This window comes from Lactuca virosa, chromosome 7 (assembly GCF_052849685.1).
Source record: "Lactuca virosa cultivar CGN04683 chromosome 7, Lactuca_virosa_CGN04683_v6, whole genome shotgun sequence".
NCBI lineage: Eukaryota > Viridiplantae > Streptophyta > Magnoliopsida > Asterales > Asteraceae > Lactuca > Lactuca virosa.
In genome coordinates, this window is record NC_136432.1 from 155,045,586 (window position 1) to 155,117,674 (window position 72,089).

Consider the following 72,089-nt stretch of genomic DNA (forward strand, 5'->3'; position numbering starts at 1 on the left):
ACGTGACCAAGGACTGTTCACTACGTGAGACGCTGTTTTGGGCTTTTTGGGCCTTAACGGGCCACAATTTTTCTAACTTTGGGCCATGGATAGACTATGGGCTATCTCGGAATTAGGTCCATGATGGTTTTTGGGCCCAATTACGAAGTTGGGCCATATTGGGCATTAGGATGCCATTTAGGAATTTTGGCTTTTTGAGTAAATAGGTTGGGCCTTGGTTTTGGGCCAAGTAAGAAAAATGGTAAAATGGTCATATACCCTGGATGTTGGACAAGTAATTTAGATTCTTGATTATGGGTCGACATCTAATTATTAATTGGATATTATTTGATGGTGTTAGCGCAAAGATTTTCTGGATCAACAGACCGAGATCTTATATGAGAGATTCAGCAGCTTGAGGTCAGTTTCCTCACTGTGTTTAGCGGGTCAAAGGCACCAATGTTGGCCCATGGTTTATTATGATTAGAATGCTAGTTGTCTACGTGACTCTGCATGTATGTTTTCTGATATGTTTACTGGGCGGGGCCCAATGTCGGGCGGGGCCTGATGATTATATTGTATGCTATTTATCTTTGTGATTCTTGCATGTGTTTATGTGTTTGTATGTATACCGGGCAAGGCCTGATGAGTGACAGATTTTTTCCAAGCAGGGCTCAATGACAGGTGGGGCCCGATGACGTGCGGGGGCCATTATATGTTTGATATGTATGGTATGTGAAATTTTGGGGAACTCACTAAGCTTTGCGCTTATAGTTTTCAGTTTATGTTTCAGGTACTTCTGGTTTGAAGGGGAAGAGCTCGGGATGACTGCATTGCACACACCATATTATTCCGCATTTCACATGACTCTGATGTTTTTGGATGTTATTTGATATACCCTGATTACACTATGGTTTTAAAGAAACGAGAAAGACGAAATTGTAAGATACAAGGCTACGCTTGTGGCTCAAGGTTTCTCTCAAAGACCTGGAATTGATTATAAGGAATCTTATTCACCAGTAATAGATGCAAGCACTTTTAGGTATTTAACCAGGTTGGCAGTCTCTGAAAATTTAGAGATGCGCCTTGTGGATGTTGTTACAGCTTACTTGTATGGATCACTTAATAGTGATATCTATATGAAAATCCCTGAAGGATTTAAAATGCCTGAAACATTAAGTGCAAAACCCAAAGAAATGTATTCTATAAAATTGCAAAGATCTTTGTATGGGTTAAAACAATATGGACGCATGTGGTACAATCGTTTAAGCGATTATTTGACAACTAAAGGTTATAAAAATAACACTATTTGTCCATGCGTATTTATTAAGAAAACAACATCTGGATATGTGATTATAGGGGTCTACGTTGATGATCTAAACATCATTGGAACGAATAAAGAAATCCTTGAAGTGATTGAACTTTTAAAGAAAGAATTTGAAATGAAAGATCTTGGCAAAACCAAATATTGTCTTGGTTTGCAGATTGAGTATATGCCTAACAGAATACTTGTGCATCAATTAAATTATATAGAAAAAGTCTTGAAACGTTTCAATATGGTCAATGCCAATCCTTTAAGCACCCCAATGGTTGTTAGATCATTAAATATTGACAAAGATCTATTTCGTCCTCGCGAAGAAATTGAAGAAGTTCTTGGTCCAGAAGTACCATATCTAAATGCAATTGGGGCTCTTATGTATCTTACCAATTATACCAGACCTGACATTTCTTTCGCTGTAAACTTGCTAGCAAGGTTCAGTTCATCCCCAACAAAAAGGCATTGGAATGGGATTAAGCATATTTTGCGATATCTTCGAGGAACTACTACTGATTTAGGGTTATTTTATCATAATGATTCAAAACAACGTTTGATTGGTTATGCAGATGCAGGCTATTTATCTGATCCTCATAAAGCTAGATCTCAAACTGGATATGTATTCATGAACGGAGGCACCGCAATTTCCTGGCGCTCTCAAAAGCAAACACTTGTCGCCACATCCTCAAATCATGCTGAAGTAATTGCACTAAATGAAGCTAGTAGAGAATGCACATGGTTAAGATCGATGAGACAACTCTTTTTGTCTTCATGTGGACTAGATAAAGAAAAAGGTCCAACTTTAATTTATGAAGATAACTTAGCGTGTGTCACTCAAATGAAAGAAGGATATATCAAGAGCGACAGGACAAAACACATACCTCCAAAGTTTTTTGAGTACATTCAAGAGCTTATAAAAGATCAAAAGGTTGAGATAGAATATGTTCAATCTAGCAACAATGTAGCAGAACTCTTTACGAAAGCACTTCCTACTGCAATCTTCAGAAAACATGTACATGGAATCGAAATGCGACATGTGCATAACACGTAACGTAACAGATGTCTAAATGAGAGGGAGTCAACTATATACTGCACTCTTTTTCTCTTTGTTAAAGTTTTTTCCCACTGGGTTTTATTTAGCAAGGTTTTTAATGAGGCAGTACTTCAAGGTTGAACTCAGATTTGAAAAAATGTCATCCAAGGGGGAGTGTTATAAAAGTCATAAGATTATTGAGTTAGACATAGCATGTGGATGAACATTTTTCACCCTTCAAATAGTTTACTTTAACTATTTAGTTACTATTTTGATGATGTAAGAATAAGATGATATGTAGTATAAATACTCATCAAATCTGAAAGAAATAAACATACCATCTTGAATACAATCTTCTAAGTGTTCAAGAATCCTCTCAAATCTTCTTCTTTTATTTTATAATGTTCTAGTTTAATTTTGTTAGTTTTAGTTTTAATTACATCAAATTTACAACATATATATTATTTTAGGGAATTTTTTTTATAATGTAATATATAAAAGAGAAAACGACTATAATAACTAATTTTTAAAAGTTTATATCACAAAATGCCACAAAAGTGAAAGTTTTTTTGCAGTTGACTGCAATTCTCTCTCTCTCTCTCTCTCTCTCTCTCTCTCTCTCTCTCTCTCTCTCTCTCTCTCTTGCAAATTTTGAACTTTCATAAGAACACCGTTTGAATTAAGTGTGTTTTCATTGTGTTTTTTTTATGCAACAAAGCTTTCCGTGGATATATTACAAATTAAATTTGGATGTCAGAAAGTTATATTTTTTAACTTCAAAGTAGGATAATCGCTGAAAATATGAAAAACAACAACAACAACTTTGACCATTCATAATTTTCACATATGAACTCTTTTTGAGCTGAATTTTTTTCATTGTGTTCTTTGTAATAAGGTATTTCTATGGACATATTACACTCCCAAATTTGGATGTCAGGAAGTCGTATTATTTTTAACTCCAAAGTAGGTTATTCGGTGAAAATTTTGACAAAAACAAAACTCTTTATGTTTCGCATACAAACTTTATAACAATCATCGTACTATGTTGGTTCTCCCAACTACAAAGGTTCCCTGTAAATATCTAAAAAAAATTCGCAGCCAACCTTAAAAAAAGCTTTTTCATAATAGTGGCTATTTTGTTCATTTTCTTTATTATTATTTTATGTTATTTAAAAAAAATGATTATAATGATCATTTATTAATATATAAAATATGGACAAAACTACAAAAATGATCAATGTGGTATGTATTTTTCAGGAAAAATGTCTAAACCACTAAACTTTTGGATTAGTGGTCCTTATGAGCATGCTTGTATGCGTTTTTGGTCCCTCAAAAAACTGAAAAGCCTATTTTCCCTAGTGATACATTTTTATGTGTTTTCAATTTAATTTAAAGTTTTATTAATAATAAGTATGGGGCCCATCCTCTCTCTTTCTACTCTTCTATCTATCTATCTATCTATCTATCTATTTATCTATCTAAATAGTCTATCTATCTATCTATCTTTCTGCCCCCACAATTGGTTCAACCAACAAACAAAATTTGTAAGCTTTAACATCTTCAAACCTATTTTCTACAAATCCAATCAAACCTTGAAACCTCTGATAAAATCTAAACCAAAATCAAGATCAAACAATTTAAAAACAAAACTAATGAAATTAAAACCAAAACTAACATCTATCAAAACGTTTATGAAACGTTTATACAATATTAAAATAAAACCCAAATTCACGATTGAAACAAACTCGAACATATCAAAATTTAAAACCAAAACCAAAATCAAATTGGGGTTCTAAAACGATAACACGGTGTCAAGAGTGTTTTTCGGCGGCGAGGTTGCTACAGCTTTTCCTCTTGATGCAAATCTGTTACATGCCAGCAGAAGTGGAGAGCGAAGGTGTTCGGTGGTGACTACAAATTCCAGCGGCGGTGGGTGGAGGGAATCACGGAGAACGCAACTAAGGGTTAGGATTGGAATGAATAGGTTACAATGGTGTTTGGGTCAGTGGCGATGGAATCCTAGGTTACTGGTGAAAACAACATCAACCCACTAGTGGGAGTCGTGATGGGGGTGGAGTCCGATATCTCACCGAAAAATAAGTAGGATAATCCCTCGTCGCAGCCTTAATGTCGCCCATTTTAAGCCACTTCTGACCATCCATTTGCAAAACGAACACCACCAATGGATTCTCCATACAATCCAGTTCAAACTCACCTTCTCCACTAGCACGGACGACTTCCCATTTTCTTTTGTTGGAGGCGTGCATCATGGGGCTCCGTCGACACCACCTTCTCCACTGCCTTCTCAACCGACGGCGCGGTTGTTTGAGATGAACACCAGCAAAATATGTATGACACTGGATGGAGGAGAATCTAGAGACGATTTCAAAGGAAACATTTAAACAAATGTTGCATGTTCTCACTTTATTGGTGTTGTGAATCAGAACCAAACAACAGGGATATATATATATATATATATATATATATATATATATATATATATATATATATATATATAGATCCATAATCTTTATTACATATCTACAAATATTTTAAAAAATCTTAAAAATAATAAGAAGGTTATAATAGTCTTTTTAGTTTGGACTGGGACCGGAAACAAAGTTGCTAAAAAGGAACTCCAATCCACAAGTTTAATCATTTGAACCTTTTTCATGGAAAAATGAAAACCACGGGGACCCTTAATAATCTACTTCTTTACTTTCAATCCACAACTCTTCATGGAGTTGAAGAGTCGGACGAACCTTGGTGATCATGATGAAAAGAATGAAGAAACATGTGTTTGGAATCAACATTAACTTGTCATCTACAAAATTTAAGCGAAATCGAAGCAGGAACAGGATACATGTGAGGAGAAGCACAAGGTTAGTGTTTTGCGGTGTCGTCCTGGGATTACCGGAAAATAGAAAACGAAAACGTGATTTTTTAGTTTCTAAGATCAATTTCTAGGGTTTTCTTATATCATGTGTTTTATGAAATCGTGTGTTTTGCATTCTAGGATGTTCTGAAATCATGTGTTTTGCAGTCTAGTATTTTATGAAATCATGTGTTCTTTAATTCGAGTTTTGTGTTTTAAGGTTTTATGAAATCGAGTTCTAGGGCAGACTAAGTTTTCTGAAATAGTGGATGGTAAACAAAATCATGGATGATGAACAAATACGTCTCTGAAATCGAAGATATGGGGAGAACACATTTTTCAAAAATCGTTGATGAACATGTGTTTCATTATCTTATTTTTAGATGTGGTTCATCAGATTTTTCTAAAATCGTGGGAGAACACACCTGAGGTTTTGAGTTCTGGTGATGAACAAACCTGGGAGACGGATTATATAGGACATAGCACGTTTTCTGAAATCGTGGATAATGAACAAATTCGTCTATGAAATCAAAGATATGGGGATAAAACATTTTCAGAAATCGTTGATGAACATGTTTCTCGGTTTCTTGCTGGATGTGGTTCACCAGATTTTTCTAAAATCGTGGGGAACACACTTGAGTTTTTGAGTCTGGTACTGAACAAACCTGGTGTTGGACTTAATCCAAGATTGATCAAATTCACGTGCATTTCTTAAAAGGGCATTTTAGTCTTTTATTCTACTTTGATTTGGTAAAAGCCATGTTGGTTGTTGTTGTTTTAGTGGGTAGAAGTTTCAGGTTTTGTAGGATGCTTTTGCTATTTATTTGCTTCCAGTTTTTATGTTGAATAAGACGTGAAAAATACAGAAAATTGCCCCACAAGAAAAGTTCCCCTGTTCTTCTTCTTCTGCAGTTCATAGCCACATACAGAACCCTTTTTGAATCTTTGATCCTTTTCTGTTTTTGCCTCTTACACATGGGAGACCGATTATATTTTCGAATTTTAAAATTCCGATACAAATACTATACCCACTCGTCGCTGATCGAGAAACTTGGTTTAAGTAATTTACACAAGCATCGATAATATGAGGGATAATGGCACGTAGACGTCTAATTAATCAAAGGTAACCGGATTACCCCTCCACCTATTCAATGAATGACCTTTTTAACCCATAAAAACCAAATTTAAGCACCTAAAAAGTAAAAAATAAATTAAAGGATCTTATAAACCAAAGCATGAAAGTTCGTAGGGTCTAATTGACGTTAACACTTAAAATTTATACAGGAGCGTGTACAACACTCTCTTCGGTCGCGTGAATGTAATATAGAATATCAATTTGTGTATGAAATAGGCAATATCGTCATCATACTATTGCTGTGGACGGCGGGATCCGTTAAATTACCGTGAACTCGTATATCCCTCCCTACGCTGTCAACAATACCGCGTCTGACGGCTCAGTTATCTTCCGTCATCTCTCCCAGCTCTGTTTATAAGCTCCTCAGCCGCTTATTTTATCGAATCCCTATCGGTTTCGTCTCCTGAGTCCCGAGTTTCGTTGCATGCACCAAAAGATATAAATACAACCCAACATATAGCTACGATCTTATCTTTCAGCTGTGTCAACTGAGACCTAGTCTTTCGTCTTCTTCAAGGTACGCCCAAGGACTATTCTTCTTAAATTTCACCTTGATCAAAGTTTTGTAGTCGTTCTTTTCTTCTATCAGATGGGATTTGTTCATTTTTTTTAATAGATTAGGAGTCAGGATTCGTTGTTACCTGTTCGTTGAAATGCTCAAGAGAAAAAATTCTATTTTTTTAGATCTTTTTCTTGCTGGGTAAACCTTCTTAAATTTTTTTTTTCTGATCGAAACTTCTGCAACAAGATTGAAGAGTATGTTTTTTTTTTCTCTTGAAATGATTAAGTTCATGGTTCGTCTGTTACCCGTTTGTTGAAATGCTTGAGAGAAAGAAACTGAAAGTCATGTTTATTGTACGGAGGAGACATTTCTTATTTATTTTCGGATGGTTTACTTTCATTAAATAAAGGGATAAAATCGAGTCAAAGAGTTGATTTTTTAGGTTTGGCCGGTTGGTGGAAATTTTTATAAATTTCTTTTATCATAAACACACTTTTATCAAATCTTTAATCTTTATAGTTTAGATGGATTACAATCATCTCTTTCTTCTTAACTCATTCAGATTTGAAAGAAAACAAGCAAATGGTGTACGCCATCTGATGCATAACAAATAGCATGGACTCAGAACAAATTTTCAGCTACAGAACAACCGGTCAAACCTCATCATACCCACAAACTCCCCCAATTCCCACAAAACTAATCAATTCCCTAAAATTCGAATCAAGAAACTCCCCAAAATCCCCATTTTTAACACCTTTCGATTCAGAAACATTCACCGCATTAAGCGACAACAGCCCTTCTTCCGTTGAAGATTGCACCTCTTTTAACCACAGTGGCACTGCTTACATGAAAAATGCTCTTCACGATATAGAAACCACCCTAATGGCTCCAGATGATGACGTCACCATGCCCATGACCTGTATGGGTCAACCCGGATCCAATCTAAACAACTTGCTTATCGCATGTGCAAGTGCTTTAGCAAGCAACAAGCCTGACGAATTTGAAAAATTAGTGGAACAAGCAAGGGCATTTGTGTCAATTAGCGGCGACCCAATTCAACGACTAGGCGCGTATATAGTCGAAGGGTTGGTAGCAAGAAAGGAATGTTCAGGGAACAATATTTATCGGGCTTTAAGGTGTAAAGAACCCGAAGGTAAAGAATTACTTTCCTACATGCATATTTTATACGAAATTTGCCCGTATTTGAAATTCGGGTATATGGCTGCAAACGGGGCAATAGCCGAAGCGGTTAGAACTGAAGACCGTATCCACATCATTGACTTCCAAATAGCCCAAGGCACCCAATGGATGACCCTTTTACAAGCCCTAGCGGCCCGGCCCGGTGGGCCCCCACACGTGCGTATCACCGGAATCGACGATCCCGTTTCCCGATACGCACGTGGCGATTCTCTGGAATTGGTCGGGAAACGGTTGGAATCGGTTTCCCAAAAGTTCAAAATCCCAATCGAGTTTAATCCGATTCAAGTATTCGCACCGTTTGTGACTAAAGAAATGCTCGATGTGAGGCCCGGTGAGGCTCTCGCAGTCAATTTTGCCCTTCAATTGCATCACATGGCGGATGAGAGCGTTGACTTGTCAAACCCTAGAGACGAGAGGTTAAGAATGGTGAAATCTTTGAACCCGAAGGTTGTAACGTTAGTTGAACAAGAATCGAATACGAATACTGCGGCGTTCTTTCCAAGATTCTTGGAGGTTTTGGACTATTACACTGCGATGTTTGAAAGTATGGATGTGACGTTACCGATCGATAGGAAAAAGAGGATTAAGGTTGAACAACATTGTTTGGCGCGAGATATTGTGAATATTATTGCGTGTGAAGGTAAGGAAAGAGTGGAAAGACATGAGTTGCTTATGAAGTGGAGGTCGAGGTTTATGATGGCGGGATTTACGCAGTGTTCGTTGAGTCCGTATGTGAATTCGGTTATTAGGAATCTTTTGAAGCGTTATTCAGAGAATTATACGTTGGTTGAAAAAGATGGAGCTATGTTGTTGGGGTGGAAAGAGAGGAATCTTATTTCGGCATCTGCATGGCATTGAGATTGTGGTTTGTTATATGGGATAAGATAATATTTGACAGGATGGGACATGATTAGATATAACTGGACCGAGAACATACGAGACATGTCATTCATGTCTTTTTAAGATGATACACTGAGCTTTGTCATGTGCAGTGTCAACTGAGATCGAAGACTCATGGAAAGGGGCAAGTGTTAGAGCAACATGTTTTTTTTTTCTTGTAATCAAATAAGGCTAAAATAAGATGTGGTAGTTCTGGGTTTAAACTTAGATGAGTTTTTTTTCATTGGTTAAAATGATGGTTAGTAATGTTAGTTATTAAAACATTGTTTATTGTTAGTAGAGTTGTATGAAAATATTCTGTACGAGTATGTTAATATGTTTGATGAATGTTTGGTTTGGGAACTTAAATAACTCATAGATATGAAAATATGAAAATCATTATTGGTTATGCGTTTTGGGCCGCCCCGATCTCTCCGGCCCTCACCATGCTAACTTTTTTTTTAAGACTTAATATTTTAACATGAGAAATTTATAAATATAGTTAAATTTTAAAAAATAGCAAAAAATTAGCGTTTTAAAAAAAATAGTCATTCATTTTACAGGTGATTTTTGTCGGCTATAAAATCGGCCAGCTGCGATTTCATACTCTCCGGCTGCTATCTCGTGTATAAAAATACGATTTCAGCACAACGATAAAAACCCGATTTTTTTTCAATCACAGATCACCTGCGATTTCTTTAATGTGAGCTACGTTTCCCGGATTTTAGTAATAAAATATTAATCTTTTATAATCTCAATAAAAGCTTGTAACATTGAATTCCTTTATTTACATTATGCTAAATTCGAATACGTTTTGATAACTTGATGAGTTTTTTGATGTAGGCCTGAAATTTGGCTGAACTAGGTAATTTGAATAGCTTGAAAATTTTGTTATTAACTGTGTTTAATAAAGCATATTCAGTTTAAGAACATAAAGAACTCATAAATGTCTATTGTACCGTGATTGATAAACATGTCTGAATATACGAAAAAGTACATGCATATAAAGACTCAATAGGAATTTAAGTGAAATTCTTACTTGAATATGACTTGGATATATATTTTAAGCAAGTTTGATGTATAAAGAAAGTTAAAAAGTTAAAACCAAAAGAACTGTTTGCAATAATAATAATAATAATAATAATAATAATACAAAATTACATAAATGGTCCCTGTAGTTTATCAAAAGTCACAACTTCGGTCCTTGCTATTTTTTTTATAAATATGGTCCATGTGGTTTCTAAAACTTATATGGTTGGTCCTTAAACCACATAAAAAGACTACTATAACCTTTTTATTTTAGACAAAATTGCAAAAATGGTCCCTGTGGTATGCATTTTTTTAGGGTTTTAGTCCAAACCTCGACTTTTTGGATTAGTGGTCCTTTTGGACTGGTTTACATATAGTTTTGGTCCCTGTCCAAACTAAAAAGACTATTATACCTTTAATGAATTTAGTTTTCATTTTTCTTTCACTTTTTAAAATTATTATTATTATTATATATAAAAATGGGCCCACCTCTCTCTCTCTCTCTCTCGTGTATAATCGTCTTCTTCCTAAAAAAAACCCACACAACTTCTTGTCAAAATTAAAACTCAGACCATTTCACACATACATACACATTGTGGTCTCTCATCTTCTTCATCAATACACATATACACTTAATGGAGAAAGCTTCAGTGACCCTCTCTCTCTCTCTCTCTCTCTCGTGTATAATCGTCTTCTTCCTAAAAAAAACCACACAACTTTTTGTCAAAATTAAAACTCAGACCATTTCACACATACATACACATTGTGGTCTCTCATCTTCTTCATCAATACACACATACACTTAATGGAGAAAGCTTCAGTGACCCTCTCTCTCTCTCTCTCTCTCTCTCTCTCTCTCAATCGGCCACTACATCCCAGAATGCATACCACAACATTCATCTTCTTTAATCTCATACATCAATCTATCTTCTCCTCCACCTCTGCAAGATTCATGTCTAAATAACATTAAATCACCGACAACAATCTGTAAGATTTCAGCACTTATTAGCAATTCGATGATTAGTATGAAGAATAATAGGCATACTTGATAGGGGCAGCATAAGCTGCCGGCGACGGGAAAACGGACCTCCGGTCCTTGGTTTTCATCTGATCGAGAAGGCTAATCACGAACGAGGCAGTGAAAGAGAAGGCTCGGGGTGGTAACGAAAGCAGCAAGGGCTGCTTAAGCATCTCATGCGCTTCTTCTGTCTCGGAAGGAAGGTGCGAAGGTGGGGAATCCAAAGGGGGCTACCGCCTCTGATTTTTGCTCCGGGGAAACACCCACTTCGGTGGTGTGTTCAGGCCAGGGAACGAAGAAGAAGTGGAGGATGAAAGGGGGAAAGGCAGCAGTGATCACAACAGTCTTCAGGGGGGGAGTTCAGTGACTACGATCGACAAGTAAAAGGGTGGAGCAACAAGGGGTTGTTGCCTCGAAGTCTCGTCGGAATTGGCCATCACCCATGACAGTTCATGATAGGAAACGAAGGAGAAGACAGGCGAAGTAGAAGAGGCAGCTGCCTCCTGTTCTTCTTCTTGATGGCAACAACAAAATTGAATGAAAAGAATGGTGTTTGGAGCTGGTTTATCTCATCAAAGCTTTGGGTGTGAAGAAGGCGCAATGGGTTCGATATTTGGGTTGTTGATTTGGGTTCTTATTTTGGTTTACAACTTCGATTTTCATCAGAACAATGGTGGTTTCAAGGTTTGATCGGGGGAGAAAAACGATCGTCAAAGGTGGGTGCTGGAGAGAGAGAGAGAGAGAGAGAGAGAGAGAGAGAGAGAGAATGGGGTGTGGGCCCCATTTTATTATTAATAATATATTAAATTAAATAGAAAAAAAATATAAAAATATATCAAAAGGGCAATTTAGTCATTTTAATTTTCGGAGGGACCATTTTCACATATAAACTAGTCCAAAGGGACCATCAATCCAAAAAAATCGAGGTTTTGACTAAAACCCCAAAAAAATGCATACCACAGGGACCATTTTTGCAATTTTGTCTTTATTTTATTTTATCTTTTTCTTTTAACTAAAACTATTTAAAATAAAATATAAAAGAAAATAAACAATACTCCCTTCCCCACCCCACCCCACTCCATATACCTAAACCTTGTCAAAGTTCTTTTACCCTTCTTATTCACTGTCTCTGTTTTTCTCTCACTATGCGGTGGGAATATACCCTTTGGTCTCACAAAACTCCTATGTTCTAGTTACTTGGCCATATTTTGTGTACAAAACACAAAACGATACCCTTTACGTTCTTGTTTGCTTAGCTGTATTTTTGTGTATAAATTGCCACCAATATTAGTTAAAGTTAATTTTTTGAAATATAATGAATTTTAAAAAATCGTAATTTTATCAACGGAACCAAACTGGCGCTAAAATTATGTCTGGGATACCCACTGTTTTATAGCAGTACATTACATAAATGACAAAATGAATTAATTGATATAGATCCGGCCAAATACATACCTTTCCAAAACTTTACCCCATTTTCTTTCAGAAATGACTCCAATTATCCAGTGGAATAATAGATGTTGTAAGGCATATGTTATTTCCGTTTATGCTTATGTACTGTATTGACGATGACATCCCAACGTTTTTAATATAATTAAAATACATTTCTTCGGAAATGCTTTGATAATATCTTTATCATATTTTGGGAACAAATTCCACAATATTATTCTTTAAAAGGATACTCTGATTTTTAAATAAAGCATATACAAATCGGTATTTTCTGGCCGTGAAATTGGGGATGTCACAAGATGCTTCACCTCAGCTCAAAAACGATTCACACCCTCTTAAACCAAACTCGATTCCCGCTGCGTCTGCCCTGCAATGAAGGGCTACACTTTTCTTGAAACTGACTCTCAAACCGGCTTCCATAGGTCTTCACGAGCCCTAGTCTCTGATACCAAATGTAAGGTTCATGCCCCACAAAATTCACAAGAAAAAAGAATAACGAACAGGAGATTAAGAAGATTTTTGAACAAAGATTTATTGCTAAAAACTTGATTCTAAAAATGATTAAACAAAGCAATCGAAATACCCCTACTTATACTAAGTCTAAATGAGTCCTACTCAAACACAAAAAACTGCATAAAAGGAATGTTTCCTAAACTACCCATGGATGAGATTGCGTCCCAGATTTTGAATTAATCCAACAGGTGATAGATGTTATCAATTCATCATTAACGCAAAGTCGGTTGTTTCTTGTGATGGGAGTCGACTTCACATACTCAGTGGTGTTCTATGGACTAACCTTAAATATTGTCAACCTGAAAACAAATCTCTAACTTAGGATGTTAATTAATGCTCTTGTGGAGGTGCCGACGTTTGTTTTGACTACAATCTTCATAGATAGATTTGGGAGGAAGCATCTCGGAATTGGAATGCAGTGGTTCAGTGGGATCTTTTGCATTATCGACAACTTGTTGGGAAGCCAAGGGATTTGGGAAGTGTTGACGACGGCGTGTGGCGTTTTGGGAATATTTGGGATGGCGGGGACTTACAATCTGATGTTCATATACGCAATGGAGTTGTTTCCAACAGTGGTTAGAAACGCAACACTTGGATGTGGGATGCAGATCATCCAGTTTGGTGCTATTATTGTAACATCCCAAAATCCGGGGCCAAAAATTTCACTTTTGGTTAGGTGATTTATAAAATGGTTCATCAAAACGTTGCCAAAATCATGTCATTACATAAAACTATAATATCATGTCTCAAAACCAAATCATCTGGAATAACAAAATATCAGAGTACAATCCCAGAAAACTCTAAGCGGAAATCATATGTGTGTGTGTGTGATGCGCTGCTACACCGTCGACTCCTTCCCCTTGGACGAAGAGGTACCTGAAACCAAAACTGAAAATGTAAGCACAAAGCTTAGTCAGTTCCCCCATCATACCACATACCATACGATCACATAGCATACATACTATCTGGCAATTCTAGGGCGCCCGTCCTACCCATGTCAAGCCATTCTGGGGTGCTGACCTACCCATGTCAAGCCATTCTGGGGTGCTGACCTACCCTCCGGTCTATCTCAACCGAACTCGGGGACTATTTCACCCCCTACTACTAACACATAATATCATATCATAATCATGCTGTCAGACATATCTGGGGTGTCTGACCTACCCATTGGTCCTAGCGATCGAATCGGGGACTAGTCCCCTTCTACTGATCTCACATAACATAGTGACTGGCAAACTAGCATACTCACATATCTAACAAACTAGCATACTCACATATCCAACAATAACAGACCAGCCAATTATCATAGAGATAATCGTCCCAACTATCAATCACTAGTGGGCCGACCTTGGTGCCTTAGACCCACTTCTACTGGAAGGTAACTCACCTCGATGTCGCGTAGTGTCTGAACTGTCCTCGGCGTGAAGGTCGGCTCTCCTCGAATCCTCAATCCTTACACGACAACCCTCAAGTCATCAAATAGAACATGCAACCCTAACCAGGGTCAATACCCAAAACCAGGCAAAGTCAACATTGGTCAAAGTCAACACCCAGTTGACCTGACTCGCTGAGTTGTTCTACCAACTCGTAGAGTCCATGCCCCACTAACCCGATCCAACCCCGACTTCACTCGTCGAGTCTAGCAAGAACTCGACGGGTTCTCCTTCATTCAAACCATCGGTACCATCTTCATCCGACTCGCCGAGTTCTTCCTTGAACTCGACGGGCTCATCTCCCTCATAAGAATGTGTCCGGTCTACGACTCGCCGAGTTGTATGAACAACTCGTCGAGTCCATCTTCAAAGATTGGGAGATTGACTTGGACTCGCCGAGCCTGTTCATACACTCATCGAGTCCCATGATTCCCAGGTCCCTTTTCGCGTCTAAACATCTACGAGACTTTCCTCCCTAACAACTAGTCCCTCCACAGAAAGGATTCGGTGGTCATTACACTGCGACTCGCCGAGTCCCAAGAACAACTCGGCGAGTCCATCCTTGACCAACACTATACAATCGATTTAGATGAGCCTTAACACCTCAAAACCCTAGATCTGGCCCCTTAATGTCCATTTCATATGTAAAGCTCCAAACTTGGTGCACATGCATGGGGGCTTTGGCTCAAAAGCCGTAAAAGGTACTCTACAAGATGCATGGGGCTCTCATGGCCATAAAGTTGGCATGTTTATGCCATGAGACCCTTCCAATGACTCAGATCTGAAGTCAAGACCTCATATAACACTCCACAAATCCGAATATGGCTTGGAAAGCCCTAAATGTGCCCAAAACCCAAGTCTAAAGATGAATAAACACATAGAAGACCAAGACAGGGGCATTTTACCTTGATTGAGCTGAAAATGGAACTAGATCCCTGAATCTCTAAGCCCCAACTCGAACTCTCAAGCTTCTTTCTTCTTCTCCAAGCTACACAAACCACCAAATGTACCAAAATGCCCTTAGAACACACAAAAACGGCTAGGGTTTCGTTACACAGCTTTCTGGGAGTGATAAGGGCGATGGAGGCTGAGATAAGGTGTTTAAATAGGGTGCAAACCCTCAGATTTAGGATTTCACTCAACCAGCACCTACTCGCCGATTCAGTATCCGAATCGTCGAGTAGGTCACTTAAACTGTCCGCGGATCTCGACTCTACTCGACGAGTTGGGCCTCCAACTCGTCGAGTCCCAGAGTAAAACACAAGAAATGCTTGAATTAACTGCGTACCAGGAATCGGGTGTTACAAATCTCCCCCACTTATCTTAGACTTCGTCCTCGAAGTCTGCCGCTGAATCCGGAAAAAGCTCGGGGTAATGTTGTTGTATTAATGTCTAAGTCCATAACTATATTTGGTATGTACTTGACCCGACCCGGCATGGTCCATTTAGGTTGCACTTCACCGGCACAATTTATATGGATAGTCTTTTGAGAATAGTATATTTATGATTTATATTAATATATTATAAGTTCTAATATATTAATATGGAATCATATTATTTAATTAGTATTGATCAAGAATTAATTTAGAATTAATTAAGTGATCAAAAAGAACTAATTAAATATGGACTCTTATATATATGGAATGGGCCAAGTTCATTTAGGTTGGGCTAAGCTTTCATGGATGGTCCATGGAGCTTTTAACCCATGGATCCTATGTAAATGAAAGGTCATGGGTATTAGGGTTTACATGGATGTAACCCTAATCCTCCATAATATATAAAGGGGTCATTGGCTCACAAAATTGGCACAAGTGTGTGAAAATAAGAGTGGGCGGATTTTAGTGTGCATACATATTCTCTCAAGTTCTTCCAAGGTGTTTTGGTGATTTTTGATTCCATTTGAGGCTTCCACACTATTGGGGCTAAGCTCTTAAAGCTTGAAGACATCAAGCTACATCAAAAGGTATGTCATCTAACTAGAACTTTGTAGTATAGGTGCTTCATAATATGCTAGTTAGGATGAAACCTTGGAATATTTAATATTTGCATGTATAATAGAGAAAACATAGATCCAAGGTTTATAGGGTTGCACGTACACCATAGGAGTGTTAGAATGCTCAAAACCCAACAGTGGTATCAGAGCCATGGGTTGTTTTCTGTTATATTGATGCAAATGTTTTATTTTCAAAGTTGGAAAAAAAAACATGACGTTTGTCAAATTTTAAGATAATTACTTGTTTTTGTGAAAAACTAATTATTTGTAAAATTTGAATCATTTGCTATATGAGTTGAATTAGGTCAAATTTAGTAAAAGATAAAATGATATGATTATTTTATTAGTTTTAAAAGTTTGATCTAAAGAGTTTTTTGAAACCTCCATAAGTTATGGATATGAAAAGGTTTAAAAAAAAATTGATTCAAAATTTTTTATGGAGTTACAAAACTTGGTCTTAATGTTTTAAAGAATTCCATAACTTGTTCTTAAGTTATGGATAATGAAAAGTTTCATCATAAAACAAAAACATTAAACTCCATAAGTTATGGAATCCAAAAGTTATTTTTTTTTTGTGTTTCCTTGATTTATGAGTTAGTTTAGATTAATGAAAAAAAAATTGTGTTTTAGTTGTTTTCAATCCTAATTAATCTAGAGGTAGTTCATAAAATGTGTTTTTGTAACTTGTCCTCAAGTTACATAAAATGTCACATTTATGAATCTTAAAACTCATAAAAGTGTCATAGGTTACATAAAAAAAATGAAGGGTCTTTTTCATTAAATAGTATTATGACTCCATAACTTGTCCTCAAGTTATGGATGTTTAAGAGTCACTTCTTTAAAAGTGTTATTAAAGAATAAGAGGTTACATAAAAAATGAAGAGTCTTCATTTTAATGAACCATTAAACTCATAAGTTATGAAATGAAATTTTTTTAATAGTTTCAAAAACTTGCCCTCAAGTTTTGGAATTTGTAAAGTTTTCCCATGAATACTTTAATTCCAAGTTAAGCCCTTAGAATTTTAAAAGTTAAAATTCAACCCTTATACTTTATAATATTATAAGTTAATAATATTTATATATATGTATAAGAGCAAGTCGTCTTACCATTAGTAGGCCTCATTCACGAAGCTGGTCTATAAGGGGGGTATAAGGTTACTACCTATAAAATGGCAGTTTGATGGGTGTCCACTCTCACCCTTCCTTTGGCAAAATAAACATATGGACCCTTTGGTAATGGGACTATCTCAGACTTAGCCTTTCTCTTTACCATTTGGTTAACCGGGTTGACTATGGCCAATCCCTTTCCATTGGGAAGAGAATGCTTTTTCTGGATTTCCAGTGTCACCATTGTCACTGTCCATAAAGTTTTTGGGAAGTTGATCTTCTAATCAAATTTGTTTTACTATCGTTCCAAATCATTGCTGATTCAGCAGCACCAAGAAAATAGATATGATCATTAAGGTTCATGTCATAGTCTGTTTCATAGTAGTCCCAAAGGAACTCACTATGTGACTTAGAAAGTGATTGAACATCCAACTTTCTCAAGACTTTGACACCCAACTCTCTCGGCTTGTCAATATGTGACTTCATCTCTAAGATGTGATCATACATAGACCTTGCTTGCCATTAGGGCTTGAGTGACCTTGAACTTGTGGGTTAGGGAGAATAATTGGAGGAGGTGGAGGAAGAGAAGTATGACTTCCATGAGCCAAACTCGGGAAGTCATATTCATTAGGAAAGCTTGGTTTGGGAAGATCATTGTTGTCTAAACCAGACATCAACAATGGGAGAAATTCACGTAAAGTTGATTTAAGTCCTTAATATAACACCCAATATGATATATTAAGGCTAGGACCCAACAAACTATTTTATAAATTGGAAGAGGGATGTCGTAATCCAAGTTATAAAATATTTGAAGGTAGGTGAATGACGATTCACCAATTTCCACCAAGATAAACGAAATGTATTATTAGGTTTTAATTGGTTTTGAAACTCCTGGATTCTTTTGAGATTCATTGAACTTTTCAATGGCATGTTTCAATCTCGAGTGTGCCCTTCAGGTTTTGTGACTGGGATGCCGAGGATCACAAAACAAGGTTTGAAAGTAACCATGCAAATATACTTGGTACCCTTAATATTTACCCCTCAATCGATGTGCCGGTTAACCACACACGCTCCAACGATACTATGATAAACATTAAGTTACCCTTTGTCTACCTTGTTAAGTCCAGGTTAGTGTGCCGGTTAACCACACACGCTCCACTAACAGCTTAAACAAAGTGCAAAGTGTAATTTCATGGATTAGCATCTTATTCACATTTTCCTAAGTAACTAAGATTGGGAATTTATAAGTGTTTAGTTACTTAGTATTTATCATTATACTTATAATGAAGGGAGAATTATAGTCCTTGTCCTACCTGTTCGGCTAACGACCCTCCACCGGTCAAGGAAACGGTGAGTGAGAGTGGACACCCATTAAACTGCCATTTTATAGGCAGTAACCTTATACCCCCCCTTATAGACCGGCTTCGTGAATGAGGCCTACTAATGGTAAGACGACTTGCTCTTATACATATAATATATTAAACTTTTAATATTATAATAGTATAAGGGTGTATTTTAGACATTTAAAATACTTGGTGGTTTAATCTATTAATTAAACTAGACTTTTAATTTAATTAAACTCAAACCATATATTTATGGATTAATAATACTCTTTTAATTAAACGCTTTAATTAACTATTAATAAAGTCCATAAGAGTTAATTTGAACTATTCAACAAAACATCATAATTCCAATTATTAAACTCAAAATTAAAACCATTTAATTAATTGTTTAAGTTATGAACCCAAGAGTTTTAGAATTCAATTCTTTTTTTCATAAAAAACTTTTCTCAAATTCCAAAACTTGAGGGCAAGTTTTGTAATTCTTGAAAACCTTTGGATTCCATAACTTATGGAATTAATGGTGTTTTATGATGAAACTTTCCATGTTCCATAACTTAAGAACAAGTTATGAAATTCTTTAAAACATTAACACCAAATTTTGTAACTCCATAAAAACTTTGAATCAAATTTTTTTTTTTTTTTAAAAAAAAACTTTCATATCCATAACTTATGGAAGTTTCAAAAACCCTTAAGATCACAATTTTAAAAAAACTTTTGAGCTCCAAAATTTTATGACAAAATATGTAACTCCTTAAAACATTTAGATCAAACTTTTAAAACTAATAAAATAATCATATAATTTTATCTTTTACTAAATTTGACCTAATTCAACTCATATAACAAATGATTCAAATTTTAAAAATAATTCGTTTTTCACAAAACAAGTAATTATCTTAAAATTTGACAAACGTCATGTTTTTTTTTCCTTTTTTTTCAACTTGAAAATAAAACATTTGCATCAATATAACAGAAAACAACTCATGTCTCTGATACCACTGTTGGGTTTTGAGCATTCTAACACTCCTATGGTGTACATGCAACCCTATAAACCTTGGATCTATGTTTTCTCTATTATACATGCAAATATTAACTATTCCAAGGTTTCATCCTAACTAGCATATTATGAAGCACCTATACTACAAAGTTCTAGTTAGATGACATACCTTTTGATGTAGCTTGATGTCTTCAAGCTTTAAGAGCTTAGCCCCAATAGTGTGGAAGCCTCAAATGGAATCACAAATCACCAAAACACCTTGGAAGAACTTGAGAGAATATGTATGCACACTAAAATCGGCTCACTCTTATTTTCACACACTTGTGTCAATTTTGTGAGCCAATGACCCCTTTATATATTATGGAGGATTAGGGTTACATCCATGTAAACCTTAATACCCATGACCTTTCATTTACATAGGATCCATGGGTTAAAAGCTCCATGGACCATCCATGAAAGCTTAGCCCAACCTAAATGAACTTGGCCCATTCCATATATATAAGAGTCCATATTTAATTAGTTCTTTTTGATCACTTAATTAATTCTAAATTAATTCTTGATCAATACTAATTAAATAATATGATTCCAAATTAATATATTAGAACTTATAATATATTAATATAAATCATAAATATACTATTCTCAAAAGACTATCCATATAAATTGTGCCGGTGAAGTGCAACCCAAATGGACCATGCCAGGTCGGGTCAAGTACATACCAAATATAGTTATGGACTTAGACATTAATCCAACAGAGACATGAAATGTGCTATGAATCTGACTGAGTTCGGCTGGCAGATCCAGCCTATAAGCCACCTTGCCCACCCGGGCCGTAACCCTGAAGGGTCCAATATACCTGGGGCCCAGCTTGCCCCGCTTCCTGAATCGAATGACGCCCTTCCAAGGCGACACCTTCAGGAGCACCATATCCCCGACCTGGAACTCCAGATCCGATCGACGCTTGTCGGCATAACTTTTCTGCCGACTCTGAGCAGTCTGAAGTTTGCTCCGAACCTGCTGGATCCTCTCCGTAGTCTTGAGTACCACTTCGGTACTCCCCATGACTCTCAGTCTGACCTCTCCCCAGCATATCGGGGCCCTGCACTTCCTCCCATACAACATCTCGAAAGGAGGACGGTCGATGCTCGCGTGATAACTGTTATTATAAGAAAACTCCGCCAACGGAAGGTAAGTATCCCAACTACATCCGAAGTCTAAAACACACGCCCGCAGCATATCCTCCAAAGTCTGGATGGTCCGCTCGCTCTGGCCATCCGTCTGCGGGTGGAAGGCGGTACTAAAATGCAGACGAGTACCCAGCTCGTCATGAAACTTCTTCCAAAACCTGGAAGTGAACCGCACATCCCTGTCGGATATCACTGAACTGGCACCCCGTGCCGTGCCACCACCTCCCTGATATAGATGTCAGCCAACTTTTCGGCCGAAATACTCTCCTGGATCGGAATAAAATGGGCGCTCTTGGTCAATCGATCAACGATGACCCAAATCGAATCCACTCCCCACGTGGTCCTGGGAAGCTTCGTAATGAAGTCCATAGTAATATCCTCCCACTTCCACAGCGGGATATCCAATGGTTGGACCTTTCCGTGTGGTCTCTGGTGCTCAGCATTGACCTTTCTGCAGGTCAGGCACCTTTCTACAACCCAAGCTATGTCCCTCTTCATACAGGGCCACCAATAATCGAGACGAAGATCCTTGTACATCTTCGTCGCCCCGGGATGGATAGAGAACCTGGATTTGTGTGCCTCTGCCATCAATACATGGCGCACACCCCCATGATAAGGTACCCACACCCTAAAGTGAAGAGTCAACAATCCTCGGCTATCATAGTCGAAGGAGGAAACCTGACCCACAATTCGCTCACTCTTCCGATGTTCCTCCTTCATGGCCTCCTGTTGGGCCTCCCGAATCTGCTCCAACAGTGGAGTCACAACTGTCATCCTCAGACAGATGTCCCTGATCAGCGCTGCCTTGCGGCTAAGCGCATCGGCCACGACATTAGCCTTCCCCGGGTGGTAGAGGATTTCGCAATCATAATCCTTCACCACATCAAGCCACCGACGTTGCCTCATATTCAGATTTGGCTGGTCCATGAGATACCTCAGGCTCTTGTGGTCCGTGTAAATGGTACAACGAACCCCATAGAGGTAATGGTGCCAAATATTGAGGGCGAACACAACAGCCCCCAGCTCCAAATCATGCGTCGGGTAATTCTCCTCGTGAGGCTTCAGCTGCCTCGAAGCGTAAGCAATAACATGCCCCCTCTTCATCAATACCGCGCCCAAGCCGGAGATGGACGCATCACAATATACTACAAAGTCCTCCATGCCCTCTGGCAGGGCTAAGATTGGCGCCTCGCACAATCTCTGTCTCAATGTCTCAAATGCGGCCTGCTGCTTAGGCCCCCAGCGAAAGACCACGACTTTCCTCGTCAACTGGGTCAGGGGCACGGCTATCTTGGAGAAGTCCTGAATGAATCTCCGATAGTAGCCTGCCAGTCCCAGAAAGCTCTGAATCTCAGATGGAGACCTCGGAACCTCCCATCTCATCACGGCCTCCACCTTGGCCTGATCAACCGAAATCCCGTCCTGGTTGACAAGGTGCCCAAGAAACTGCACCTCGCGCAACCAGAACTCACACTTGGAGAACTTAGCATATAAGCTCTCCCTCCTCAAAGTATCCAAAACCTCTCGCAAGTTCTCCTCATGTTGCTCTCGCGTCTTGGAATAAACCAAGATGTCATCGATGAAAACTATCACAAATAGATCCAACATCGGCCTGCACACGCGGTTAATGAGATCCATGAACGCGGCAGGAGCATTGGTGAGCCCGAAAGGCATCACCACGAACTCATAGTGGCCATAACGCGTCCGAAACGCAGTCTCCTGCACATCCTCCTCTCTGACCCTCATCTGATGATACCCTGAATGTAAATCAATCTTGGAGAACCAAGATGCTCCCTGTAGCTGGTCAAAGAGGTCATCAATCCTCGGAAGTGGGTAACGATTCTTCATCGTTACCTTGTTCAGCTCCCGATAATCTATACACATCCGATGCGACCCGTCCTTCTTCTTAACAAACAGAATCGGGGCTCCCCAGGGTGAACTGCTCGGTCTAATGAATCCCTTGTCTAACAGCTCCTGCAGCTGGGTAGACAACTCCTGCATCTCAGGAGGATCCAACCGATACGGTGCCTTGGCTATCGGAGCCGCACCAGGGACTAGGTCGATCCTGAACTCTACCTGCCTCTCCGGAGGTATCCCAGGCAACTCCTTGGGGAATACATCCACAAACTCTCGTACCACGGGCACATCGCCCACCGTCGCCTTACCCGTCTCCCGGGTATCCATAACATAGGCGACAAATCCTGCGCAACCCTGCTGAAGGTAGCACCTAGCTCTCGCTACTGAACATAAAGCTGGTTCTCGTTGTGGTCTCTCGCCCTGAATCACCAGCTCTCCCCCACTTGGGGTCGTGATCCGCACCAACTGTTGCGCACAGTCAATCACTGCCCCATTGGGGCTTAGCTAATCCATACCAATAATAACCTTATTCCCCCGCAAAGGTATGAGAACCAGATCTACCAGATAACGCTCCTCAAACAGTCGCAAAACACAATCTCGGTAGACCTCTGATGCTCGCACTGGCCGGTCGTCCGTAATCTCGACCTCTAGAGGGCAATCCAACACGCCCGAAGACTCAAGAAACTTCTTGCTAAGCGCAAGAGAGACAAACGATCGGGTAGCACCCGAATCAAACAATACCTGAACTGGGATACCGTTCACATGGAACGATCCTAAACAGAGCACATACATAACATATAAAAATCACAACGTCATAACATAAAAGTATAAGAAAGAAATCGTACCCGTCACCACATCGGGTGCATCACGTGCCTCCTCGCCTGTCAACTGAAATGCTCGGCTCCTCACCACCGCAACCTCTGCCTTGGCCTTCCGACCATCCGTAACCCGAATCGCTGGAGTCGGCGCCACCGCTGGCGCTGCTGCTGTCGCTGCTGCCAATCTAGGGCAGTTGGCCTTCTTATGGACCCTCTGATTGCAATGGAAGCAAATCAGGTCTGACATCTGCACTGTGGGGGCGGGGGCGGTACAATCCCTGCCAAAGTGCCCCGTCTTTCCGCACTTGTAGCAGCCCGACGATCCTGTTCTACACGCTCCCTCATGCGGCCTGCCGCATTTCCTGCAGCGGCTCTGGCCCGACTGGCCCTTCGACCTAACGTCGGATCCCTTGGGTTTCTTCCCCGAAACCCCTGACACATGCTCAGTCTCTGCTTTCCTCTTCCTGACGTGCTCCAAATCGAGCTCCCTCTCCCGCGCCCTGGTAATCATGGACTCCAGGGTCGGGCATGCTGAATAGCTGACATGCTCCCGAATATCAGCCCTCAACATATCATGGTAGCGGGTCTTCCGCATCTCCTCATCCCCCACATACTGGGGTACCAACAGAGCCCTCTCCCTGAACTTGGCGGTGATCTCCGCCACTGACTCAGTCGTCTGCCTCATATCCAAAAACTCCCTGTACAGCTGCTGAAGCTCCACAGCCGGCACAAACTCAGCCCTGAATCTGGTCACGAAATCTGACCACGCCATAGCCTCGACGGCTGGGGCTCCCAACGAGTCACCAACCGACTCCCACCAGTCTCTAGCTCTATCCCTTAGACATCTCGCAGCAAAGCGGACCTTCGAACCTTCCGGGCAGAAGCTCGTCAACTGCGCAGACTCAATGTCTGCGATCCATCTCCTGGCAGCAATGGGGTCCTTCACCCCGTGAAAATCCGGCGCACCACTCCCTTTGAAGTCCTTAAAGGACAGTGTGTGCGTACCCGACTGGCTGGTCGCCAAGTCACTCCTGAATGCTCGGAGGCGATCCTCCATCAGCTTAACAATCCCTTCCTTGATTGATCCGAAAATAACCGGGGTCGACTCAAGGATGCCTCTCGTGATCTCAGACGCGATGAACTCGCGTAGCCCGTCGTCAACCTGCTCGGATCCTGCACCCGAGGCTGATCCTGATCTTGATCCTGAACCTCCCGCTCCATGTCGTGTGATTGCCATACTGCAAATAAACACATAAACGTCAGGATCATACATGTTCTCGAGATTTCTCACACACTCTCCAAGTTCCCTGGTTCCATCTCGGCCCTCCCTGACTCGAGTACGGATCCTCTGCTTCCAGTAGTACGGGCCCATACTACCTTCCACATCTATCCGTACTTTCCGCAAGGATTGCTTCAACTTCACCAAGTCCCTTTATTGATACCCTTTTCCACTAATCTCGTCCTAGGCTCTCCTAGGGCACCCTCCGACCTACTCTCCGCCATCAGCTGCACTAGGAGTCCCTACTTCCCTTCCCTAACTAGCTTGTGAATACTGTTACATATCCGCTCACTAGTTAGTTAAAGTTAGCCAGGACCCCTTTAGCACAAAGCAAGCAGCATTCGTGCATTGAGTAACCACATCAGGCATAACCTAATCAGGCTATCCTACCGCTGGCTAAATAGTCCTAGCATACAGCTCATACAACAGGCATTCCAGGCATCCTCCTAGATCCTTAGCCCTACTCTAGCATGCAGTTCTCAGAATCATATACCAGGCATACAAGGCATCCTCCTAGATCCTTAGCCCTAATCTAGCATGCAGTTGTCAGAATCATAAATCATACACATAACATAACAAGTATGGGTATCTTGGGGAAAACTTACTTGAGCTCGGCCGGTCGCACGCATCACACACCTTGTCCTTTCTCAAAATTCTTTAACTTAAAATTTTAGAAACCGTTTTCTTTGTAAAAATCTTTCAAGCCCTCCGTTTGAGTTCAGACACCCCCGAGGGTGTATCCGAATCCCTCAAACCAAGGCTCTGATACCAACTTGTAACATCCCAAAATCCGGGGCCAAAAATTTCACTTTTGGTTAGGTGGTTTATAAAATGGTTCATCAAAACGTTGCCAAAATCATGTCATTACATAAAACTATAATATCATGTCTCAAAACCACATCATCTGGAATAACAAAATATCAGAGTACAATCCCAGAAAATTCTAAGCGGAAATCATATGTATGCGTGTGTGATGCGCTGCTACACCGCCGAATCCTTCCCCTTGGACGAAGAGGTACCTGAAACCAAAACTAAAACTGTAAGCACAAAGCTTAGTGAGTTCCCCCATCATACCACATACCATACGATCACATAGCATACATACTGTCGGGCAATTCTGGGGCACCCGTCCTACCCATGTCAAGCCATTCTCGGGTGCTGACCTACCCATGTCAAGCCATTCTGGGGTGCTGACCTACCCATGCCAAGCCATTCTGGGGTGTTGACCTACCCATGTCAAGCTATTATGGGGTGCTGACCTACCCTCCGGTCTATCTCAACCGAACTCGGGGACTATTTCACCCCTACTACTAACACATAATATCATATCATAATCATGCTGTCAAACATATTTGGGGTGTCCGACCTACCCATTGGTCCTAGCGACCGAATCGGGGACTAGTCCCCTTCTACTGATACTATCTCACATAACATAGTAACTGGCAAACTAGCATACTCACATATCTAACAAACTAGCATACTCACATATCCAACAATAACAGACCAGACAATTATCACAGAGATAATCGTCCCAACTATCAATCACTAGTGGGCTGACCTTGGTGCCTTAGACCCACTTCTACTGGAAGGTAACTCACCTCGATGTCGCGTAGTGTCTGAACTGTCCTCGGCGTGAAGGTCGGCTCTCCTCGACTCCTCAATCCCTACACGACAACCCTCAAGTCATCAAACAGAACATGCAACCCTAACCAGGGTCAATACCCAAAACCAGGCAAAGTCAACATTGGTCAAAGTCAACACCCAATTGACCTGACTCGCCGAGTTGTTCTACCAACTCGTCGAGTCCATGCCCCACTAACCCGATCCAACCCCGACTTCACTCGTCGAGTCTAGCAAGAACTCGACGGGTTCTCCTTCATTCAAACCATCGGTACCATCTTCATCCGACTCGCCGAGTTCTTCCTTGAACTCGACGGGCTCATCTCCCTCATAAGAATGTGTCCGGTCTACGACTCGCCGAGTTGTATGAACAACTCGTCGAGTCCATCTTCAAAGATTGGGAGATTGACTTGGACTCGCCGAGCCTGTTCATATACTCATCGAGTCCCATGATTCCCAGGTCCCTTTTCGCGTCTAAACATCTACGAGACTTTCCTCCCTAACAACTAGTCCCTCCACAGAAAGGATTCGGTGGTCATTACACTGCGACTCGCCGAGTCCCAAGAACAACTCGGCGAGTCCATCCTTGACCAACACTATACAATCGATTTAGATGAGCCTTAACACCTCAAAACCCTAGATCTGGCCCCTTAATGTCCATTTCATACGTAAAGCTCCAAACTTGGTGCACATGCATGGGGGCTTTGGCTCAAAAGCCGTAAAAGGTACTCTACAAGATGCATGGGGCTCTCATGGCCATAAAGTTGGCATGTTTATGCCATGAGACCCTTCCAATGACTCAGATCTGAAGTCAAGACCTCATATAACACTCCACAAATCCGAATATGGCTTGGAAAGCCCTAAATGTGCCCAAAACCCAAGTCTAAAGATGAATAAACACATAGAAGACCAAGACAGGGGCATTTTACCTTGATTGAGCTGAAAATGTAACTAGATCCCTGAATCTCTAAGACCCAACTCGAACTCACAAGCTTCTTTCTTCTTCTCCAAGCTACACAAACCACCAAATGTACCAAAATGGCCTTAAAACACACAAAAACGGCTAGGGTTTCGTTACACAGCTTTCTGGGAGTGATAAGGGCGATGAAGGCTGAGATAAGGTGTTTAAATAGGGTGCAAACCCTCAGATTTAGGGTTTCACTCAACCAGCACCTACTCACCTAGTCAGTATTCCGACTCGTCGAGTAGGTCACTTAAACTGTCCGCAGATCTCGACTTTACTCAACGAGTTGGGCCTCCAACTAGTCGAGTCCCAGAGAAAAACACAAGAAATGCTTGAATTAACTTTGTACCAGGAATCGGGTGTTACAATTATAGTGCCTTTCGTGGTAATTATGGGAAGTCGTTTTGCGTTGATGGTGTTTGGGGCATGTGGAATTGTGGGAGCGGTTCTTATATTTTACCTGCCAGAAACATTAAACAAGCCATTATATGGCACCATGAACGGAATGGCGGAAGCCCAGAACGAGTTCTCAACACTTTTATAAAAATTAAAGAAGCTTGTTTTCTTCGATTGAAAATTACATGTGCATTGAAACTCTAAATCTCTCTTCTAAATCTATTGAACTTGACATAAACTATAATACAATTCAATCATTTAGATAATCCATGCATTATGCATTATTGATGCATTTAAAACCTCTTCAACCTCACTCTATTTTTACATTACACTATATTTATAACAAAAAACCACGTGTTTCCTTATGCAAGTGAAACCAAAAAAATGAGAGTAAATAATACTAGTGGCGAGCTGGCGCCTGGCGGAGCGGTGGCGGCGGGCCGGTGGCGATGGCCGGACAACGAACGACATAAGGCAGAACTGGTGGCCATGTGGGAGCGATCATCAAGGAAACATTTTATGATGCTTCAGAGATGTTAATCACGCCTCAGCCCAAACGACATTTCACATTTCAAGCCTTTTTTTGCTATTTTTTCCCTTTTTTGTTTAATTTTAAATGGACTGGGCTATTGCCTAATGATTAAATTTTAAATGGATTGAGTCAGTGAACTATTTTAAGTGGATTGAAATATAAACTATAAACGTTATTCATTTTGATCCATTTTCTTTTTAGTTCCTTATTATTTTCATACATAACTAATACTATGTTTTTAAAAAATAGGTGGGTCCTAGGACCCACCTTCACTATACATAGTTATGCAAATCACATTTCACATTTCAAGCCTTTGCTATTTTTTCCCCTTTTTTGTTTAATTTTAAATGCACTGGACTATTGCCTAATGATTAAAGTTTAAGTGGATTGAGTCATTGAACTATTTTAAGTGGATTGAAATATAAACTATAGGCTTCATACATTTTGATCCATTTTCATTTTGGCAAAGTTTATAAGGTAGGTCATTGAAAAATATAAGGTAGTTCCTAATTTTTTTACATACATAACTAATAGTTTTTAAAAAATAGGTGGGTCCTAGGACCCACCTTCACTATACATAGATACACCTCGGTACTCAACTCTATTTACACTATATTTATAGAGTAATGGATAGTTAAACTCTAAATTTGGAGTGTTGTTACACCACCTTTAAACATATTATATTTTTACCAATGTTTTAAAAACTAGGTTTTTAGTTAAACAAGACCAGTTCCTGGTTCAATCGTCGGGTCAATCCGAATTCTAGAAGTTTCATGTTTTTATTTTTATTTTTCTACATACATATATACATCAATCCAAATACATCAAAAGAAACATAAAGTATATTATACCAAAACAAAATATAGTTTTAGATGAATACAAACCCATCAAAAACTTCATGACATTTACTATTGTTTAGTAACAAAGCCACACAACTTAAGATCCTTAGAAAAACTTATCAAATATCCAATATATATATATATATATATATATATATATATATATATATATATATATATATATATATATATATATATAAATGAGTTCTTTATCATTTTGAGGGTCTACAAAGTTAGCTAATATGAGCTTTAGAAATCAAGTTCTGATTATCTTATATTCAAAGGGCTCTCATATTCACTTTCTTGAATTGAAAGAAGAGATCCGTAACTGGTTATCAAACAAAAGATGTACACAATGAAAAAGACAACCAAAGTTTGTTATGCAAAATGCATCATTTCCACGTGGTTTTATTCAATTTAATCGATTTAACCGAGTTTTAACGGCTAAATTTAATCGGTTCAATTGGGTTTTGTAAAAACTAATCGGTTCGTTCCAATCCAAAAATAGGCATAAGACATGTGCTAATTAAACCGTTTCATACCTAGTTCCTGGTCCAACTTGTTCGACCGGCCCATTCGAAACGATTTTTAAAACAATGATTTTTACACTCTATTCATAGAGTATAAAATTGAGATTAGAATGAAGTTTGAACTTTATTTTACTCTCTATAAATAGAGTGTATAAATAAAGTGTGGTTGAAGATTCTCTTAGGATGTTACTAACACTTTAATAGATAAAAAGTTTTAAAATGTTAGTAAAGACCTTTAAACACAAATGAAATCTTCTAAAGACATTCTATCTTCGAACCAATTCACCTTCTCTTTTCTTGTTACTTGAGTTAAACGTCACAAAATACATGTTTTCAACTTTTAAATCATAGTAAAAATCATAAAGGTTAGTAATCAGAATTATATATTATACGTATAACGAAAACCACTTTGATATGGTTTTATAAATCTTGATTTATAACAGCTCTCAAAGAAATAATCATATACATAGAAGGAAAAATCATCGATTACTCTCATCATGATTGTTCATACAACCCAAATGAGAAAGTCTTTTTCTATACAACACTTTCTCCGTATATGTATATTTATCCATAAGGAATTATAGACGCACCACCTTTATCCTGTCACATATTTAAGCACTTCATTGTTACTTGATGGGGAAAGAACTGTTGGTGATTTTAGTGTCATCATGTCATTTTATGTAACTGGAACTAACATGTGAGCTAAGGGGTTTCATAATTTATACTCTAATATTTGTACGGGTTGATGCGGAGTGCACGCATGTATACGATCGAATTAGAAGTCGGTTCGACGACAAGTCGGGGGTCCGAGGGCAGCGCCCCTAGCGGGGTCCAAGGAGCAGAGCCCCTGGCTAGTTTTGGTAACCCTAAATCCTCATTAAATCTGGATTACCCTGACTTGCTTCCAAAGCAACTAATGACGGTCCAACCCTAATGAAACCCAAATCTCGTTTATTATATAAACGGCTCTTCATGTTGTGAAGAGATATCCGAAAATTAGCTCTCGTTTTCTTCAAACTCTCACAATAATCTTTCTAGCAATTGGATTACGATTTCTGTGCCTAGAATCGTAAGTGTCCACTTGGATTATCCTAGACTGAATTTCTTGCAACCCAAGCATAGGGTAAAAATATCAGTTCGGAAAGTGTTCTCACGATCCAAGTTGGTATCCAGATCTCCACTACATACCCTATATTCTCCTACAAGAACGACATGACGGAAAAATGAAAATGAGATTTTTTTTTTCCGATTACGAGTTAAAGTTTTGATTTGATACATAAACAATGATATTTGGCATCGGTAAAATAGATATTTTTTAATCTTCATGGTACTTCATCACACGGTCTTGTTATCCAACGTGTCTCTTCCCTGTCCAAACATCGTTGTTGAACTTCATTGAGTTGTCTCTTTAGTTTGTGACTTCTTATTACTTGTCCACCTATGTATTTATTTGATAACATTGGTGCTACATATTTAGAGGTCAATCTGGACTTTCAACAACACACTAAAAATATTGATATTGACATTCATTTTATACGAGATAATATTGTTTTCTCAAGCCCTTAGTGTTCGTTATGTTCCTACGACCTTCCAGTTGGCTAATATTTTTACAAAACGGTTGTCTATTCCTTAGTTTTAAGTACTATGCAACAAGCTTCATGATTTTTACTCCTTCAAGAAGTTGTAAAAGTGTTAGAAGTAGTTTCGGATTATAGACTTGGGTGTCACTGCTCATATGAGTTTTGATCTATCCTTAATTATGGAGTTTGGATTCCTTTAAAAAGGTTATAAAATTGTTAGTAGTGTGGGATTCTTTCTATTACTTATAAAAATATCAACCTACTAGAATATCATTCATAATAAGATAATATAGTTATCGTGATTATTCATTGTTCTCTCTTCTTTTTAGGTTAATTCTTTTAGAGCCACAAATGGCCACCATTTTGATCATACTATCCCTTGCATCATATTTAACTTTGTTACAACCATACATGTACGTACTTTAAACTCCTTTCTTCTAATTAATAGAAGTTATAACTTGGTTGAATTTTTCCAAAAAATATTGATGAAAACTTGGGATTCAAGCTTTGGCTTTACCGCTTTAGGGTGGAGCAGTCAATCCCTTCCAACATATATGTCACCTAGTCCTTACATAAGTTTCTACTTTCTATGTTTTTTCGGTCATTATTGAATAGAAACTATTTTCCCTTTATCAAGTAACCATGAACTTCAAAGACTTTCAAAGTTCAAACAATTTATAATTTTAATTAAATCACATTAACCAATCAAACAATTTATTTGAAAAAAATCATATAACTTATTGACTATTGGCAACACAATTTGAATCTCAATCATATCCTACAAAATCATATATTATAGTTCAAAAAGTTGAATATATAAGTTCATATTCATATAGAAAAATAAGTTAAAAGTTACTAACAAAAGCAATTTTAAACCCAATATAAGTTCATAAACACAATTACACAAGTACTTAATTCCGTGCATCTTTTTAAGAATTTGTATATTAGTAGTAGTATTTGGCCAATATGGTTATTGAGAGCATATATATCGGCTATGGACTACTAAGGGCATATAGTATGAAATATAAATCTTCAACCAAGTTTTAATATAAAACCTATACTCTCCTAATATGTGGTTGGGTGCCTATCCCCCCACTTGTTAAAGGCTGCATCCACCTAGTTGTTATATAAAACCTATACTCTTCTGTCACTTCCATTCCTTCCAACCACAATAAAGGAAAATTATTATTAATCCCTTTCAACTCATATTGGTACAAGTTATGATGCATATGTTACAAGTAGAGATGAGAGAAAAGAGGGTGGGAGCAACGGTTCCATGTAACCACCCAACCCACACATTATGTGGTACCCCCGGTGGTGTAATTGTGACACCGGTGTTTCGCTCCCAACCTGCACGACTTTGTGCACCCTTCATTTGCCTCCCTTTCTAATCGAAATGATATGATTATTTAAACATATACGCCATAACTGTTTATTTTTTTATCCCTTTGATTACGTACAAAGGACAAACTAATGAAGCACTCTTTATTAACATTTTGAATCATCAAAGTTAAAATCGATACCAACTCAAAATATAAACAACTCTCAAACCTATTTCCTGAAAAAGCTATAAGATCACATTACTGATCCATAAAATTTGGATATTACAGGAAGGGCAAAATGAGTTAATTGAGATATCTACTTCTGTCACTAAAGATCATGGTCATTTTTGGAATTGAACTCAATTATTGTACAACATGTTCAACAACAGTCAACCACCCTTCCCTACCGGTAGCCCCTCCCCGGCGGCATCTAATTATTCCAATTTTAGGAAAAAATTTAAAATTAATAAAGAGAATGTCGGCCTTGATCAAGACCATTCTAAAACTTTACCCCTTAACAACTTGAAATCAAAAGAACATGTGATGATGTCATCAACAAGTGGCTCGGTTTTTAATTTTCCAAGAACACCTGTTTTCCAGCACCTTATGTTCAGAAATCACCCATATCCTTTCCCTTATATAACAAAAATAAAATATCTTCCCTGATTCACAAACTTATCACCGCCGATGTCACACCATACAGAGGCTTTGAATGATCTCCAGCCACCTCTTCTCCCTCCAGACGACCATGAACTGCCACTCGAGTGGCTCTCCGTCGACCAAATGTTAACCAAATATTGCGGCGAGTTTGGGTTCTGGCAGCTCAAACATTTCATTCTTACGTGTACAGCTTGGGCTCTCCAAGCCTTCCACACCATGGTTATGATCTTCGCCGATTGTGAACAGGATTGGACATGCGAACCAGGTTCTGGATGTGTATGGGACGCCGACAAGAGCGTTTGTGGGCTTGACCCAGGTTCATGGCGTTGGGACGATGGTGAAGGGTGGTCCACGGTGGCTGAGTGGGGTCTGGTTTGTGGAGAAAAATACAAGGTTGGGTTGGTTCAAGCTCTGTTCTTCGCCGGCTGCATGATAGGTAAAACACTCACTAACACTCACTCACACACACACACACACACACTCTCTTTCTCTTTCTCTCTCTATATATACTAAATCTTAAGTCACAGGTGCCGGAATATTCGGTCATCTATCGGATTCAAAACTGGGAAGAAAAGGGTCGCTGACGATCGTATGCAGTTTGAGCTTTGTTTTCGGTCTACTAACATCCATCTCCCCCAACTACTGGACCTACGTCCTCCTCCGTGTACTCACCGGATTCAGCACTGGCGGAGTTGGACTCTGCGCTTTTGTTCTAGCCACCGAACCAGTAGGTCTCACCAAGCGTGGTATTGCCGGAATGTCCACCTTCTATTTCTTCTCAATCGGAATAGACCTTCTCTCCGGCATAGCTTACATATTCCGATACTCATGGCGTTCCCTCTACATCGCCTCCTCCATACCCTCCATCCTCTACATCGTTTTCATTCTCCCTTTCATCTCCGAATCCCCTCGTTGGTGCCTTATTCAAGGGAAAACCGATCAAGCCATGAAGATAATGCATAGTATAGCCAAATCCAATGGGAAACACCTCCCCAAAAATGTCTACATTGCCCTGAACGAGGAAGGCAGTGATCATGCTCATGATAACAATGATCATGATCACGATCATGACCATGACACAGTTTCAAATACTATCAGAAATGAAACCAAAGAAACTGTGGTGGTCAGGGGATCAGTGATAGACGTGATCAGGTCACCATTAACAAGAAAACGATTGTTTCTTGTGATGGGAGTCGACTTCACATGCTCAATCGTGTACTATGGACTAAATTTAAACGTGGTGAATCTAAAAACGAATCTCTATCTAGCTGTGTTACTAAATGCTATTGTGGAGATGCCAGCGTATCTATTGACTGCGATTTTGATTGATAGATTTGGGAGGAAGCCGCTTGGGATTGGAACACAGTGGTTCAGTGGGGTGTTCTGTATTATCGGGGGGATATTGGGAAGCCAAGGGATATGGAAGGAGGTTACAATGTTGTGTGGAGTTTTGGGAATATTTGGGATGGCAGGGACTTTTAATTTGATGTTTATATACGCAATGGAGTTGTTTCCAACTGTTGTGAGAAACGTCGCGCTTGGATGTGGGACCCAGATGATTCAGTTAGGTGCGATATTGGTGCCTTTTGTGGTGGTTGTTGGTGGTAGTTTTCCGTTTATGGTGTTTGGGGCATGTGGGATTGTGGGAGGGATTCTTGTATTATACTTGCCGGAGACATTGAACAAGCCCTTGTATGACACCATGAATTAGTAACTATTGGTGGTTGCATGAAAACAGTTCTAAACATTAAAATTACTAGATTGTCCTTGATATAAAATTATATATAGACTAAACAAGACCCTGAAGTTCCATGATTGTTTCAATTACACCCTCTTAACAAAAATGTTTTCAAGTTGATGGCAAGACTATGAACACATCACACATCTCCTTGAACTTCGATTTTATGGCCCCACAATGTCGTTATCTCCCAAAATCTCGGCTATAACTTTGTTAATTGCATTTCCTCTGGCCTAAAAGAAGCAAACAATATATTATGAGAGAAAGAGCAAAAATGAAAATGACGGAAACGCCCTTGAAGAGTACTACTAATTCAAGTTTTGTAGTAATATTACCTTGACTCCAATTGCCATAGCCGTTTTAAGATTAACAATTTCACCTAATTTAAAAGAGCCCCCTTTATTATCTTTCACAAAAATGACGGAAACGCCCCTAGAAGAGGCCAGGCTAGGTAGGTGCTTTGTAAGCGATCGAGGGTTGCAGTCTGTTGCTATAAGTATGGCCTGTTTTTAGTAGTCAGTTTTTAGTTAGCATCATTTTTACATAGAAGGGTAAAATTGTCATTTCAGTCCAAAAAGGAATCAGTTGTTGTCCATAAAGCATTTAGGGGTTGTTTCTTTTCTTTTCTTTTTCAGATTAAGCCCTGGATAAAGTGTAGCATGTTTCTTTTATATACTGAATACGAGACTAAATGACCATTTTACCCTTGCATGCCAATAAAAAACAAATTTTACAATGTTACACAATTTTAAAGTCCCAGATAACCTGCAAATGAAGGGGAGACATTTTAGCATTAGAACTTTCTGTGGGAGAACTTAAAGATCCATGAAGTGGTGGCATCCGTTCAAGCACACGTGTCACATCATTGACACCAATTGAAAACTGTTGCTAATAAAAAACATATACAAAACATCATCAGTCAAAGTTGAAACAACTTATCAAATAAAACTAGATTTAAAGAGAAAAATAAAACCTTAAGCCAAATTTTATGAGGTAAAGATTCATCTGAAAGTCTAGCTAACTTGATTTCTCTGGTGCAAACACAATAAGCTTGTTTTAGTTTGTGTATGAATGTAGAAATTTTAGTGGGGGCATAAAAGTAATATACTGTAATGTATTATAATTTAAATTCATTATAATTTGTAAATTGTAATGCAATGTATTTGTTACCTTTGAATTGAGTTAAGAAGATGGAGTAAACTTTCACCTTCATAAGAACTAAATGAACACATGACAAATGAAATCATAGTTAGTAATACATTGGTGGAAAACAAGAATTGGCTTAAAGTAGGTTATTGATATGTGCATTGAAGTCTCGAACCCTAAAATGAACACAAAAGAAACGGAAATTTACTTTGGCTGTTGAAGAATGGAGTCATTAGAGAGTTTCTGAGGCAATACTACTGAACTTTTGTTTCTGTTTTTCATCCGCATCTTGCATTGAACAGATAATTCGATGTAAATCCCCTTCAACAGAACAGTTAAACAGTTATACTCGGTAAACAAACTCAAAGAAAAACAATAATTTAGGATCGAGAATCACACACACAGTAAAAAAGTTGTAGTTAACAATTAGGTGAAGAACGATCAGAAATTTGCCTACAATAATCAAAAGACAGAATTATGTGTGCTTTTAAGCTCGAATACTCGCTCCATTCAACAATGGAAGCAATTAGCAAAGTTAACTGAAGTTGCATAAGCTGGTTGCTGAAGGTTTGCTAATGTATATGAAGTCAAAGAGTATTACCTATGATTTCTTGGCTAGTGTCGAACTGTCGATTGCAGCTGGCGCTGCTGGAACTGCTGGAGTGGCGATTTGGAGGTGTTCGCGCTGCTGGACTACCGGCGGTGCCGTTGATTGCAGCCTTGCGCTGCTAGACTACCGCCGGGTGCGGGAATGACTAATGAGGAACCGAAGATTGTAACTGCTGTGGAGTGTGGAGGTCGGAATCGTGATGGATTAATGCTCGATCGACTATGAAAAGTGAAAACCCTAAATTGATAAAGGGGTTGAGCATAAAAATGCATGCTATGATTATTTTATCTTTGTGTTTTGTTTTAATAAAATCTATCGGTTAGAGAAAAAAATATTATCAACTTTCTTATATAGGACAAATAATGAAAATTTATGAAGAATTAAATAAACAAAAACATCAAAAGTCTCATGAAACTTACTTAAAGTACAATGATATAATAAGAATAAATAAATGTAGAATGTTATAACAAACAAAACAAAGAAAATACATAGTTATTTCTTGCATTTAGTATGTCACATACATGTTCTACCAGAATCCGGTCACCAAGCAATAGTAGTTGATGTAGTAGAGCCAAGATCTCTTTGTTGTGGATTTTCTCCGCTTATCTGTCCATATACATTTTTAAGATCAGAAACAAGAATTTTTAGTTGGCAAGTCAAAAAAAAGCCAAGATGACTATGTTAATGTATCTCACATCAGTGTGACACGGTAATATAAGTGGTTACATATGTTGGAGTCTCTCTTCTCTCTACAATGGCTCTTTTGAAGAGTTAATATGAGACTCCACATATATTTACATGGTATTAGAGTCTGCATCCCGCCCCCGTGGCTCAGCGCATCCATGTCTATCATCATCGAGCCTCCGACTCTAAGGGGGAGTGTTAATGTATCCCACATCGGTGCAATGCAACACGGTAATATAAGTAGTTATATATGTTGGAGTCTCCCTTCTCTCCACAAAGGCTCTTTTAGAGAGTTAATATAAGGCTCTACATATATTTACAGACTACATAAGGTCTTGTAATGACAAACACATAAAAGGTCTGAAGGTCAACATAAGGTCAACATAAAATAAACATATCACACAACAATATTAACACATATATCATACATAAGGTATGTAACAACAAACGTAGAGAAGTTCTGAAGGTATGCATGCACAACAACAAGCATATAATCAATAACAACCCTGCATCGATTTTGACAATCTTTAATTGATTTATAAATGTAATTTGGTTTTTTGGTTCGGTATGGTCTAAATTCCACAATACCAAAACTCAAACCAAACACCATATTTAAAATTTGGTTTGGTCTCTGACTAAACCAAAAATCAAATTTGAATATGGTTTGGTCTAAAATTGGTTTTGGTTCGATTTTTTTTTGGGTTTTTAAGTTCCAAACCAAGTAATTCTTGACCCTAAGTAAAATGAAGCTTTTAAAAGGGAAATGGGCATAAAAGCTTTTACGTTATCGAAAATAAAAATCTTGTTCTTTCGAAAATTATTCTCCAATCCAGGCAAACAAATTAATCGTCTCCTCAGTTCTCGTCATTCATCTTTCATCACTCCATCAATCACATAAATTAAAAGGCATCTAAAAGTTTTATATCGACGTAGCATGTAAACAGGAAACAAGTTGTGTCGTTAACCCTTTCTGAATGTTAATACTTTAACTTTGAAGGATTTAAAAAAAATGGCATTTAGTCTGTTAAGACTTTCTGGTCAGTAACCTTATGCATACTTGGTTGCCGATGTGGCCCTTCATGACTTCCATCCCCGTTTTATAAACGTTTCACCTATTGAAGGCAAAACCACCAAGAAGCATCAACTTTCAGTGCTGCTTAGCAACCCCGATCCCGAGGGGATGTGAAGTGTGCAAAAACAAAATAGAGCCTGAATTTTAACCAAATTATATAGTTAGTAACGTTAATATATATTACTTAATGTAATCATTTTCTAAAATGACTTGTAGTTTACCTGACTAAGAGTGTTGCCTTTACTCTTTCATGCTAAATGACCAAGGTCCGATTCTAGCCTCCCATACATTATGTGTTTTTTTTATATCATATGTGTATTAATGTATACAAGTTTACGTAAACATTTTTGAAAACTGTGACATCCCTAAATTTACTGTCATTTTAAAAATTTTATTTATGCTTATTTTAAAGCAGAGTATTTCTTTTGTTGTGGAATTGGTCCCTGAATATTATTTCAATGTGAGATGATATTAACATTAAACATTTCCGAAGACACGTTCAATATTGATGTCTTTTTCAAAACTTCGGATGTCATAACTGTTACAAAACATAAGCATAAACAGGTCTTACATTAATTTATACTAATGATCTACATCTCCTTTAATCTCTCGGTGTAATGTATCTTCACATTGATACATGTGATACAAATAAACTGAGTGGTTCAGGTTGAGAAACCTGGTGAGTACATAGGGTTTTCAACCCACAATAATATAGTCAATTTGTTTAATTATAAAACAATTAACTTAATTACCCATCCCCGTTTTCTCTATTTATTATTCCCTATGGATTTATCCTAAGGATCATCTCCTACATCACATTTACCTATCATTGTCTACATCATATTTCCTTATATGTTTGTCGCTAAGGACTTTTCCTAAGGATCATCGCCTACATCGCATAGATAGTATTGTTTCAGGGATTATTCCCCTAATACATGTCCATTAAGGGTTAGAGTATCATTGCATGAATACGTAGTTACTACATCGCTTGATGTAACATCCTGATTTCCGGGAATGAGATTTTGGGGATTTCATGCAATTAAAGAAGCCTACTCGACGAGTTGGAGGCCCCAACTCGTCGTGTAGAAATGAGTCATCCCGCGTGATTTATGAGGTCTACTCGACGAGTCGGAGGACCCCAACTCGACGAGTAGGAGCTGGGGAATGAAACCCTAATTTCCAAGGTTTTACACCCTATTTAAAGGGTCATTAGCCTCCCTCTGCCTCCCTTACCGCCCCCTTGAGCTCAGAAAACCCTAATCGCGCCTACTCTCCATTTTTGTGTGTTAAGAAGCTTGGAAGGTGGATTTTGTGAAGAGAGCTTGAAGTCCAAGGAGCTTGGAGAAAAGAGAAGCATGTGGATCTGATTTCTACTTCATATTAGCATCATCTTGAAGGTAACAAGTCGTTACCTTGATTTCTATTTAGCGAAATCTCTTCATGCAAAGGTTTAGGGCCATTTCTAGTTGGTTGTGGGTTATTTCGGGTATTGGGCATGATCTGAGGTTGTAACTTCAAATCTGGACTCCTCTAAGTCCTTATAGTCATAAAGTTCTAGTCTTTAGCAAGTTATGGCCTTCTCCTTACCTACAACTTCTTCTTTGGCTTGGTTTTGGCCTTTAAGACCTTGCATGCACGTAAAGTTTGCAACTTTACGTGGTAACTATGCCTTAGGAAGCTAGATCTACAATTTGGAGCTTTGGGGTAGCTTAAAAACGTCTGAATAAGAAATGGACTGAAGGGACTCGACGAGTTGCATGGTCAACTCGACGAGTCAGATGAAGATTGGTCGTTTTTGGTTTTTGCATGGACTCGGCGAGTCAATGAGATGACTCGACGAGTTAGTTAGGGTTTTTCCTGACATTTGGACATCGCATGGACTCGACGAGTTGTTTGGAAAATCGGCGAGTCAACTAGGGTTTTCACGATTTCTCGAGTTCTGGAAGGACTCGACGAGTTAGTGGGCTACACTCGACGAGTTTGGTCAAGATGGACTGCTGACCTTGACTGTTGACTTTGACTTTGACCAAGGGTTGACTAGTTTGACTTCTGGGGGTATTTTAGTAATTTGGGAATTTATGGAAGTGGATCATTGGTGGATGTAGGTGTTTGAGTTCGAGCTGTATTTGGAGGAGTTTACATTATCTTCCCGAGCTACTTGTAAGGTGAGTTGTCCTCATTATACCAACAGGGTCGAAGGAACCAATGTCGACCCTTTTCGGATTTGTATATGGGTTTATTGCATGTTATGCTTATTTATTTGCATCCTGGTAGTTAGGATGGTGATATTATTAGTGACCTGGTAGGTCGGTATCCTGGTATGTAGGATAATGCTATGTTAGGTATCGGTTAGGTCGGTATCCTGGTTATAGGATGTTGTTATGATTAGTGATCTGTTAGATCGGTTTGACTGTTATATATGCTAGCATATGATATTTATGTGCACATGATTGTTTGATTTGGGGGTTGGGTTGAGGTGGGCCTGCTTTGTGCCGAAGGACAACATACCCAGGGCGGACCGAATAGACTACATACCCGGTTAGGGCATACTAGTCAGGCCGAAGGCCCGACGAGCGGTCCGGATAGGCTGAAGGCCCTGAGAGGCGGTCCAGACGTGTCGATGGCTCGGAGAGCGGTCCAGATAGATCGATGGCCCTATGAGGCGGTCCAGTCAGGCTGATGGCTCGTTATGCATGTTGTTTGTTTATATGATATGATTATGATTGTATGACGTTGGTATTTTTGGGGAACTCACTAAGCTTCGGGCTTACAGTTGTTAATTATGTTTCAGGTACTTCTGATGATCGCGGGAAGGCGAAGGCGTGATCGTGCACCTCCTTATGTTTTATGATTTGATTTTGGGATACTCTGACATTAAACCATTTTGAAAACAAATTTGTAATAATTATTGGTTTTTGAATGATTTAAAAAGTTTTAAATTGGCATGATTTTTATAGGTGTTACAAGTTGGTATCAGAGCCTTGGTTTGAGTGAATTGGAGGGAACACTCGTGTGTCTCCAGTCTCAAACTAAGGACAAGATTTTAAAATGATTTTTCAAATGGTTTTCAAAATACTAAAGGAGGATGCAAGTGTACGATCAGCCGGAACCAGTAAGTAGACCCCAAAATACCTTACGGATTATTTGATTTTGTGATATGTTAGAACAACATGCTAGTACTAGGCTAGGGATCTTCAGGAATTGCATGATAGAATTGCTTGATTATATGATGCATGGTAGCCTAGGGTTTTTCCTTATATGAAATTGACATCATTACTGTAGTTGCTTAGTGTATGCATCATGGTTGTACATAATTAAGATCTTATAGTCTGAGAATGTTTGGTTTGGCCTTATTTCCTGTTCTTGTCTGATTAAGGGCTTAGGGTAGGATTAGGTATTCGAAAGTCTATAGGGTCCAGCGTCATGTATGGCTAGCATACACGACTGCTGCAAGGATGGTGGAAATTTCATGGGTGGGTTGTGCAAGGTCAGTAATCCAGTTATCAGATATTTAGCCTTCCTCTAGGAGCGATGATTGAGCGCTCGCCATGCATATGTATATTGTTAGGGTGTTGTGATGATACTTGAGACAAATATGAGTAGGTGCGGAAGGTAGTATGGGCCCGTACTACTGAAATCACAAGACCCATACGCGTAGCAAGGAAGTCACAACCCCCAGGGCTTTGTTGGGAGTTGGTTCCCGGATTATTATATGGAATGCTTTATATCTTCTTGATATATTTTCAGCATGGTGGTTACTAGACGATTTGTGACTGGATCCGGGTCAGGATCAAGAGATGGCGGTCAGGAGGGACCGGCAGTGCCTGAGGTTGTTGGTCAGATGAGGTCGGATGAGTTGGACGCCAGGATTCGAGAGATCATGCATGATGAGGTTTCTACTCTGTTCCGGGCACAGTTGTCGGAGATGTTTGGGTCTATTAAGACCATCATGGTTGAGTACTTTGACGAGCGCTATGCAGCCATTGCTGAGACGATTGCCGCAGTAGCTTCAGCAGCTGTAACATCGGCAGGGGGGAGCTAGTCGAGCTTTTCAGTACCGGGACTTCGATAACACGAAGCCCCCAACTTTTGAGGGGATTCAGGACCCGATTATAGCCATGACATGGCTGTCTGACGTGGAGGGGTGTTTCTTCACGTGCTCATGTCCTGCTGACCAGAAGGTCAGATGTGCCCTGAACCTGCTGAGGTCCAGGGCAAAGGACTGGTGGAGGTTGATGACAGGTTCGTACACTGATGATCAGAGAGTCGCGGTTACTTGGGAGCAGTTCAGGGATATGTTCCGCTCTCGCTACATTCTATGGGTCGAGCGGGAGCTGTTAGCTCAGTAGTTCTTGGAGTTGAGACAGGATGCTGAGACAGTGACGGAGATCACTCGTATGTTCACGGAGAGGGCGATGTTCTGCCCGGAGTTCGCTTCTGAGTAGGCTTAGATGACATGTTATGTGAGCATGCTCAAGACTGACATCCACCAGTTTGTTGCTACCCAACGTTTTGATACACTGTTGGAGTTACAGGAGGCCGCTAGGGGGCGTGAGCTTGAAATCGAGTTACAGTTACGAGAGCAGAGACAGGCCCCGACGCAGTCACAACCGGCGCCAAAGCGGTCTAAGACCGCTGATTCTAGGACGGGAGGACAGCAGGGCCGCACTTATGGCAAGTGCGGGAAGGGTCACTTGGGGGTTTGCAGATTGAGTAGTGTGTACCGAAAATGCGGCAAGGAGGGGCACTGTGCGAGGGATTGCCTCCAGCCAGCCCCGGTTCAGGATATGAGGATTTGCTACCACTACCATCAGGTTGGTCACGTAAAGACCAACTGTCCACAGCTCGCTGCCAGGCCGGCGCAAGCTCCAGCGCCGACTACACTAAGGATTACTGACGGGGGTCAGGGCAGATCAGAGCCTCCGAAGGCTCGGGGACGCGCCTTCCATCTTACAGCCGAGGAGGCCAGGGCAGCACTAGATGTGGTTGCTGGTATGTTTATACCTCTTATCTTACTGTTTATGATTGTATTGTGAACTTTCAATTGCCTTCTGCATAAGACGTTAGGACATATGAGGGTCAGGGGAATTTAGTATTAAAGGGTTGTTCTTCGTAGGTTATTCATTCCAGGGTTAATCATTCCATGGTTAAGTATGGTAATACCTAGTAGGGACTAGAGATGCACAAAATCCAATCCGATCCGATCCGATCCGGTTTCGCTTACGTCATCAAAAATCCGATCCGTTCAAAATCCGATCCGGATCCGGTCAAAATCCGATCTGAATCCGGTCAAAATCCGAATCTGATTCTAATCCGATTTGAAACCGGTTTAAACCGACTTTAGTAGGTTTTAATCGGATTTTGGGGCGGATCTGGATCCGGTTTTTAGCGAATCCGGTTTACGATCCGGTATCAAATCCGATTTGGAATATAGGATTACGATCCGATTGAAAATCCGGTTTAAAATCCGATCCGATCCGGTTTGGTCAAAACCAGTTTTGACCCAATCCGGTTTCGGATTGGATCCGATTTTGAATAGTGAAACCGGTTTTTTGTGTGCATCTCTAGTAGGGACGGTTAAGTTATGTTATGGTTTCGCCACCAGTAGGTAGTGGTTAGTGTCCTAAGTGGGGGAGAATTGGGAATTCTGAGATGGATCATCAGCCATTGAGAGTTTTGTTTAGCTGCCTGGGCTCGAAAGTACATTTAGCTCGGGTATGCTGGTTATTTAGCGTATGTGGTGGATACGCGGGTCAAGGATTAGACCACGGTTCCCCGAGAGGGTTGGAGATCAACATGAGGTCTAGAGTTAGGTCGGGATTATAGTCTGCGGATTGGATCAGGAGTTCGAAACCCCAAGTATGGGAGGATTGGCTATATGGGATAGGGCACCAGGATGGGTCCAGGGTTATGCTCAACAGACTTAGGGTAGTCCGGATAGATTGAAGGCCAGCGGGGCGTACCAGTCAGGCCGAAGGCCTAGAGAACGGTCCAGACAGGTTGAAGGCCCGGAGAGGCGGTCCAGACATGCTGAAGGTTCTGAGAGTGGTCCAGATAGGCTGAAGGCCCGGTGAGGCGGTCCAATCATGCTGAAGACTCTGTATGTGATCTGTTAGAAATACATTCAGGAATTGAGTGTGCTGCTATGTTGTAGAAATCAGTAGGTCTGTCTCCTGGTATTGAGCATGCTGCTTTGTGATAATAACCTGTGGAACTGTATGTTATATGTGCTTGCTGCTTATCACCTATGGAGTGCCCTTAGGAACCGTCAGTGGTCATGTAGGGGAGCCTGGAAACTCTTGAGTAGCAACTTGTTCCAAGAAGGGAATCATGCATGGTAGGGTTTCAATATTTCGATGCTTGTTTGGTGATGTGAGGAACGTTGATTAGGCCTTTCGGGCAGCGGAGGAAAGTGGGTACCTTCAGGCCCGAAGGAATGGGCCACTGACGAGAAGACGACAATGTCGATAGGTTATCGGAAGCAGTAAGGATTGAGGGGAGTATCAGTCAGGTATCAGAATGAATCCAGGGAAATGTTTGCCCCGTATTCCTGCATGTTTGCAAGTTGTTGTTAGGGAGTAGATGTAATGTGGAAGTTCTTGGTTGATCATCTTCTTTCGTCGCTCCGGAGATTGGTAACGACATGGTAAAGAGTCAGAGGTTATACTAAGGTTTTGGTGTATCGTATGGATTCGGATTGTGAAAGGTTCGCTATCGACTTGTTTGATAGCGGCAAGTATGGCAGTGTGGGAATGCACAAGGGGATTCTTGTGGTATGGTTGCCTTGAGATGAGATCAAGGGTCTGCTTCCTTTGAATTTGGTTAGATCCGGTGCTAGCTGATTATTCCAGGTGATCAAGGAAGGTGATTTGAGAGCGAAAAATTTTGTTGTCTCTAATGTATCCCGAATATGAGGATGTTGCCCCTTGTATTTATGAATGATCCTCACTATGAATCGATGGTTGGGAAATTGCAGGCGGGAAGTGTGGTAGCCTATTTGTTTCTAGATTGGAAGCCGAAGTTATGAACGGGCCGTTTAAATTATCGTTGGTGCATCTGCATAGGATTCTAGATGTTAGAGGCGGTTATGATTGGGAGGTTTTCGGAGTCTCCATCTAAGACTCAGAATCTCTTTGAGTTTGCTTGGTCTTTATCTAGAATATAATCTTGTGTTGTATTATACATTCTAAGGGTCAGGAATGCTATGTATCTGGTTGAGCCAATTTGAGTTTTGGTCAGTTTGCAATATCAATTGATGGTTGTTCGAACCCTAAGTGCGGGAGAACTGGGTAATCTGCTTGAAAGATCATCTATCTGTTCGTACAATTGGTTTCAGAATAATGGGTCATAGGAATCTGCGGTTTAGGTATGCGAGACTTCGACTCAGGATTTGGTCAAGTTGTGGATTCAAAGCAAGTTGCCATCAAATGTATATGCTCAGGAATGCATGAGTTGTCTTTATGGCAGGAAGTTGTTGGTCAAGGAGCTCATTGCTCTCCCGTGGCTCCTTTCGAGATGTTGAATAGATGAAGAGGAGTTTGGGACGCCCGGGTTGAGTATCAGTTATTGAAGGATTCATCAGCTTGTTGTATAGGTTGCTATCGATAGTCTAGGCTGGGAAGTCATTGATCCGTAAATCTTCTTTAGAGTTTGGTTTATTTAGTTAGGCATGGGTTATGGTCCAGTAGGTATTGGATCATTGGACCTGTTGTCAATGTATTCTCGATCGTTGGTCATTTCGTTCATCATCAATGATTGAGGTTCTTCGAAGGTTTTGAGTTGTTTCAGTTGAAGTTCAATGGATGTGTCAACCTATCATTAAAATCGGTACAATGTATATTTTGATTTCTGGGTTTGGGTACCCTCAATTGTTTGTTATGGAAGTATTGTTCATAGCGGGCTTGGTTTTGGCAGAGGTCCTTGGTTATTGGACGTTCGAATATTAAGGCAGGGTTGGTCATGTCAGCAGAGATTGTTCCTAAGGGACGAGTCTGTTATGTTTTCACTGCAACCAAGTGGGCCACAAGAAGGTTGGATGTCTGGAGTTGATGAGGGGATAAGTGAGGGCACCTGCTCCAGCCACTTTGAGGATTACTGATGGTCGCGAGGGCAGAGTGGAGGTTCCTGTGGTGAGGAGTCGAGCATTGCATTCACGGGCCGAAGGGATATGAGTTCCATCAGTTGATGCCGTAGGTATGTGTTGTATCCACTTCCTTTATGCTCCTATTGATTGTGGTTATGATTATATGTTTATGTGTGAGACGCTATGTGTGGTGTATCTAAGTCTCCACCTGAAAATTATAGGTTTTCTTCCTGATGGTCCAGACATTTTATCTTGAAAATATTCTCATGCCATTTTGCATACCGAGAGCCGTGTTTAGGGGATATTTGGGTGAGTCGGTCTTGGATTTCGATGTGGGAGGGATCGATTATCATCGAAACAAGCCTAAAGAGAGAAAAGATCAATAGTTGATTTGATCTTTGGTGGTATCAGCAAGAATTCAAGAAATCTGCGAGCTGGGCATGTCGGGTTTGAATGCAGGGTATGTAGGGGTTTTCCTGGTTTCGAGGCAAAGAGTAATTTGTTTGATCATGGGCGTAAGATTGGTAATTTCCTTGTTCATACCTTCATATAATGGTCGGTTGCAGGTTCGCATGAGAGTTGCTCTAAGTGAAAGTAAGTCATGGAATCGGTTGGGTACTCGTTTCGATATTTTAGATGTTGTTCTTCATCATCTGATAAGTTGCCAAGGACTTGTAGTAGAGACAATAGGAAGTACTTGGGATTATGGAGCTCGGTGAGATTTCGGGAAGTATTCATATGGTTTTGGAATGTGTGTGATCGCTAAGATTGGATAGTAATCGAATGCCAGTTCCTATAAGCTCTAGTTGTCGCCAATTTAAATTGTAAGGTTGTGCGATGGATTGGAAATCCATCATTTTTTTTGAAATGGGAGAGCGCATTCGAATCCAAGTGGGGGAGAATCGTTTGGATTAAGGGTTGCACAAGAATAGATATTCAGATTTCATTGTGCATCAATAGTGACGCATGGTGGGTATGTGATCAGGAACAAGTTAAGGGTTGTGTTAGAGCCTCTTTGCTTGTTCTTATCTGATTAAGGATTTGGGGTTCGAAGCATAACCCAAACACCTGGTTGGGGTATAGTCGGATGCGGGTTCGACCCAGGATGATTATGATTGGTATGGTAGATGAGCGGTAAGACCATGGGTTTGGAGTATGAAAGGATATAAGTGTTGTAAGACTGTAGGGGTGGCCATAGCATTCACTAGGATGGTAGGATAGAAGTGTTGCAAGACTGCAGGGGTGGTCATAGCGTTCACTAGGATGGCAGGATAGAAGTGTTGTAAGACTACGGGGGTTGTCGTAGCATTCACTAAGATGGTAGGATATAAGTGTTGTAATATTGTGGGGGTGGTCGTAGCATTCACTAAAATGGAAGTATGGAGGTGTTGTAAGACTGTGAGGTGGCCGTAGCATTCACTAGGTTGGCAGGTAGTGTTGTAGTATTGTAAGACTGCGGGGTGGCTCGTAGCATTCATTTGGTCCATGAGGACCTGTGAGAGTGTGATGAAACCATGATTTGGCTCATAGTTTCCTCTAGGTGGGATTATACCATGGCATGACAGGTTGTGAAACTGTGGGAAGGCTACAACATTTATGGAATTAAGGAAGGTTGTGGTTCGTATGAGGCCGGTTGTGATATAAGACAACAGCTAGGCTTGTAGCGTTCATTTATAGCAAAGTAGATTTTGTTGCAGCGGTGTGATGGTTGGTTATGATATCCTTGGTTGGATTAGGAGGGCTATTGGAGCCATTATGGAAAGCAAGCTAGGACAGCTCTTGCCAGATAGACCTTCGTTCAGGAGTCGTGTGGTATGATTGTGTGAGGCTATCAACCTCAGCAACCAATTAGTAATACGGTATATCAGTTAATTGGTAGGTAAGTATGAGACTAGGTAGGTCTCGGCTGCATCAGAAATGTAATTATGGGACAACAAGATGAGCCTGAGGTGGTACTAATGTCGGAGACTCGTGTTAGGAGTCGCCTTGTTATCAAGTGAAAGGTTTTCAACAACGATGAATGATCAGGGATTCTGTTTCCTAGTGGAAACAACAAGATAGTCCAGGGTTGGAAGCGTTTATGCTCAGCTTGGACTGCGAAGTGGAGTCGAATTGTCAGTGTTTCTGAATGGTCTGTCTGTCGGGGATTCAGACAAGGTTTTGGGATTTGGGATTTCGAGCAGAGTAGTGATGGTTATTCTCCAGTGGTTAACGCTAGTAGGGCAAGTATCTATTCGTCGTCATGGTATGAGAGACCTACTAAGGTTGGGTTCAATTATAGTTTTGGGAAGTTGTTGTATGTATGAGTCATCTTCTCAGTCCGTATCATGGTTGTGTAAGTATTGTCCTTGTTGTCGGGCGTCTGGAAAGTGGTATAGAGTGATTTCGAGGACAAAATCTAATTTAAGTGGGGGAGAGTGGTAACACCCGTGTCCAGATTGGTTAAACTTAATTGTAGTAAGGACCTAAGATGAAGTTTTGAAGGAAACTATGTGTCATGGCGTTGCCAAGGGAGGCCATGACATAGCAATGGTTAAGTGGGTCGCATGATTTTTGGACCACCATGGCATGGGCAAGGAAAGCCACGACGTGGCAGCTGATCAGGCCCAATCCCATGACATTTTTAGGGTTCCCTTCATATTTAAGCCTCTATAACTCGGTTCTAGGATTCATTTCTAGCCTCTATTCCCCTCAACCTCATAAAAAATCCTAATATTTTCCCTCTTGGTGGTTTTGGCTCATTTTGGGTGGTTTTGGGTGCTTTTTCAAGAAAGTGAGAAAGAATTGGTGCAAGGATCAAGCAAGAAAACACCTTGTCATATTGATTGTCACCTTCTGGACCGTTGGTAAGGATTCAAGTCTCTATCTTTTGAGTTATTCTCTTATATCTAGGTTGTTTTGGTCCCTTTTTGGTTCATATAGTTGATTTGAGTGAATAGCTGGAATAAAGTTAGCAACTTTATTGCTCTCTAGTGTCCCTTGAGCACTGAAGTTTGGTTGTGACTTGTGAACCTTGCATAAGTTTTAGGTCATTTTCTTGCCATTTGACCTAAGTTGAATTAAGTACATGTATAAGGCATGCATGTCCATGAAGCAATAATTTTTATAGACCCTTAGTACCCCATTTAGCTCCTAAAAGAGTTGGGGTTAAGGACCTTTTCAGATTAAGGGTTTAATGGTTAAGACATTATGGATTTTGGCTTTATTTGGACCTAGGGTTTGAGATCTTGATCTCTTTAGGTGTCTTAATGGAAAAAGTTGGAAACTTTATTCATTTAGACCATATTTTGGACCAGATATGAGCTATGGATCTCTTGGAATCGAGGAAGGCAGCTTGATCCATTAAGCTGCTGGAAACCCAGTGCCCACGGCGTGACCATAGGTCGCCGCCGCGTGGCGACTAGGAATTTCACATAAGTTGGTTGGGTGAAGGCCACGACGTGGACAAGGAAGGCCACGACGTGGCGGTCAGCTAAAGTCAACTCTAGCCATTGACTTTGACCGTTGACTTTTGGCATGGGTTGACTTTTGGTCAATCTCTATTTTTAGAAGGTAGACTTAGGGTTTGCCTTGTGTGGATTAACAGGGTGTGTTAAGCACCCATCATTTGTCAGGAGAGCAGGTAGCTGTGGTCGACACGGTTTTAAGCTGAGTGTTAGTCGACTTTGTGATTCAGGTGAGTCTCCTCACCCTAGTTGCAGGTCAAAGGCACCAATGCCGACCTATTGGATTATATTATAATATATGGTTGTAGTCTTTATGACTCCTGTTGTATGTGTTGTATGCATGTGTGCTTGTTTGCTATTTGTATGTGGGGTGAAATAGACCCGGTACAACCGTGTGCTGACATATGAGTTGAAATAGACTTGGGGTGAAATAGACTTGGTACAGCCTTGAGCTGACATATGAGTTGAAACAGACTCGGGGGTGAAATAAACTCAGTACAACCTTGTGCTGACATATGAGTTGAAATAGACTCGGGGTTAAATAGACCCGACACAGTCTTGCGCTGGCATATATGTATGGTATTTGGTATTTTGGGGAACTCACTAAGCTTTGTGCTCACAGTTTTGTTGTTTAAACATTTTCAGGTACTCCTAGTTCTAAAAAGAAGAGACCAGCTTGATCGGACTGCATGATTTATTTCGCAATGATTATTTATGATTTTACTCTGATGTTTTGAGGATACTTTTACTCTAATAATCTTTTGAGATAATGTATGAATGGTTTTGACTTATTTAAAGCGAAAATTTTACTCGGTATTTTGGGACGTTACACTATGTGTAAGATGAAAGTAACTATGCACTCACTTGTTAAAGTGATGACTTGAAACTCGGACAACGCTTCGCTTCTAGCAAGTGTCTTTTCCTTTGATGTAACCTAGTATCATTATCACTAAGTCTTAGTCTAATATTTCTTGTGACTAATTATTAGTATAGATTCATCATTAATTCAAAGTCTACTGATCTATAGTTAATAAGGGACAACTAGGTAAAATCATATCAGAAGTAGGGTCTGTTTGGTATACAAAGTATAGCGTTTGAAAAACTCACTTTAAAAACCTCACTAAATCTAGCATTTTCATCATCCTCATAAGTAGATTAATCAGTATAACGACTTGGAATCACTGATAAATCTTGTTTATAGGTTCATAATAACGATAATGAACTTAAACATAAGTTATACTTAAAGCGTAATAAGTTTAGCTCAACTTACAGAGTTTCTAGCAAAAAATCGGGAATTGCACTGGCATAATCTCGACTCGAGAGCTTCTATTTATCGGCCTCTCTGACACCTCTGAGCCTCGCTAAGATACTCCAAAACTAAGGAAAATGGGCTCAAGATTGAGAGAAACTTGAGGGAAGTGAATTGGATTTGTGTGGAAATCAAATGAGCTTCAAATTATATTTATATGTTGATTTGGGGCTTCTCACATCGTGAGCCATGTGTCTCAAGTCGTGAGAGTGGGTATGTACTACCTACCAAGGCTTCGCCTCTGGTTCTGACACGTGACACCGGATGCTGGTAAAACTGCAGATCTTCAAAAATTCATAACTTACACATACAAGCTCTATTTTTATGTTATTTATATCCACGCATAGATATTTTCGAGTACTACAACTTTCCTTTTGACCCCATCGGCTAATTCTTGACCGATCTTAAATTTAATAGTCTAAGAAGGTTACACTGCTAATGACCGTGTAAAATTCATACCTTCTACATACAGACTCCGTTTTCGACTGTCTTTGTATCGTTGAACTCCTATTAACGACATCTTCAATTCTCAATTAGATCATTTCGGAAAAAATCGACCGATCTAAAATTCGATTTCTGAGTTGTATATTGTTATGTTGAATCTTAGAAAAATCATAACTTCCTCTAATGAAGTCAGATTTAGATGTTCTCTATATGCATGCTCTCAGTTTAACGACTACTACGACTTTCGTTTAGATCACTAAGGCTTAAAAGTATTTTATCCAAAATTCACTTTTTACGTTACGTAGAGTCGTGTCGGTTTAAATCTCGAAACTTCAACGGGTCATAACTTCTTCGTTATAAGTCGGATTGTTGTTTATATGTATGGAATCCTTGTGACATATACTATAACTTTGGTAATATTATTTATCCTAAATAATCTTCTATCAAAAAGTCATTTTTAACACTTATTATCTTTAAATTAACTATCCCGAATCTGCGGGCGTTACAAAAATAACTTGTAGTTCAGTTAGCCAAAAGTGGTGTTTTTACTCCCTCTTTCTAAATGACTAAGATTTGATTCTAGGTTTCGCACCTTTTTTTCTTTTTATATAATTTTGTATTTTGTTCTTGTGTAATTGTTTTTGCTAATTAACCAATTTTTCTTTTTAATTTACCCTCACCCACCTTTATCGATTACTATATCCCATTAGTACTTTGTCCATTAATGAATTTTCAATGATCTTTTCTAGGGATTTTAATTCACCATCCTTCCTGATGACCATGTTTGATTCTACCCCCCCCCCCCACCTCCCTCATTATGTTTTTTTTCCTTTTTATTACCACCTAAATTGATTACTAAAACCCATCAATACTTAGTCCATTTAGGTTTTAGTCTATTAAGGAATTTTCAATGAGTTTTGTTAGGAGAGCCTCCCGATTCATGTAAGTATGTAAGATTATATATATTTTACTAATGTTCTTTTGTTTTCATTATTTTATAATAATTATCAACTTATCATAGTATTAATAAAATTTTCAAAATCAACGGATCGACCCTACTACTTAAGCATGCTTTAATGGGTATTATTTGTGTGTAACCATTCTTTTAATTAATTGGTTTCTTTTTTATAATTCATCCTTACCTACGTTAATTGATTACTAGAACCCATAAATACTTTGTCCATTCAAATTTTAGTCCATTAAGGAATTTTCAAATGAATTGTTCTAGGAGAACCTCCCGGTTTATGTAACTACGTAAAATTATCTATTATACTATCGTTCTTTTGTTTTGATTAATTTTATAATAATTATCAAATTATTAATGAATTTTTCAAACTCAAAAGACCTCCCTACTTCTTAGGCATGATTTCATAGGTATTGGAATGTAATCATTACTAAAAAAATGTTTAAAAATAAACAAAAGGCATTCATCAGTCCATAAGCTTCTTCAAGTTGAAACCATTGGTTTTTTAAGAGAAAATGAGTGTAAGAAGAACTTTGAGTTACTGAGTAAGTGTATTCCAGTCCATTTTGGTGTAATGATGCTTAGATTTCTTCAATTTGGAAGGAAATATATTGTAATTTTTGCATGTGTTAGCAATGTCTTCATCATAATACGAATTGAACAACGTGTTTTCTAGATTAAACGATCCATTTGCCAGTATAAATGAAGTAGATATGGAGGTATATGACATATACATTATCACTCACCAGAAGAAGAGATATTTACCACTCTTAACATGCGTAAGGATGCGTATTTAAGCATTTTATTGAATGATTTCAATTTACGCAGTGCATCTTCAAATATGGGTGATGTTATTAGACCTCAAGTGTATAATCATAATGATTGCCAAAGTGAAGACATGTTAAGTATCAAATTCATGGAACAAGATGAAACCCATGGTTGGTAACATGTTTGAGTCTACCCAATTGAAGTTATGCTTAACAAACCAGCTTGTGGAAAACTGTTATCAACTATATTTTGAGAAGGGTGACAATATTATAATTTTTTAAAGATGTGGGAAAAAAGGAACTCAATTTATGCCATTTTTGATTCTATGCAACTTGGATGTATAAAGATATATATATATATATATATATATATATATATATATATATATATATATATATATATATATATAGAGAGAGAGAGAGAGAGAGATCATTCCAAATTAAAATGTATGATTGGAAACCATAATTATTCCAGAAATTTCAAGTGTGAGTCTCTTGTTACACCCTCTTAGATTAGTAAACACTACATAAGTGAAACTTCCAACAAGTTTAAGGTAAAAGTAAAACTTAGAGAGGTTATTGTTGGAATTAAGCAAAAATACACTTGTTTTGTGTAAATTAGTAATGTCAAAAGTCTAAACAATTTTTAACATCCTAAAAATCGTAGGTAAAAATTTCATTCTTAGGTCAACCAAAATCCATCAAGTATTCATATAAAACCATCCATAAGTATGTCAATGTGAAAATAGTTATCGGAGTACAATTCCCAAAATCATAAAAATGCTAAACACAGGTGGATGCGTTGCGATCAAGTCGGGCCCTTCCTTTTCGAACCGGTAGTAGCTGAAACATAAATTTAAACCGTAAGCACAAAGCTTAGTGACTTTACCCAACATACCACATACCATACATACAATGGGCCTCGTCGAGATCCATCGGGCCTCTCTCGGCATTGGGCTCCGCCTAGTACAGATCTACCAATAACATGCGATGGACCTCACCCAACACATTCATTAGGCCTCTCCTAACATCAAGCCTTTCCCGATATACATACAAACACATACAATTCGTGCAAGAGTCACACGGACAACTAGCATCCTATAAACAATAATCAGTGGGATGACATTGGTTCATTCGATCCACCAAACACTGTGAGAATACTCACCTCAATATGATGATAAGCAATCACATGCAAGCTATTGCTACAACGATTCCTCACACTAAACACATTCAAACCAACCCTTATCACTATTTAGGGTAATAATCCACAACTAAAAGTCCAAATCATAATCCCTTTCACAAAGGGTAAAAGACCCTTTTACCCTTCCTACTCTAGGCCCAACAAGCCATGGCCCACATTGGCCCAAACTAACCCCAAGGCCCAAAATGGCCCAAACTAACCCCAAGGACAAAAATGGCATAAATGGATTTTAGGTGAGTACGTCGTGCATACCACCTTTACGCCCATTGTACTGGACTACGATCGAGAGGGAATTCTAACCAAGCCTGTTACACTCCGCGTACTTGCAAGGTATGCTCAACGTATGCCTCAGAGGCCCAAAATCGAGTTTTAAGAACTTAATGCTTTAAGACCAAACGTCCAACTCATATATCTTGTTCTTAGGAATGTCTTAAATGATAAAGTCGTCAACTTGATTCCTTTTCATGGCTCAAAGAGGCCCAAAACTAATTTCTAACCTTCTAACTCCATATTATGAACATCAACTCTAGCATGGTTGATTTAAAGCCATCAAGATGCTACTTTTATGCATTAGGGACCTCAAAAACATCAAGATCTACTATTCTAAGCTTCTGGAGTAACTTATACTCAGATGAATCAACCCAAGGGACCAAAATATGCCAGAAAAACCCAAACTAACTAGATTTAAGAGATGAATCAACAAGGTTGAGAGTTTATACCTCCAAGATGATGACCAATGTGAGCAAGATCTAGATCTACAAGCTTCAAACCACCCAATGCTTCTCCAAAGAGTTCTTTTTCCTTCAAAAGGAACCAAACACACACTAACTCACTCAAAAGGCTCAATGGTCTCACAAAAGGGGCTAGGGTTTCGAAGGGAACTTCTTAGAGGATGGAGGTTGAGGATAAGGTCAGCCTAAAGGGAGTTAATGAGTTTTTATAGGGTCAAAAACCCAAGAATTAGGGTTTTCCCCTGACTCGAGTATGCCTTACGTACTTTCGGTACGCCCAACATACTAGGGGGAAAACCATGTGTCCATGTCTCGACAAGGTACACCCTGCATACCTTAATTACGCCCATCGTAATGTCCACATATGCAAAAATAATTAACACTTAGAATTTATGGAATTTACCTGGGAATCGGGCATATCAATTCTCCCCCACTTGAATCAAATTTCATCCTCAAAGTCCGCTGATGCAAATTACTTTGGGTAATGCTCTCGGATCTCCTCATCGGGCTCCCACGTCCACTCTGAACCCTTCCGGTGTTGCCATTCCACCTTCACTAGACCCACAACCTTGTTTCACAAAGTCTTCGTCTTCTTGTCTAGGATCGCAGTCGGTCTCTCTGTGTAATTAAAGTGCTCATCCACCTGAATATCCTCCAAAGGAACCACTGCAGAATCATCAACCAAGCACTTTCGCAGCTGAGAGATGTGAAAAGTGTTGTGAATCCGACTGAGCTCTCGGGTAGCTCCAAACGATAAGGAGCCCTGCCCACCCAGACAATAAGCCTGAAAGGACCAATATATTTGGGCCCAACTTGCCCCGCTTCCTGAACCGGATGACACCATTCCAAGGTGACACCTTTAGAAGTACCATATTCCTAACCTGAAATTCTAAATATGACTGACGTCTATCAGCATAACTCTTCTGTTGGCTCTGTACGGTATGCAATCTCCCGTGTACCTATTGGATCAACTCAGTAGTTTGGAGCACCACCTCTGTGCTACCTATAACTCGCTGACCGACCTCTTCCCAGTAAATCGGGGTCCGACACTTTCTCTAATAGAGCATCTCAAAATGTGGTCAATCAATACCAGTGTGGTAGTTGTTGTAGTAAGAAAACTCAGCCAATGGAAGATACATATCCCAGCTACCTCCAAAATCCAGCACACATGCCCGAAGCATATCCTTCAAGGTCTAGATAGTCTGCTCGCTCTGACCATCGGTCTGCGAATTAAAAGATGTACTGAAGTGAAACCGAGTACCCAACTCTCCATGGAACCTCTTCCAAAACCTGTAAGTGAACCCAACATCCCGATCCGAAACCATCGAGACGGGAACCCCATGTTGTGCTACAACCTCCCAGATATAGACATCCACTAACTTCTCCGCGACAATGCTCTCCAAAATAGGGATGAAATGCGCACTCTTGGTCAATCAATCCATAATGACCCAAATCGAATCTACCCCACGCGCGGTACCTGGTAGCTTTGTGATAAAGTCCATCGTAATCTCTTCCCATTTCTAAATGGGAACACCCAATGGCTCCATCTTTTCGTGAGGTCGCTGATGCTCGGCCTTGAATTTCCTACAATTAAAGCACTTCTCCATATACCAAGATATATCCCACTTCATACAGGGTCACCAATAATCGATCATGAGGTCTCTATTCATCTTTGTTGCTCCCAGATGAGTAGAAAACCTCGACTTATGTGCCTCCTCCATCAAAATCTATTGCGTACCCCGAAATATGGGACCCAAACTCTCCGATGAAGGGTCAATAATCCATGACTATCATAATAAAAAGAGGACACTTGGCCCACTATGTGCCCACTCTTCCGATTCTCCTCATTCATAGCCTCGACCTCATCCTCTCGAATCTGCTCCAAGAGTGGGGTAATCACAGTCGTCCTCAAACAAACATCCATGATCGGTGCACCAGCTGTCTTGTGACTAAGAGCATCGACCACCACGTTGGCCTTCCCAGGGTGATAAAGGATCTCACATTTATAATCCTTCACCATATCAATCCACCTATGCTGCCTCATGTTCTGATGTGTCTGATCCATCAGATGCCTCAAACTCTTGTGGTCCATGTAAAGGATACAAAGAACCTCATATAAGTAATGACACCTAATCTTGAGGGCGAACACAACCGCCCCCATTTCCAAATCATGAGTAGGATAATTCGCCTCATGAGGCTTCAACTGTCTCGAAGCGTAAGCTATCACACGACCCCTCTACATCAAAAATGCACTCAATCCTGAAATCGACGGATCACAGTACACCATAAAATCTTCTACACCCTCTGGCAGGGTCAAAATCGGAGCCTCACATAACCTCTGACTCAAGGATTCAAATGACGCCTGCTACTCAGGCCCCCAACGGAAAGTAGCAAACTTCTTTGTCAACCTAGTCAACGGAACGATGATCCTGGAGAAATTCTCAATAAACCTCTGATAATACCTATCTAAACCAAGGAAACTTCGAATATCGGATGGAGATCTCGGAACCTCCCACTGCATCATAGCCTCAACATTGTTTGGATAAACCAAAATACCCTTTTGATTGACAAGGTGCCCCATAAACTGCACATTGCGCAACCAGAACTCGCACTTGGAGAATTTATCATATAGCCTCTCTCTCCTCAGAGTCTCCAAAACCCCTCAGAGATGATCCTCATGCTGCTCCGTGGTCTTAGAATTGACCAAAATATCATCAATGAACACAATGAATGACCGATCCAACATCGGTCTATAAAACTGGTTCATGAGATCCATGAACGATGCTGGTGCATTGGTGAGCCCAAAAGGCATCACCATAAACTCGTAATAACCATAACGAGTCCTGAAGGCGTCTTATGAATATCCTCATCTCAAACCTTCATCTGGTGATAACCCGAACACAAATCAATGTTGGAGAACCAAGACGCACCCTGCAACTGGTCGAACAAATCATCAATCCTCGAAAGTGGATAACGGTTCTTCACCGTCAACTTGTTCAGCTCCCGATAATAAATGCACATCCTGTGGGAGCCATCCTTCTTCTTTCCAAATAGAATCGGTGCTCCCCAGGGCTAACAAATCGGTTTAATAAATCCCTTGTCTAACAGCTCCTACAACTGTGAAGACAATTATGCATCTCCGACGGTGCTAATCGATATGGTGCCTTGGCTATCGGAGCTGCACCTAGAACCAGATCTATACCGAACTCCACCTGCCTCTCCGGAGGCACTTCGGGAAAGTCCTCCGGGAACACATCTACATACTCTCAAACAACAGGCACATCATCAATCGTCCTCTTCTTCTCCTCTCTGTTATCCAATACGTAAGCCACAAAACTAGAACAACCCATGATGTAGATATTGTTGGGATGCATTTTATCAGGCAATGGGTAATCCATTTTATCACCAATTGGTTTTAGAAAATGGAACCCCATTATTCTTCTATGTTGAGTATGGTTGGGCTAGTAGCGATCCTAACAAGTAGTATTAGAGTCGGTTGTCATTGAAGCAGAAATATGTCTGAGTTTCAAGCTATTAGTGGTGTCAAAAGATTGGGTAATACCAACTACAATACATGGTCGACATGCATGATTTCATACCTAACTGGTGAGGACTTATGGGATGTAGGAGGAGGAGCAAATACCACGGAACCGAGAATTGACACCAACGGAGCAATACATAAATGGATAGTCAAGACAGGCAAGGTGTTGTTCATTATCAAAACAACCATCGAGGAGGAGTTGTTGAATACATTCGGGACCTTACCACACCAAAAGAGGCACGAGACACGTTGAAGACTTTTTTTCGAAAAAGAATGACACGAAGTTGCAATTTCTTGAAAATGAATTGCTTTCGGTGTCTCAGTGGGATTTAACAATCCCTCAGTATTTTTCACAAAGTCAAAACATTATGTAGGGAGATTGGTGAGATTGATCTGTAAGGAATTATTGGAGAACCGAGAATGAAACGAATTATCATTCATGGTCTAAAGTCGAAATACGGGAGCTTCATGACTATGGTGCAAGGTTGACCTACACAGCCGTCCTTGAATGAGTTTGAGAACCTTCTAGCGAGTCAGGAGGCCCTGACCAAACAGTTGGGTAGTGTGTCAATGAGTTCAACACCTAAGTCTGAAGACCAGGTTCTCTATGCTGGAAGGGGAAAAGGTAAACACAAGGCAGGTAACAAACAAAAGGGCTGGTACAAGAATAGTGATAAAAACAACCATCAGGAGCATGGTAACAAGAAGTTAAATAGCCAGGGACAAGTGGAAGCTTCAGGTGAACACAAACAACAGACGAATGGGAAATATTTTCCATATAAATGTCATAGATGTGGACACAAGGGTCACATGGCCAAGAATTGTCCGGTGAAACAAGAAGATGAAGGGAATACTGCCATAATTGAGCAAAAAGAAAGGTGGGACATCAAATCCTTAGTAGCTCAAACGGAAGAGATGGTTACATTCACAACAACAACTCAGAAAAATAAGATAGATGACTGGATTGTGGATTCCGGCTGTTCCAATCACTTGACAAGTAATAAAGATCAACTTCACAATCCGTCCAAGTATGGTGGTAGCCATGTTGTAGTAACTGCAGACGATTCCAGACACAATATTGCGCACATTGGTGATGCAATTTTACCCTCTGAAGGCGACAAAGTGAAGCTTTCATTAAGAAATGTATACCATGTTCCAGGAATGAAGAAGAACCTCCTTTCGGTACCTCAGTTGACAGAAGATGGGCACTACGTATTGTTTGGTCCAAAGGATGTCAAAGTATTCAAGGAGTTCAAGACTCATTCAATTCCAATTCTGCAAGGACGAAAGATGGAAACTGTGTATGTGTTAAACACAAAATCAACATATGTAGAAAAGGCGAAGGGGAAGCCATCGACTGATCTTTGACACCAACGTTTAGGCAATGTAGGGTTTTATAAATTAGGCCAAATAATAAGTAAGGAACTTGTTGTGGGATACCCAATATAACATAAATAGGGACACAGTCTGCTCAGGGTGCCAATATGGAAAAGCCAAACAGCTGTCGTTCAACAAATCTAATCAAGTGACCAGTAAACCTCTCGAGCTTGTTCATTATGATGTAATAGGTCTAATTAGACAACCATTCATACAAGGTATGAAATATATGGTCATGTTCATTGATGATTATTCACGATTTGTATGGTTTTATTTCATGAAGGAGAAATCAGAAGTATTCTCAAAATCCAAAGAATTTGAGATCGACGATGAGCTAATGACCAACTGTAAAGTTCGGTGTTTGAGAGCGGATAATGGTAGAGAGTATTTAGCAAGCGATTTAAACAATTATTTGAGGCAAAATCTAGTTAAGAGGCAGTTGACGTGCTCGAATACACCCCAACAGAACAGAATTTCAGAGCGAAAGAACAGGCATGTCGGAGAGATATCTAAAAGCCTAATTCATGAAAAAAAATATGCCTGGTCGATTTTGGGCGGAGGCAATGAACACAGTTGGGTATGTGATTACTATGATACCGTCTCAAAACATTAATTATGTTTCTCCTTACAAAAAACTAACCGACATCAAAACAAATGTGAGCTATTTTCATGTGTTTGGGTGTATCTGTTATGTGTTCGTACCAAATCACATTCGCCATAAAATAGACAAGAAGACTATTCGATATGTATTTGTAGGGTACGATTCACAAAGGAAAGGTTGGCGTTGCTGTGATCCTAATAGTGGCAAAGTCTATGTATCAAGGAATATAAATTTTGACGAGCAATCGACTTGGTGGTCACCAGAAACAAAGTCTTGCCTGATAGCGATCAACTCATAAACGACCTCATGAAATCTAAGATTACTTTGGACTTCACTAATGATAACGAAGTGGAAGTAGAACAAGGCTCCTTGGACCAACACAACGAGCGTCAAAACGATGCAAAAAGTGAACCAAGCAACCAAAATCAGCTAACCTTGAGGCGGCCACGGAGGGTAAGCAAGCCTAATCCTAAGTATGCTAATGTAGCTATTGTTGAGGATGTTTTAGCAGAGCCTGCTCCTTTGAAGAAGCAAGTATGAAAGAGGAAGGGTGGCAAGCTATGAAGGCAGAAATAGGAGCCCTACAGAGCAATGAAACCTGGGAATTAATTCCCAAGCCACAAAAGGTAAAACATGTAACCTACAAGTGGGTGTACAAACTGAAGCAATGAACAGATGGAACAATCGATCGATTCAAGGAAAGACTCGCAGCTCGTGGATTCTCACAAGAATATGGTGTCAATTATGAGGACACCTTCAGTCCAGTGGCGAAATTAACATCTGTGCGGGTCCTTCTCGCCATCGCTATGAGTAAACAGTGGGATATGTGGAAAATGGAAGTGGACAATGCCTTCCTATATGGAGACCTTGATCACACCATTTATATGCAACAATCGAAGGGATTTGAAAGTCGGAAAAATCCATACTATGTGTACAGGCTAAAGAAAGCCATCTATGGCCCAAAACAGTCCCCACACGCTTGGTTCTCAAAAATTGGAGAAGTTCTTGAACAAAATGGTTTTATCTCAACTAATGCGGATACTACCTTATTTGTCAAGAAAGTTGGCGGTAATGTAGTGGTTGTACTTGTTTATGTAGACGATCTAATCATCATTGGTGACATCAAAGAAGATATTGATCAGCTTAAGATGAATCTGTCTGTTCGATTCAAAATAAAAGATATTGGAAGGCTATCTCACTTTCTTGGGATTGAGTTAAATTCCAATGAACAGGGAGTTGTGTTACACCAGTCAAAGTACTCCATTGACCTCCTGCATAGATTCAAAATGGCAACTTGTAAACCTACTGCAACACCAATGGAGTCTGGTGTAAGGTTGTATGCTGAACAGGGTTGTTGTTGGATTAGTGTCTAAGCCCGTAACTATATTGGGTATGTACTTGATCCGGTTGTGCATGGTCCTTTTGGGTCGCCTTCACCAAAGCAACTGGACAGGATGATTTATGGAGAGAGAGGTTATTATGGTTTATTAATATATTATATGAATAATATATTAAAAGAGAAATCATATAGTTTAATTAATATTGGTCAAGAATTGGTTAAGAATTAATTCTGTGGCTAAAAGAGATTAATTAAATAAAAACTGGAACTGTCAATTATAAGATAATTGAATTTGGACTGTGAATCCTCATGGGCATAAGGGGGACGAAATTTGGAGTGGAAGCCCACTTTAATTTCGTCCAAGGAGGCCTTATTCCAAAAGGTTCTTAAGTTACTTAGGGCCTAAGTCATCCAATTAGGGTTTTGACTAAAACTCTAGCAACTCAGCCATTTAAGCGACCCCAGGGCTTCAGTTTCGGCTACACCAAGAAACCCTAGAGTTACTATAGCTGAAATTGTGCCTCACTCTTTCTCTCTTCTAGATCATCTTCTTGCTTTGGTGTTTGTAAGCCATTAGAGGTGTTATACTTGTGACACTAAGCTTCTTGAAGATCGAAGATTCCTGCAACTATTGAAAGGTATCATCTAAACTTGTTTTGTTATAGATCTTGTTTTCAAAGTATGCTAGATTAGGGTTTACAAGCTTTGGATAATTTGCATGTACAATAGAGAAACCTAGATCCAAATGCTTTAGGGTTTTGCATGTGCACATAGGATGTTCTTTTGGTCAAAACTCATCAGTGGTATTAGAGCCTTGGCTGGTTTTCTTTTGTATTTGATGCATAGATGAATCGTTCAAAGCAAAAGTTTTTCATTTTTTTTGCTTTTGGCCGGTGACCACGACGTGGCATAGATTGCCACGACGTGGTGGCGAGTCAGAGTGCAAATCTCGGGATTTTGGCTTATTTTGACTTGGGATAATTACCAAAATTGTTTTTAATTAATAAAATCCGATTTTCGTTGATTCCATGTGATTATCTTAGTCAAAATAAAAGATTTTTTTATCATTTAATTAGATAATTATTGCCTTATTTGATAAACCTTAATTATTTGAATTATTTGATCAATTATCTTGCATGAAATTGGATTAGGTCAAAATTAGATAATCACCAATTAATTGTTTAATTATTATTATTTGAATTTTGATCTAGATAGTTTTGAAATATTTCAAAACTTGCCCTCAAGTTTTGGAATTTAATTTTTTGGATTAAAAGTTTAATTTTGAAATAATTAAATTCCAAACCCTAGAATTTTACAAGTTTAAAATTCACCCTATACTATTATAATATTATAAGAATAATTATTATATATGTATAAGATAAATGCTAGTCTTCCCGTTAGTAGGCCTCATTAAGGAAGCCAATCTATAAGGGGGTATAAGGTTATGGCCTATAGAATGGTCGTTTAATGGGCGTCCACTCTCTCCCACCGCTTCCTTGATTGGTGGAGGGTCATTAGCCGAACGGGTAGGATAGGGCAACCTAATTCCTCATGAAAAGTATAATGATTAATAAAGTAACTAAATGTTTTTTATAAGATTCCCAATCTTAGTTACTTTAGGAAAAATGTGAATTTGATGCTATTCCATGGAATTACACTTTGTACCCTTGCTAAGACGTTAGTGGAGCATGTGTGGTTAACCGACATACTAACTTGGCTCTAAGCAAAGGTGGCAAAGGGTGACTCGTTGTTTGTCATAGATCAATGGAGCGTATGTGGCTAACCGGCACATTCATTAGGTGACTGTAACATCGAGGGCACCAAGTACATTCGCATGGTTATTCACACATTGTTTGTGATCCTCGGTATCCCAGTCACAAACTTGAAGGGCATATCGAGATTTAAACATGCCATTGAAAAGTTCAATGAATCTCAATAGATCTAGGAGTTTCAATACATTTAAAAACTAATTGTTTTCGTTTTTCATGGTGGAAATTAGTGAATCGTCATTCACTTACCTTCAAATTATTTGCAATTTAAATTACGACATCCTTCTTTTAAGTTGTAAATAATGTTGTTGGATCCTAACCCTAATTTCTCATTTGGGTGTTTAATTGGGGATTCTTATCTAATCAAACTTTGTCTCTTTTCCTTTTCAGATGTCGAACTCAAACAACGCTCAAGGCTCGATCTCTTCCGGCTCATTCTCACTCATAAATTTGTGTGGGAGGGTAATCTTCGATGGAAACAATTTTAATGATTGGATCCGCAACATACGAATGGTTACTCGCTACGAGGACAAGGAGTATGTCCTCGACAAGGAGCTGAAGGAAGTAAACCTCGAAACTGCTACTCCCGAGGAGATTGCTGCTTATGAGACCCACGAGCGAGATGCTACGAAAGTCCATTGCATCATGCTCGCCACCATGACGACAGAACTCCAAAAGTCCTACGAGGACTTCTATCCCTACGAGATGCATCAAGATTTGATGGATAGGTACCATCAAAGCGCGAGGCAGGAGAGGTACGGGATCATCACTTTGATGATCACGACCAAGATAAGAGACGGAGAGTCTGTCACTGCTCATCTCCAGAAGATGCAGAGATATGTTGACCGCCTGCAGAAGTCAAATATGGACTTCAATGAGGAGCTGGCGATTGAAATAATTCTTCACTCCTTACCTCCTTGCTACAACCAATTCCGCATGATCTACCACATGAACAAAGAGGAGGTCACGTTGAGCAAGCTTCAAGGGTTGTTGAGGACTGCTGAGAGCAACCTCAAGGATAAGTCTGTTACATCAATCCTACTGTTGCCCCCGTCTTGGCTATTGGGCAGGGGAAAGGTAAGAAGAGGAAGGCTCCTTCCAAGAGCCACCATAAGGGAAAGTCCCACGATGGCTCCTCTTCTAGTGGAACCAAGTTTGGTCCCGCTGCACCCACCTCCAACCCAAAGGATGTAGAGTGCTACTACTGCCATGAAAAGGGGCATTAGAAACGAAGCTGCCCGAAGTAGCTGCAAGATATCAAGGATGGAAAGATCAAGCCATCCTACACATGTATTGACACTATTCAATCTAATGATTCATCACATGCTATTTCTTGGGTACTTGATACTGGATGTGGTTTTCATATTTGTTCTGATTTGCAGGGCCTAAGAAGAAATAGGGATGTGGAGCATGGGAAGATAAACTTGATCATGGGGAACAGAAGATCGTCGCCTGTCACCAAGATTGGAGTTTACTCTTTAGTGCTTAGTAATGGATTAGGACTAGATTTGAATAACTGTTGTTATTCGCCAGAAATGGCAAGAAACATCATTTCTTTTCATGGTTTGTATAGACAAGGATTTAGATATTCATTTGATAATGAAAAGGGTTCTATTAATGCTTATCTTAATGGTGTTTTCTATTTTGAAGCATTGCCTTGTAATGGAATATATGAAACTGTGATGGTTGTAGACAACTTAGGAAATGATGTGTTGCATATCGATTCATCCAATAGTTTGGACAAAGCGTGCTTGTGGCATTGTCGTCTTGGACATGTCAACAAGAAGCGCATAGCCCAACTCCAAAAGGATGGAGTGTTGGAGTCATTCGACCTTAGGGACGATGACATGTGCGAGTCTTGTTTACTTGGAAAGATGACCAAGTCACCCTTCACTGGTACTTGTGAAAGGGGTGAGGGTTTATTGGATCTCATACACACCGATGTGTGTGGGCCCTTTAGATCCACCACAAGGGATGCAAGCCGCTTCTATGTGACTTTCACTGATGATTATAGCAGATATGGGTATATCTACTTAATCAAGCAAAAAGTTAGAAACCTTTGAAAAGTTCACAGAGTTTAAGAAGGAAGTGGAGAATCAGTTGGGCAGGAAAATCAAGATACTTCGATCCGATCAAGGTGGAGAGTACCTTAGTCTTGAATTCCACGACTACCTCAAGGAATGCGGAATAGTTTCGCAATTGACGCCACCTAGGACACCGCAGTTGAATGGTGTAGCTGAGAGGCGTAATCGAACCTTACTCGACATGGTTCGTTCCATGATGAGTCGTGCTTTGCTACCTATCTCATTCTGGGGGTATGCCTTAGAGACTGCCGCCCATATCCTTAAACTAGTCCCTACAAAGAAGGTTGTCAAACACCTCACGAGATGTGGACGGGGAAAGCTCCCTCGTTGGCACATATCAAGGTTTGGGGTTGCGAGGCTTTCGTAAGACAAGAGACTCGCGACAAGCTCGAACCTCGTAGTGAGCGATGTTTTTTCATCGGCTACCCGCAGAAGTCCTTTGGATATCTCTTCTATAGACCGAGTGACAATGTTGTCTTCGTTACGAGGAGAGAGGTTTTCCGAGAGCGAGAACTCATAAGCCAAGGGGACAGTGGGAGGCAAATCGATCTTGAAGAGCTTCAAGAATCGAACGATGAAGGAACCTCTAACACTGGTGTTCAAAATGAGGAGGAAACTCCTGTTGAACCGATTGACGAGTCCTTACCTCTTAGATGTTCCGAAAGAGTTAGCATTCCACCCCAGTTTTATGGTTTCCATATTACTACTGAAGGGGGTACGTTTATTAGTGATAGTATACTAGTAAATTTATACGAACCTAACAACTACAAGGAAGCCACGACAGGCTCGGAGTCTGCGAAATGGAAAGAGGCTATGGACAGCGAGATTCAGTCCATGTATGACAACCAAGTTTGGAATTTGGTTGAAAATGTGCAAGGTCGTAAGACGGTCGGGTGCAAATGGATCTTCAAGAAGAAGACCGACATGGATGGGAAGGTACACACTTATAAGGCGTGATTGGTTGCGAAGGGCTTTACTCAAACTCCCAGAGTTGACTATGATGAGACCTTCTCACCGGTTGTCAAGATAAAGTCTATTAGGGTGATGCTAGCCATTGCTGCATTTCATGATTATGAAATATGGCAGATGGACGTCAAAACCGCTTTCCTTAATGGGAAGTTGGTTGAGGATGTTTACATGAGTCAGCCAGAGGGGTTTGTTGATGCGAAGCATCCTAATAGAGTGTGTAAGCTTGATAAATCCATTTATGGATTAAAACAAGCGTCTCGCAGATAGAATATTTGTTTCGACGAGAAAGTCAAAGCGTTTGGCCTCCTGTGAAGCGAGGATGAATCATGTGTATATGTCAAAGCCAGTGGGAGTATAGTTAGCTTCCTCGCATTGTATGTCGATGACATATTACTCAAAGGAAACGACATCCCGACCCTGCAGGAAGTTAAGTCCTGGATTGGGAAGTGTTTTGCTATGAAGGACCTCGGAGAGGCTGCCTATATTCTGGGAATAAGGATAGTGAGAAACAAGAGAAAAAGACTAATAGGACTTAGTCAGAATACTTACTTGGACAAGGTACTAAAACGTTTTAGTATAGAGAATTCCAAGAAATGGAGTTACCGATCCAAAGTAATGCCAAATTGAGTAAGACTCAAAGCTCGGGTACCGAAGTCGAGATAGAAGAGATGAGCCGAGTACCTTACGCTTCCGCAGTTGGCTTGATCATGTATGCTATGGCTTGTACTCGCCCTGATGTGGCCTTCTCTTTGAGCATGGTCAGCAGATATCCGGGGAACCCTGGCAGAGCACATTGGATCGCAGTTAAGAATATTCTTAAGTACCTTCGGAGGACCAATGAATGGTTTCTAGTCCTCGGTGGGAGTGATGACTTAAGGGTGCGAGGGTATAGTGACACCAGTTTTCAGACCGACCGAGACAACTACCGTTCTCAGTCGGGCTGGGTCTTTACCCTGAATGGAGGAGCAGTAACTTGGAAAAGTTCCAAGCAGGAGACCGTAGCTGATTCAACGTGCGAATCAGAGTACATAGCAGCGAGCGAAGCGTCAAAGGAGGCGATATGGTTGAAGAACTTCATTGGATACCTTGGAGTTGTGCCAGCAATAAAGGAGCCCATGGAAATTTTCTGTGATAATGAAGGAGCGGTTGCCTTAACCAGGGAATCGAGGGATCATGGTAGATCTCGACATATCGACAGGAAATATCATTTTATTCGACATCGGGTGGAAGAGGGACTCCTCGTAGCAAAGAGAGTATCGTCAGAGGATAACCCATCTGATCCCCTTACAAAGGGACTGAGTAGGGTTAACCACTTGCAGCACGCTAGGAGCATTGGGCTGAAGGACGATATTAGTTTAGATTAGATAGCTTCGAAACGTGTAATAGATAAATTGTAATTAACATTTGATGATTAAATGAAGGAGTATTATTTATGAGTAAAGTTATTGTCTTATGTTAATTGTTTACCTATTGTTTCATTTTGCATGTTTTGACTTCCTGAATAATAAAATTATTCAAACAGTCCACAATCGCTCATACTTTGGAAGTAGGTGTGAAAGAAGACTGTCATGAATTGGTTTGTAGACTGTCTAAAGTGTATTAGACATAGAAAAAGTTTGCTGCAACGTTCATGAGTGCTTATGAATAAGATTTGAGCATTGGATTAAACCCACGCTTGCTGGTATCACTTCATGGAATTTATCACGAGTGATCGCAAGACGATAATATCATATGGTCTTGAAACCTAGATATATGGTTTATTGTTTGCAAGTTGGTTGTGCATTGATAATGCGTAAACGCATCAGTAACTTGATGTTATAAAATGCATTGTTGTGCATGATTTGATGAGTGAATGGTAAATTCATATAAATCGAAGTTTATCTGTTCCTTTTATCCTAAGAGGGTAAATGTGATATCTGGGCCCCTCGATGATTTGGTTTGACTTATGTGTCGGGCCCGGTCAGGACTGAATTGATGTATTCAATTAAGTTCTATGTCAGATGAATCAGAGATCGAGAAACAAACTGCTGGACAATAAGTATGACTATGTTCCATGTAATTGTCTGCACAATATCTAGAACGGATGACCGTACAATCACTTATCTAAAGGACAGGTTACTGATAAGATCAGAGTTCGACGTCTTTGAGAGCTACGATTGCTAATCGGATCCTGAAGTCGTACTTGCATTTATAGTTACTAGACTATTCCAAGTGGGAGACTGTTGGATTAGTGTCTAAGCCCGTAACTATATTTGGTATGTACTTGACCCGGTTGTGCATGGTCCTTTTGGGTCGCCTTCACCAAAGCAACTGGACATGATGATTTATGGAGAGAGAGAGAGGTTATTATGGTTTATTAATATATTATATGAATAATATATTAAAAGAGAAATCATATAGTTTAATTAATATTGGTCAATAATTGGTTAAGAATTAATTCTGTGGCTAAAAGAGATTAATTAAATAAAGGGGGACTGGAACTGTCAATTATAAGATAATGAATTTGGGCTGTGCATCCTCATGGGCATAAGGGGGACGAAATTTGGAGTGGAAGCCCACTCTAATTTCATCCAAGGAGGCCTTATTCCAGAAGGTTCTTAAGCTGCTTAGGGCCTAAGTCATCCAATTAGGGTTTGACTGAAACCCTAGCGGCTCAGCTATTTAAGGGACCCCAGGGCTTCAGTTTCGGCTACACCAAGAAACCCTAGAGTTACTATAGCCGAAATTGTGCCTCACTCCTTCTCTCTTCTAGATCATCTTTTTGCTTTGGTGTTTGTAAGCCATTAGAGGTGTTACACTTGTGACACTAAGCTTCTTGAAGATCGAAGATTCCTGCAACTATTGAAAGGTATCATCTAAACTTGTTTTGTTATAGATCTTGTTTTCAAAGTATGCTAGATTAGGGTTTACAAGCTTTGGATAATTTGCATGTATAATCGAGAAACCTAGATCCAAATGCTTTAGGGTTTTGCATGTGCACATAGGATGTTCTTTCGCTCAAAACCCATCAGTTGTAACGCCTCAAAAATCAAGACCAATTTAAACTTTTCAAAACAACCCATTTACTAAGAGAAGTGTTTACAAAACCATTGTTTCCAAAACATTATTTAAAATCAGAGTCTCCTAAGATCAATAACATAAAATCAGGATGTGTACGGTCACGCCTTCGTCTTGCCACAATCCTCTAAAGTACCCGCAACCATAAACTAAAACTCTTAGAACACATATTAGTGAGTTCCCCCAAAGTACCACCGTGAAAGCCTAACAAATAACAACATGTACTGGGTCCACAACTAAAATACTAGATTACCCCTGAGCCTACAGTATGAGTTTGGCTTGCCTATCGGGCACACAGCTCATATCTGGCTTACTCCTAAGTCCACAGCATAATTCTGGCTTTCCCTCGGGCCCACAACTTATGTCTGGGTTACCCCTGGCCCAATCAATCATCAGATTGGATTACCAATATACAGCGGGTCCACTCAGTCATCGGATTGGAATACCTTCAGGCCCTCAGTATGAGTCTGGCATACCAACCGGCCCTCAGCTCGTATCTGGAATGCTCTTGAGCCCTTAGTATGAGTCTGGCATGCCAATCGGCCCTCAGATCATATCTGGAATGCTCCTGGGTTTGTTGGCTTCAGCACAAGCAGTACAACCTTAACCCAACACAATATGTCGACATATACATAACAGATAAACATATAATCAGTCAACAGGAAAACAGACAGATCCACGGATCACTACCACATAGCAACATCCTATAACTAGGATACATACCTAGCAGATCACTACAACATAGCAACATATGGTAAACCAGGATATTAATCCAATGGGTCGGCCTTGGTGCCTTCGACCCAAAAGTATAGTGAGGAAAAATCATCTCTCGTTCTGATCAATAGTTGATGAGGTCCTGACTCTGAATCTCAGCTCTAACCGTCAGCTATCACCCAAATGATCAATTCTCAAACACCATCCAAAATACCCCTTGGTCAAATTTGGTCAAAGTCAAAGTCAACAAGTCAATACAACCCGAGTTGACTATGGCCTCGTACGCGGGCGTACACCAGAGGTACGTGGGGCGTACTCAAGTTTGCTGGGCGTCGAGGGGATGAATCGTGTACGCACGACGTACGCCCAAAACTTCAATTTTCAAATAAGTGCTTAATACATTAAGCATTCACGTCTAAACTTCATATCCAAGGCTAAATTACACTTAAGAGTCATAAAGTTTCCAACTTTATGACTTTGCATGCCCGTTAAGTGCCCAATACCACAAAGTATAACATATTAAAGCATTAAGACCCTTTAAACAATGCATGGAGCAAAACTAACCATCAAAACCACATTTTTATGACTCAAGACCCTTCCTAAGGTCTAAAAGGACGACTTATTGGGTCAAGAACATTCCATGCTCAAGAATCACCAATTGTGGACAAAAAGTAACTTAATGGAATGAAATTTCTAGATCTACAAGATGGAGTGATAAAGTTGCAAGATTTATACCTCTTGGAGGTTGCGAACAAGGAGGGAATCTTAGATCCATAATGCTTCCAAGCTCCAACTCTTTTCACCACCTTATTCTTCTTCAAACACACCTCTAAAACACTCCCATGGGCTCAAAAATGGACTTTTCTCACTTAGGGTTGCTTGAAGATGTTTTTCATAGAGGGAGGCTACTGAGGATATGATGCATGAAGTTATAATGGTGTTTATATATGGCCAAAACCCTAAAAATTAGGGTTTGGACATCCTGCATGTACGCCCTGCGTACGAGATGTACGCCCAACGTACTAGGGTCCGCCCTAGTACGCTCATCGTACACCCACCATA

At 39.8% G+C, this 72,089-nt stretch overlaps 3 protein-coding genes across 4 annotated transcripts; 2 read left to right on the plus strand and 1 right to left on the minus strand.

The window, feature by feature from the left end:
• The first annotated feature begins 6,610 nt into the window (after window positions 1–6,610).
• On the plus strand, window positions 6,611–9,247 carry LOC145124376 (chitin-inducible gibberellin-responsive protein 1-like). Its single transcript, XM_079059696.1, has 2 exons — window positions 6,611–6,854; window positions 7,402–9,247. The coding sequence occupies exon 2, from the start codon at window positions 7,455–7,457 to the stop codon at window positions 8,895–8,897; it is 1,443 nt and encodes a 480-aa protein (XP_078915822.1). The 5' UTR covers window positions 6,611–6,854; window positions 7,402–7,454; the 3' UTR covers window positions 8,898–9,247.
• A 24,095-nt stretch (window positions 9,248–33,342) lies between these two features.
• Window positions 33,343–35,193, plus strand: LOC145125351 (organic cation/carnitine transporter 4-like). Its single transcript, XM_079060811.1, has 2 exons — window positions 33,343–33,817; window positions 33,909–35,193. Exons 1-2 carry the CDS (start codon window positions 33,409–33,411, stop codon window positions 35,090–35,092), a joined length of 1,593 nt encoding a protein of 530 aa, XP_078916937.1. The 5' UTR covers window positions 33,343–33,408; the 3' UTR covers window positions 35,093–35,193.
• Window positions 35,106–37,163, minus strand: LOC145125352 (Ribosomal protein L7Ae/L30e/S12e/Gadd45 family protein). 2 transcript variants are annotated; one of them, XM_079060813.1, is made up of 7 exons: window positions 36,867–37,163; window positions 36,474–36,586; window positions 36,290–36,337; window positions 36,093–36,150; window positions 35,885–36,001; window positions 35,455–35,622; window positions 35,106–35,352 (listed from the first exon to the last, which is right to left on the minus strand). In XM_079060813.1, exons 2-7 carry the CDS (start codon window positions 36,551–36,553, stop codon window positions 35,284–35,286), a joined length of 540 nt encoding a protein of 179 aa, XP_078916939.1. In that variant the 5' UTR covers window positions 36,554–36,586; window positions 36,867–37,163; the 3' UTR covers window positions 35,106–35,283. The 2 variants fall into 2 exon arrangements, with proteins under 2 accessions (XP_078916939.1, XP_078916938.1); XM_079060812.1 differs by having other exon boundaries at window positions 35,885–36,007; window positions 36,867–37,162.
• Window positions 37,164–72,089: the final 34,926 nt, after the last annotated feature.

Bases quoted from the DNA above. Each gene is read 5' to 3' on its own strand.
- LOC145124376 (XM_079059696.1), top strand. From the start codon at position 7,455: ATGGACTCAGAACAAATTTTCAGCTACAGAACAACCGGTCAAACCTCA.
- LOC145125351 (XM_079060811.1), top strand. From the start codon at position 33,409: ATGTCACACCATACAGAGGCTTTGAATGATCTCCAGCCACCTCTTCTC. The intron at 33,818-33,908 runs GTAAAACACTCA...CTTAAGTCACAG, and splicing joins CTTCGCCGGCTGCATGATAG to GTGCCGGAATATTCGGTCAT.
- LOC145125352 (XM_079060812.1), bottom strand. From the start codon at position 36,553: ATGCGGATGAAAAACAGAAACAAAAGTTCAGTAGTATTGCCTCAGAAA. The intron at 36,008-36,092 runs GTTTTATTTTTC...GTTTTTTATTAG, and splicing joins CTCATAAAATTTGGCTTAAG to CAACAGTTTTCAATTGGTGT. The intron at 35,353-35,454 runs GTAATATTACTA...TGCTTCTTTTAG, and splicing joins CTATGGCAATTGGAGTCAAG to GCCAGAGGAAATGCAATTAA.